We start from the raw sequence: 72,089 nt of genomic DNA, 5'->3' as shown, positions 1-72,089 counted from the left end.
TATACCAAACAAGTGTTAAGGGGTTACCCCGGGGGCACTCAACACAAATGACCATACGGGTATGCTCCCCGGAAAGACCCCCCTTTTGAGTTTCGCAGCTCCGAAAGACCCCTATATTTGACCAAAATAAAGCTCCGAAAGACCCTTGATTTTGATAATTTTAGCTCTAAAAGACCCAAAAATTGCTCATTCCTCATATTTCTGGTTTTTTCAGGTGATTTTCAACCAAAAAGCCAAGAAAGACCCTTGATTTTGACTTTTTGCAGCTCCAAAAGACCCCATTTTACTTGTTCACAGCCCGGTTCGCAGCTCTGAAAGACCCCCTTTTACCGGTACGCCGTCAGCTCCCAAAGACCCACCACCTCAAAATTCCGGGGGAGCATACCCACCAAAAATTGTTGATGTGCCCCCCCCCCCGGGGGGTTACCCCTTGAAAACGCATCTTTTTTTTTTTTTTTCCAGTGGCGGAGCTAGGGTTTGTGGCGCCCAAAGGCTAAGGATACATAATGACACCCCCCTAATTCTTGAAACAATTGCAAAAAACAAAAACAAAACAAAAATGTGCACAAATAGGGCTTACCACAAATAAATTTTGGTTATAATGATATTGAATATCGGTCTTAAATTGATATTGCAAATGATTTTGCGCGAAATGCGCGCGAAAAATTTGACTTTCATCATTTGGAGGGGCGCAGAATCGATCCTGAATTGGCCCATTTTTTCGTCCCTTTTCTTTCTCCATTCCCGTTTTTTTTTCTTTTTACGTCCTTTTTTTGCGCCCCTCTACGTTTGCCGCCCTAGGCGACCGCCTTACCTGGCCTAATGGTCGGAACGGCCCTGGTTTTGGGTCATTTCATCCAAATTTAAACATATTATATACAAAATAAACGGATCAGTGGTCATTGGATCTCATATACTTGTTTTCGGCATTTTGTTGCAAGCAGGCAACTGAGTACAAGTCCTTCTTCGTGGGCAAAGATTTGGAATGGGGTGTTGCCACATTAAATTTTGACCCCAAATAGCTAAAATTTAATAAACAAATGCTTAAATGGACCCAAAATGCATTACATATAGTTTGCTTATCCTAAATCAGGTCTAATAAAAATTAAAAAGCATTAAAATGTTAATTTAATGTTATTACATAGAGTTCAAGCCTAGGCATTGTCAATGGTAAACATGAGTGTAAGGAATATAATAATAATGTACCAAATTTACTTTTGTAAACAATGTAAATGCCCCTGAAATACTGCATTGTCTACTTTGTTTTACTTTGTGATACGTCACTTGGTTGTCTTTTGCTCCACTTTATGTGTTATTTATTACCCACCCAAATCCGTATCAACTTATACCCCATTCTGGAAAAAATCATTACAAATTATATCAATTGGTATTTATTATGTATCGAATATTGCGAAAGCTTGTCAGCTTATAAAACAATAATTTGGATACGAATTTGAGACATTTAACAGCAAAATGAACTACATGACTGTTTGAAAACCATTGTCACCATGTCAGAAGCATCCATCTTTTAGGTGCTCCTCTTCATTCAAAAGGCACATTTAGGATTGAACATTTAAAAGTGAATAAATTAATGTATATATTGTGTAAAATCTGTACATTTGAACGAAATGACCCAAAACTTTGCAAAATGACATTTTGATCGTTGGCAACACAATTTTTTAAGATAGGTTTTAAAACACTATCTTGTGTTAAAAACATGAACATCTTCATATTTTTAAACGTGTTTTGGTGTTTCTAATTTAACATCTCTATACCTTCACTGTACAAACAACTGTTTATGAAGTGTTAAAGTGTTTATTAAGTGTTGATCTTTTGCAGCGCGTTAATTAGTATTCCTCTTACATTTACTGTACAAGCAATTGCGTTTTCTATCGAAGTTATTCTCGTTCATAATCATGTAATTCGTTTTACTAGCATTTACAGAAATATTGTTTGCTTTAAACCAGTTGCTTACTTCGGATAGCTCTTTATTTATTAATGACGTTTGGTTAGCAATGTCATCACTTGAATATAAAATTGTCGTATCATCAGCAAACAATACGAAGTCTAATACAGTAAGCCAAAAAATGAAGGTACCAGTTGTGTTCACCCCTGTATATCCTATATAAAGAGAAATGTGTCAAAATTAAAACAAGCAGCCAATACCTGTACTCTTTAGCTCTAATTTAACACCTCATTTGTTGAAATTGGTTGAAAATTAAAGAAACGGTGGTCTAAAACCTAATAAAGCAACGAAATCAAAAGTTGCACTTTTGTGTTCTAATCAATGAAAGCACGACGCTAATTTTAACGTGGAAGCACTGGTTCTCTTGTTCGTGAACGCATTGTGTGCAAATCAATAGGGCACGCAATGTAGCAAACTGCAACTTTTACATTGGCATCTTCCTTGGGTTTTTGGATCGCCATATCTTTATTTCTTAAACAATTTCAACAAATGAGATCTTAAATTAGAGCTAAAAGATGCAGCTATTGGCTGCTGCTTCCAATTACGACATATCTGTCTTTGTTTAGGATATGCAAGGGGTGAACATAACTGGTACCTTCATTTTTGGCTTACTGTATTGTCGAGATATTGAGCCTTGAGGGACTTCACAAATTATACCTTTATGTTTAGAACTTTTGTTATTGAAATTCACATATTGTTTTCTATCACTTAACCATTTTCGCGAAGGGGGGGGGGGGGGTTGGCGGGAAATAAATTTTGCTGGTAAATATCTGGATTTACCTTTTGATGGCCCCCGGGCACGGCAACATGGATGTACCGCAGTCACCGAGGCAGGAGGCTAAATTTCCCAATCGTCCAACTGATCTGCTACTAAAATAACATTACCAGGGCAAAAAATTGCCATATTGAAGTTAAACTGGTGAAATATGGTGCAAAGTGGAATAAATTCGCACGAAGCTGCGCAAAAATTGACATTTTGTGGCTAAAATGACCAAATAAGAGGTTAAACCCACATACAAGGCATCAACATCATTGTAGGCCCAATATACCGGCCCAACCGGCCCAATAGAGGCTATATATGTGACGTGTCATGCCAAAAGGAGACACCTTTGGGCAGGTAAGTAATTTTCAAGGTTTTTACATATCTTCAATATAGAGATATCTTGCTCCACATTGCCGTTTTCCCCAATGAAATCGGACATTCCTAAGCGAAGATATTGAGGTCGTAAGTTATGGTATTATAAAATTGGAAATTGAGATATCAGTCTTTAAAAATATTATTGACAATGTTGAGAGTAGGAATTACCTTGAAAAATGTCTAAAAAAATACAAGATGCCAGTTACCTTGTGACTAGCAAGCGGTATCGGGTCTATTTCTTATAGTATTTCTTATTAGTTAGTACTGAATATATACCCTATACTTACTGACACTCGGGTTTATATTGTCACCATCTTTACATACGTAAAACGTGAGTGTTGTCCCTTCACACGCAGTTACAGTCAGAGGGGGACCGTCACAGTCGTCAGTAAGGTCCAACTCGAAAGCTGAAATAAGGAAATTACAAAAAATAAACAGAGTCCTCTATATAGAAATCCGGGACAAACAATGTCCACGCATAAAGATGGAGCCTATACCCCATTTGGACGGCGTGTGGGTGCGGGGTGTGGGGGGGGGAGGGGGGCACTTGACTTTGGAAATAATGTGGTGTGTGGATACTATTTCGAAACTAGGAGTCTTTCGGGGAGAGATTTGACACCAAAAAGGGAGTCATTGGATGAGAAGGCCAACAAAATGAGCGTATTTCTGTGAGACTGGGAAAAAATATAAAAGTTGACACATTTTTGAGAAAATTTCAGAGAAAAACGGGGTCATTTGGTAAGAGATTATCAGAACTTAGTTTGTTCAAGATTTTTGATAAATGGGCGCTCTTTTGGTGCCAGTAAAATAAGAAAAAAAGTGTCCTTTGGGTGAGAGGGAGTTGAAAAAGGGGGTCAATGTGGCCGCACATCGACGTCAACCACTTGTAATGAGTACCACCTCTCCCACATTACACCCGTTTGATATGTTGTTTGGGAGGCCTTTTAGAGAGAACTTTAACCTTGTACATTATGGCCGGAGTGCCGGGAACTATTTTTTGTTAACATCTTGAATGTGTTATTGGATCATAAAAGGAAGCTAAAAAGTTGGTTTGGTAGAGTTCTGTGGAGGTCATCATGAAATTCCCGTAGATACCTGACAATACATGTATTGTTGAATGGGTTATCGGGGTCATTGCAAATGTACGATAATGTTAGTTGGTATATAATTTGTGCGGTAACTGTGGCTCACTATTGACAATTTTGTCCAGTCAAAACTGCCAGGTTTCATGTGAATGGCAAACCCTGAATGACAGACCGTGTCATACTGCAGTTACTTTCCATTTTCCTATACACAATACACAGTGCTCTCACCATTGACCTCTACAAACAGTATATGTTAGAGGTATAGGGCATTTCCTAGTTAACGTCACTGTGTGAAAAATAACCGGCCAATAGTTTTTGTACTCTCTGAAATTCTAGAAAATATAGTTTTGTAACATGTCCTAAATTTGTAGCTAATTTAGATATTTGGAAATATTAGCACTTTAGTGTTTTAGTAAGGAAGGGTACGACATGGCCTGCAAAATTCCCTGTGTAAATCGAATGCAACTTTTAGTGACTATCATTCACTTGTAGACCGCTCTCTTCCGAAGGGCATTAAAGCTAATCCACTTGACAGGTATTTTTTGGTACTTGCTGTCAATCAAGAATAATGTACATATTACATGTAGGCTAAAAACTGAGTAGGTGGGGCATCTGCAAATGTTCGTACCTCCCTGATATGTAAATGACAGATAACAGCAAAAACAGCTCCCGTATCTGTCCATAACTTTGGTCAGTGCGGCGAGTCAGGGGATTTCAAGTGGGTGATTATTGATTGGCAAGTGCCATATTTGGGCATAAGTGCAGTCCACCATTCAATGTGGAGGATAGACTAGACTTTATCGATTGATTTTGCTGGAGTAGTTTCCTATTAACCAGATTTAAGTACTACAGAGGTCGAATCATGTTTGCTGTGCAGCATAACTGCACTACATCAAGAACTTAATTAACCAAAGGCAGAAAGCGTTCGCCAAGGGTGACAAATCCACATGGATTGATCTCAAAAACAGAGTTATTAAAGAGATCAAGAAAGCAAAAGGAAACTCCAGAAGACTGAACCAGGTCGGTGGCACAAGGATATCAGGTACCTGGCAAACATGAAAAAGACCGAATCTACCATACCATGTGAGTGTTGCTAACGCCATCAATCAACACTTTGCCAGTTTTTTCTAATTCACAGCAGCCATTGAAGTTGAATGATCTCCCTGCATATCTACCTAGTCCTGTGCCACCGCCTATGGTTCAACCATGGGAGATCATGGTAGATCGGATGGATTGTGGATGCCATTCTTCCCCATGTTGGTCAAAGACAATTTGGTAACCAAAAAGGGATTGTCTACCACCCACCGCCTTATTGATGTCAGGGGCCGAGAAATCAAAAAATGTTGGCACACTTGTGCTAACAGATTTTTCGAAGGCTTTCGATTTAATTGACCATAAGATTACAGTCACAAAGCTTCTCAAGCTTGGTGTTTCTCCTTCTCTTGTGCAGTGGGTGGTGGACTTCCTTTCTGGGAGAAAACAAAGAGTGAAGTACAAAAATACTTACTCTAGAATTACATGGTGGTGTACCTCAGGGCACTATCATTGGTCCTATTGCCTTTTAAGGCACGATCAATGATGCGCTCACTGAGTTTGATAACAACAGAATGAAGGTTTGGAAGTATGTTTACGACCTTACAATAGGTGAAAATAGAGCCATTGATGATGTCACTGAGGTACAGGAGTGTATGGAATCTCTGCATGAGTGGTCTGTCAGTAACAAACTTAAGTTGAACCCAAGTAAATGCCAAGCCATGAGTGTGTACTTTGGTAAAAACAATCCCCCGGATGTTGATGTGCGCATCTCTGAGCACTCACTGGCAGTAGTCCAGAAAGTCAAGTTGCTGGGAGTTATCATCCAAAATGATTTGAAATGGCAAGGCCAGGTAGACAGTATGAACTCCAAAGCTAATGGAAAAATGTTCATATTACATAAACTTAAATCCTCCTGATATTTTTGATATTTAAATATAATTTTATGTCATGCTTTTTTGTTGTTTTTACTGATTCACATCAATTCAGCTTTTAGCTGCTACCGTGTCTTTTAATAAACAATGAATGAATGAATGAATGAATGAATGAATGAAAGATTATGAGACCAGTGTTAGAGTATATGCAGCCCCCTTATGGCATGCAGGTCTCGCTCAGAGCCAGGAGGACCGTTTGGAGAGAATTCTTTGGAAAAGAGTATAAATCTTACGCCGACTCCCTTGCAACTCTGGATCTTGAGCCTCTATACACCCGTAGACGACAGATTTGCAAGGAGTTTGCCTTCAAAGCACATGCATCTGAAAAATTCTCCAGATGGTTCCCTGCAACTGACTATTCATCCTCAATGACCCTAAGAAAGACCACTAAAGTCAAGAGTTACAGGTAGAAAACCAAAAAATTAAAGGAAAGCCCAGTTCCATACATGGCTGAACTCCTGAATCATGCTTAGTGTTCTCCTGTCCATCTAGAGATTTGGTTTGAATCATTTTTTGTGAGAATGGATGGATGGGAGGGGGCTGGTGAGATTTGGTAGTTCAAGTCCTTAAGTGCAATTCCCTCTTCTGTCATATTGTCATATCTTTTTATTATGCCGTCACGTTCATGACGTTGATATTTTATTAGGTTGGGTTTTTGTGCAATGATAAGTGTGGGAGTGCATCAGTGGATGTTGGTGGGTGTGTATAGGTATGGGAGGGGTGGAGGGGTGTGTGGGGGGTTGGGGAGTGTGTGTGTTTGAGATATGGTGTTGGGTTGAGTACTAGGGCGGGTCATAAATAGGGAAGGTTTTTATTTCAAATCGGCCATGGCCAAAAGGTGTTCCACTTGACCCTACTTGAACAAATATGCACTTTAAAAAATAATTGAAGTGGGTCTTCAGACCCCACCACCAGGGTTTTCTTTAAGCATTTTGCTGAAGGGGTATTTTCAAATTTTTTTGACCCTTTCAATAAATTGTGAATTTTTCCTCTGAAGGAGTCAAAAACATTACCCAAGGGGTATTTTTATAATATTATTTTTGAAGGCATTTTCAACAATATGTGTGTTTTTGGAGCCATAGGCGTAGATCGGGATTGGGGTGGTGGGGGGATCTCCCCCAATATTTTGCCAGGGGGATGGTCCATACAATCATCCCCCAATGTTGACGCCTGTATGTGGGTTTCTGACCAAATTAACCTCATATTTGGCCATTTTAGCCCCCAAAGTGCACATTTTTGCGCGCTTCTCGCGAATTTATTCCACTTTTGCACCATATTTCAACAGTTTAGCTTCAAAATGGCAAAATTTTTAGTACCATAAACTTATTCTTTCTCCAAAAGGTGCTGGATTCACTATACTTCAAGACACACCCCTACCCCCCCCCCCCGATTCAAAAGAAATCTACACCACTGTTTGGAGCAGTGGCGGATCTAGAGCAGTCAGAAGGGGGTGGGGGCAATTTTAGAAGAAAATAATAATATTTAAAGATGCCCCCTCAATGGAGAAGTAAGAAACTTTTGCAAAATGAAGACCTAATTGAAGCAATTTGGTGGATCATTTTGGCAATATTAATGTGTAAAATTTTAGTTTAAAAAAGCCGAATATTTGTGAAATGAGCAGTCTTTCGTGGACGACACGTTTTCCTAGGCCTATAAATTGTGTTAAACATAAATTGGCAAATGTCGAAAGCAGAAGTGAAAGTGGCCATTTGTTTATCAACTACACAGGGTGATGTTCCCCCCTTAGAACTTGGAAAATTTTGCAAAATGAAGACCTAATTGAAGCGATTTGGTGGACCATTTTGGCACTATTACTGTGTAAAATTTAAATTTGAACAGTTGAAAAGCTGAAAATTGTGAAATGCCGGTCCATAAAGCCTTTCGTTGCAAAAGCCGAGAATAAATACACAATATCAGGTGTTTCTCTATTCAATTCTTGCAATATCTGAACGCGTACGTTTTCAAAATTTTGTACGCATTGGACTTTGGGACTAGGGATTTGAAGGAGTCAGAAAAGTGCCTGAACGCGTAAATACGCGTGTTTTGTGCGTTAAAGAAAACCCTGCCCACCACCAACCTTATTCCCCTATATACTGAAATATGCACATTTTGTCAGATATTCAAAGAACAGATGAGAACATAATGAGAGGACATGTTGCTTCAAAACGTACATTTTATCCACCCAGAAGCACTTTTCAAACACAAATTAATCATCTACTATAGAAAATAGTCTATATACAATACTTTCCTCTGAATTTCATAACACTTTGTATGCTAAGATGTCAAATATTCACCAATATCGCATAAATATTACACATACAAAACTGGGTAACTTCTAATAACATAGCAATGACAAAATTAGGTTGATGTATTATTACCGGACTTGCTTAAAAAGGAATTAAATGAATCTGTAGCTGTTTATATGTGGCCCATCATGACAAAACATGTCATCACTTTTGAAGATACATCCCAATAAACATTACATTAAAAAAAAGGAATTATGACAGGAAAATGTTATATTTTCATGGACAAAAACTTTAGCAAATATGACAAATGATATTAGCGGTTTACTGTTTACCTTCAGGAAATCAAGTTTTTTCAACCATTTTTGTGTATATATACTAGACCTTATAAATCATCCTTGTATATTTACCTTTCAACACGTTTAATGTCACTGGTCATGCTGGTGATGCAAATTATTGTCACCTGACACTACACTTGAAAGTCTTTCTTTGATTCAAATACTGGCATTAAGGCATGTGATCGGCAGATTTGACGAATGTAACCATCCCTTGCCTTCTGCCCATATACTTTCTCACTGGCTTCAGACACCAACTTTATCGCTCTTGTTGTCTTCTGGCCAGTTACCTGAGAACACAGCCTTACAAATCTTGTACAAGAGTTTTTGATTAATTTGCTCACTTAAGTCTTGTTCTTTTATGAACTTGTAGATGGCGTTGGCAAGCAGGTGCAATCCGCTACCTAGAGATGTTCCTTGGTAGACCACTCCAATGGCAAATTTGTCTTTTGCATGACAATGAGTTACCATTCAGAGCTTTGTTTACTCACTATGATGGGCCTACCACAGGCCCAACCTCATTTGGTGGAAAATCGGTATTCAACTCAAAGAGCACATTGTTGATTTCAAACCAATCCGCAATCCAGACTTCCCCATTCTTTCTGATGAAGTAGTTGAAGATCTAAGTTGGGATCAAAAACTCTTGTACAAGTTTTGTATGGCTGTGATCTCAGGTAACTGGCCAGAAGATCTACTCTATGAACCAGGTGGTCTCAATCATTCACGTTGGCTAACAACTGCAAAACGAATTCTATGCTTGTATATCAGAACACCTGAGCCTTCTGTTGGACTGACAAGATTGGCAAATATTGTTGTCAAATTCAACGCCCCTATGTGGTTCACAATCAAAAGCAATCCTTCTATCACAGATGCACCTAGAAACTTCTTCCAGATGATAAAACTTTTGCGACACTTGACAACCACTGAGAAGAACATAGCCAAGAGGTCAATGCAAAGAAATGCCTTTTCTGCTCACCCAGAAAACCTCCTCCTTGCAATGGCAGCTGACAGCACTCAAATCATTCATGAAGAGGCTGTTAGAAGGATACTTTCTGCACGGAAACACGCGGTCAATGTTGCAGAGCATTTTGACGGCACAGGTGAAGATGTACAAGACGAGCTTGCCAATGTAGAAGTAGAGGGATATAGTGATGATGAAGCAGAAGGAGACACGTTTCCTGATGAAGACTACCCAACAGATGAGACTGTACGCTTTTTCAAAGTCCCTCATATCAAGTTTGGAGCATCGGCTTACAGCAAAATGATAGATTGGCGCAAAGAGCATGTCAACTGATGAGCAGGTTAAAGATATAGTAAATGGACCACTAAATGTACCCAAATATCCATGCCACACACAATCAGTGGAAAGAGCGATAAAGTTGGTGTCTCAGAAGCCAGTGAGAAAGTATATGGGCAGAAGGCAAGGGATGGTTACATTCGTCAAATTTGCCGATCACGTGCCTTAAGGGTAGACAGGGTATTGTTGGTCGAAGCAGCCAAAAAAAATCGATTTTTATTGTCTAAATCAATATATTAGTGAAAAATAACACATTGATGTTTTGCAAAAGTTCATTCTACAAATCATATACTTTGAAAACTTGCTTAATTTATTGTTGTTAATGAGTTATGTACATTTTACAAAAGTGTTGTTGTTTTAGCCCTCTTTACAACATAACTCAAGAACCACAGGACCTATAAAAGCATTTCTGTGATATTTGAATTCTTCTACACACTCGCAAGGAAATGAGCAATGCAATTTTTGCCGAAACTCACTGCCATTCGCAAGATGTTGTGAACTACCAAATCGCAACACTTTAAAATTGTGTATTACCTTAATGCCAGTATTTGAACCAAATAAAGACTTTCAAGTGTAGTGTCAGGTGACAATAATTTGCATCACCAGTGACATTAAACGTGTTAAATGGTAAATATTCAAGGATGATTTATAAGGTCCAGTATATATACACAAAAATGGTTGAAAAGACTTGTGATTTCCTGAAGGTAAACAGTAAACAGCTAATATGAGTGGAATATCATTTGTAATATTTGCTAAATGTTTTGTCCATGAAAATATAAAATTTTCCCGTCAAAATTCCCTTTTTTTAATGTAATGTTTATTGGGATGTATCTTCAAAAGTGGTGACGTATGACGGGTTTTGTCATGATGGGTCACATATAAACAGCTACAGATTCATTTAATTCCTTTTTAAGCAAGTCCGGTAATAATACATCAACCTAATTTTGTCAAGGCTATGTTATTAGAAGTTACCCAGTTTTGTACGTGTAATATTTATGCGATATTGGTGAATATTTGACATCTTAGCATACAAAGTGTTATGAAATGCAGAGGAAAGTATTGTATATAGACTATTTTCTATAGTAGATGATTAATTTGTGTTTGAAAAGTGCTTCTGGGTGGATAAAATGTACGTTTTGAAGCAACATGTCCTCTCATTATGTATCTGTTCTTTGAATATCTGACAAAATGTGCATATTTCAGTATATAGGGAATAAGGGTGGTGGTGGGGTCTGAAGACCCACTTCAATTATTTTTTAAAGTGCATATTTGTTCAAGTGGGGTCAAGTGGAACACCTTTTGGCCATGGCCGATTTGAAATAAAAACCTTCCCTATTTATACGGTTGAGTATGAGCTATAACTATATTATTTTTGTCCTTTAATTCTTTGATTGTACTTTTAGAATTTTTCATTGAGTATGTATCGTGCAATAATTCAAGTTTCTTTTTATGTGATTTAATATTATTTGTCTATCTTTAATAAATTTGATTGTAATTCATCAAGCAATTCAGCCAATTTGGCTGTTATTTGAGTGTTTAATAACTATACCTGAAATATAAAACGTTACTGCTTTCTTTAATACGTTATTTGATGGACTGACAAGGCCACACTAGGATCCACAACATGCTCATCTATCAAGGCACAGTTTTTTAACCCCAATACATTTGCACATTCATTGAATAACCTTTGACAATTTGGGGACAAAAACTCATACTCTGCACCTTGAGATCAAATTTTGCACTATGATTGTTTAATTGAGGTTATTGAACTATGCCATTGGGATGAGAACATTGTGGTCCATAGTGCCACTATACACAAAACCTGTTTTGACTGTCCCGGTTGACTGTACATTGTAGCAGTGTATGCATGCATGAAATGTTATATAAATTGGATAAAATTTGGGTTACAATACTGTGGTATCAATTAGAGTTCGCTCAGATGGCCACTGGCAAAGCAAACGAAACTACTGTGTATTATAATACTACCACAATAACCGATTTGGGTATATTAAGCTATGGGTTGAAAGTCAGAAAAACTGGTTCTACATGTTCTAAGGGATGGTATAATAATTATGTGTACCCCCGGTGTGGTGAATTCCCAAAATAGTCTGCCAAAATCGTTTGTCCCGTACCTTCTTTTTGACTAGCCAAAACATCTTTGCCCCCGCTTTAGACATGCAATATTTTGGTGAACCCAAATATAAACCTTTAATTTTTTTTGGGCTATGTGTTCCTAATCTTTTCCTAAACCTTTTTAAGGCGTAATATAGAAACGGTGCTCAAAACATCTGTGCCAAAAACCGCTTGCCCCTCTCGACCTTCCAAAATTACTTGTCCCCTTTCGACTTGCCAAAATTGCTACCCCCCCTTTTTGGTCTGTCTTCCCCCCCTATAATTCACCACCCCTATAAACTCTCGAAATATAGCTAGGGTGGCAAGAAAAAAATAGTGAGTCGACATTGTACGTATCAAATTAATACGGAGAATTTCTTTTATACTTTTTAAACTCACAAGCCTTTTACAAGAATATAATTTTGCAACACATAACACCATTTGTTACGATCAACTGTAATACCATATACAAGCCACAAAAGGTGAGTGTGTGTGTGGGGGGGGGGGGAACAGCTATTGGAAGTGTTCCAATATCTGTGGTGTGGGGGGGATATCTTGCCATGGCCCATCGAGGCATCGAGTATCATATCAAGCCTTGTTTTTAATAAAACAAAACCGTGGTGCTCCTTTGAATGTTTTTTTTTTCTGTTACAAATTATAACATGTGCTTTTGTGCCCCTATAATATACATAACTTTTGTTACCAGTGTGTTATTATTTTTTGAAAAACCAAAAGTTTGTCTTTTACCCTATCTAGGATGACAAAGGGGTCCATTGTATAGAAGGGTCAGTCAGTATGTTTTAAGAGTTGACTTGTGACGTCATATGTGGATTGTTTTCATGGCATTTCTCAATGATTACATAAACACTGTACCTTTGTCTTTCAAACATGTAAAAATTATATCACACACATGATTACGTAACAGCATTAGTATAAAATCAATAGACTAGGGACATGTTATGAAAACGTTTTTATACCATTTACATACCTATTATATAGCCCGATATTTAAACGTTTTCTGGCAACCCTTTCTAACCCTTTGCCAATAATGTCGGAAACGTTTTGTGTTTTCAGGGAACATCAAGTTACATAACATGTCCCAACTTACACCTAGGCATAATTGCTTTCAGACAAATTCATTGTGTTTAGGACAACAGAGCAAGTTTAAATTAAATAATTAACTTCGCGAGTTTTCTTTCATTTTACTTTAGTAAGGCAAGCTGCGTGGTGTCCTAGTGGTTAGAGCGTCCGCCTCACGATCGGGAGGTCGCGGGTTCGAATCCCGGCCGGGCCATACCAAAGGCTTTAAAAACGGTACCTACTGCCATCTTGCCAGGCGTTCGGCATTGAAAGAATGGAGTAGGGAAAGTTAAACACATGGTTACCAGTGGACTAACCCCCTGCTGTAGCTTTTCTTAAAAAATAAGGGACAAATAAAGGCCTATTCGGTGATTTGCTTATCCGAAGGATAGTAAAAATCATCAAAATTGGATATTGTAACCTTTGTTAGTGTCATAAATGTGCTAACATAGCCGAAAGTCATGTATTAAAGACAAAACAAGACATTTTAAATGAATCTGTAATTTCTCCACTTAAGTACATGTATTTGAACTTGTTTTTTGCCAAATCTTTCATTAAAATAATTCCTAATAACCATTTTAAGTAATTTATACACAGCTTTTTATTTTTGTACACTTTCGCCGCGCTGGGATCACAGAATAAGCCTTTAAAGTATTCTTATAGGCCTACTACCGTATGCTTTCAACTCACTTGCAACATCCTGGCCATTGATGGTTGGTAACAGTATTCCAATCTGTATAACCACGATAACCAATTGTATTATTATCCATGATATATCCTTTGTCATCTTGCCACGCAACTCCAATTATATCGTTCAAATCATGACTTTGGGTTACAAAAAATAAAGACACCAATAATAATTTCCAATGTTAATATACTAGTATCCCGACTTTGCCAAATTAGCGCCTCACTGTACGTACGTGTGCTATAAGGTCGAATTACTTCGTCTATTTAAAATTTTGGAATTTTGGGCGTTTTTATCAGATCGTTGATCGCATACAAAAGATGATGCTAACCTTTGTGAAATTTACGCTGACCAATGTTAAGTTCATATACCAACAATTTACTTGGTTAATTCAACCGAACAACTCAATTGGGCGTGTAAAATCGTAATACACAGTCGTGTCTTTTCTCGTCAATTTCAAATCAACAACCATATCGCCGCATAACCTCTTAACTTATAGGTCGTACTCGCACAAATTTTACATTTCTGGGACCAGGCGAATAATTTATTATTGAAAGTGATATTTGAATAACGTTTTTGAGCTTTTTTGCCCCCTTTACGATCCTATGGGGTCATTTTGGGGGTCATTTTGAGGGTCGCAGGTCTCAACATGCTGCTTGCATGGCAGACAATGGACATGATGGATTTGAGTTCAGCACACCCGATTTAACAAAAATAAACTAGTTACCAACTTCAATTCAAACTTTTGTCCAATTTTGTCCAGTCTAATAATGGTACACAGTATGTGCGAGAGAGAATTGGCGTAAAACAACTCGACTTCACGACGTTGTTTTACTTAAAATAATGTTGTCGCCCGTGTTATAAGAGACGATAGATACACGACAATACCTTTATTCTCTAAATAAAATACATGGTGACAGCGAACAAGAAATGCCTTTAAAAGAGATAATGCTTTAAGGGAACGGATAGCAACGTTCACACAGTATAATTTATATTATGTCGCGACAAAAATAATTAGTAAAGAAAAAAGGGCGAAAAAATTTGAAGAACTGTGAAAAAATGGTACTAATACATTGCTTTTAGGGCACTAGCGCTTAAAATCCTTCTTTTTTTTTTTTGCTCTTCACTTTTTCAAACCACCGAAAAAAAAATTGGGTAACCTTTTCGGGCTGTTGAGGAGGGGGCGGCAAAATGTGATATTTTTCAGCCCCCCGGGATAGGAGCGGCCACGGTACGCCACTGTGGTGAGTGGGTATATTTTTCCACAACAGATTATGGGTTCCACCTGGAGCTGAAATTGACAGTACGACGGCAACTTCGCTCACTTCCGGTAATTTTTACCGGCGTAACCTCTGCTCAGTGTTACGTAACAAAATGTTGAAAATAAGACGGTAAAGAAGGTATTTTGGAAAACACTCAAAAAATGGAATACACGAGGCATTTTTCGCTTAATTCCCGTATTGAGCCCATAGATAAGATATGAAACATGAGCTTAAAGCAAACAGTAACGTGTAAAAGGTGAATTATTGTGCCATTGTGGACAATATGAATGTTATTCATGCACAAAGTAGCGACACTAGTAGATGTTGGGTCATTTGAGGTAATTGATGTTTTGCGTAATCCCCTCATGACGTCACCGTTTGTCCATTACGTAATGGTTAGCAGATGATGTAATCGTTGTTTTGGGTACACATTTATTTGTTTGTGTGGTTGCTAGGATACACCTTATGCTCATTTGCCATATATAGTGATAGAATGGCATTAAATGTTAAAACCTCAAACCTATTTTGTAGATTTTTTTTCCAAACTTAAAACTCAAAACTATTTTGTAGATTTTTTTTCATTTTTTCGTTTTGTCTTTTTTGTGTGTTGTTTTGTTTCTTTATTTATATAGGCCTATATAAATATATTACATATATACATAAATACAATATTGTCATTCCCACATCTTATTTCATCATGGTTTCAATACAACGATTGACTTGCGAAAGGGATAATTGAAACAAGTCCCATTCATTTTTATTCATTGTGACACCTCTCACCTCTCCGTATTGGTCTTGTTATGCCATTCTCATCTTTAAAAAATTGTCTGATATGAATTATCAATTTTGGACCAAACTTTGTCATACACACATACTTGTTATTTTGGATGTGAATCCGTTTTTCACGTGTTTTGAACACTTGGTGTTTACCATATCTTTGGTGAATGATATTTCTTAGCCTTACGCATTGAAATAGTGTTCATTAGAGTCTTGTTTTCATTGTTCTTTGTCGATTTCTCTCTGTTCACCTGTTCATATGATTCCTGCTTGTTCTTTACATTCTACTCTTGCCTTTGTTTCGAGTTCAGCTGGCTATCCAACACAGGGATATCTTTTGCATTTTGATCTTGCTTCTGAATTGAATTCAAATGTCCATCCAGCACAGTGATATTCTTTTCTGTTTCTATAATGTAGGTGTTCTGCGGCACACTTCTCGATTTAATTTTCTCAGGTTTAGGATGCAAAAAAGTGAATGTAACATTTAATGCCTTTATATCACTATAATATATGCCGAATGAGTATAGGGTGTATCCTAGCAACCACACAAACAAATACATGATGCAGTCATGTCTACAGTAGAATTCATCTCGACCTTTGCAGGACATAAACCCCATTAAAAGCTATTAAACTAAGATAACACTCATTGAAGCAGCTCAACTGATTAAATCAGATCTTCTCTGGTTGTGCACAAGTGTCTGTTTTCAATGTGCGACATCGCAATAAAGCTGATATTATAGCTTCAGTTGGGTAACCGATTATAAAGGAAACGAAAGGAAACAATGGTATGTGTAGCTTTGTTCACGAAATGAGACAAAGACCTGCTTTTTGTTAACCAGCATTCTTCAAAATGAGCAACATAATGAATGTTGACTTAACACGGTTTGGAAATAATTTCTTCATATTTTTGGTGTTATCTGTCGTTTACATATCCTTCCTAAAACACAAAAGTGCGACCCTCTCCAAACATCTAAATTAGCTAAAATTTAGGACATGTTACAAAACTATATTTTCTAGAACCTATTTAGAATAGTTAAAATGTAGCTTGTATTGTTTTTTTGTGGCATCCTTCAGAAGTGAGCGGTCCGATACCAATATTTTCGGTCAAATCTCCATTCAATTAACACGGGGAGTTGGCTAGCTATGCCTTGCCCTCACTCATATTTTACAAAAGTGCGACTATTTCTGAACATCTAACCTAGCTGTAATTTTAGGTCATGTTAGAGAAATATATTTGCTAGAAGTTTGGAGAATAGCTAAAATATTGGCTGGTTATTTTTCACACAGTGATGTTAACTAGGCAAGTGCCCATTCTTCCAACGTACATCATTTTTAGAGGTCACGCGTCAATGGTGAGAGCACTGTGTATTGTGTATAGGAAAACGGACAGTAACTGCAGTATGAAATGTGTACCCAAAACAACGATTACATCATCTGGTAACCATTACGTAATAGACAAACGATGACGTCATGAGGGGATTACGCAAAACATCAATTACCTCAAATGACCCAACATCTACTGACACTGGTCACCAATGGTCACGCACGAATACGACACCAATCATTTTCGCTGAAAATTTAATACAAGCTGAGGTTAGTTAATGTCTACAGAAAAGCATACGACCGGCGTTTGCTCATTATTATTATAACCATTTTGATGATCGTAACATGCAATTTTACTCATTTTCCCGGCGGTTACTTTGGTCATGTTCAAGCTTCTTTTATTTTTATAAAAAACATCTCGGGAAAAGACCAAAATTGAAAAGAAATGGGGTTTCAAATTGAACTTTGGAATTTGAAAAGTATTAATCACGTTGGGTCTAAGGCTGTGCTAACACCTTTCTTTGATGACTTTGACAACAATTTTTTATTTTATCAAATATCTTAAAAATACAAAAATCTAAGCTAATTGAAGAGACAGTAGTTGGGTGTGATGGAAGACAAGAGTTACTAGAGCAACTGTGCCCTTTGCAAGGGCACGAGGTAAGTTAGGCGGATGACTGTGACGATCTATTCAAGCAGCAGCAATACTGTGTTGGACATAGGATTGATTTTAATAAGACTGCTTCATTCATTGCCTTTTTTAATATACCTTTATCGTAGAAAGCTGGTTTTTGAAAACTTGACCTTTGACCCCTTTATGACCCCTTATTGACCTTAAATAAATTTTAAAATATTTTTAAAATGTTAAGAATGTCATAAGGATCATTGCATTTAAATTATAGCTCAATTGGAGCATTTTGCAAAACTTGACCTTTGACCCCCTTTCACCCCTTAATGACCTTAAATGAATTTTAAAATATTTTTAAAATGTTAAGAATGTCATAAGGATCATTGCATTTAAATTTCAGCTCAATTGGAGAATTTTGAAAAACTTGACCTTTGACCCCTTTATGGCCCCTTAATGACCTTAAATGAATTTAAAAATATTTTTAAAATGTTAAGAATGTCATAAGGATTATTGCATTTAAATTTCAGCTCAATTGGAGCATATTAAAAAACTTGACCTTTGACCCCTTTATGACCCCTTAATGACCTTAAATAAATTTTTAAATATTTTTAAAATGTTAAGAATGTCATAAGGATCATTGCATTTAAATTATAGCTCAATTGGAGCATTTTGCAAAACTTGACCTTTGACCCCCTTTCACCCCTTAATGACCTTCAATGAATTTTAAAATATTTTTAAAATGTTAAGAATGTCATAAGGAGCATTGCATTTTAATTTAAGCTCAATTGGAGCATTTTGAAAAACTTGACCTTTGACCCCTTTACGACCCCTTAATGACCTTAAATAAATTTTAAAGTATTTTAAACATGTTTAAAATGTCACAAGGATCATTGCATTTAAATTTCAGCTCAATTGGAGCATTTTTGGTTGAAATGACCTTTTTTGCCCCCAGTGACCTCTGGATGACCTTTGACGTTAAACAACCCATAACTTTTGTAGCCAGCTACCCAATACTGCTTGTGACTGAGTTTGGTCGAAATCCGATCAAGGATGTGGCAGAAGTAGCAAATTGTGAGAAGAAAGAAAGAAGAACTAGAGCAACTGTGCCCTTTGCAAGGGCACAAGGTAAGTTAGGCGGATGACTGTGACGATCTGATCAAGCAGCAATACTGTGCTGGATAAGATTAATTTTAATAAGACTGTTTCATTAACTGCCATTTTCATATACATTGATCGTGAAAGCTACCGTTTTGAAAACTTGACCTTTGACCCCTTTATTGCCACTTAATGACCTTAAATGAATTTTAAAATATTTAAAACATGTTAAGAATGTCATAAGGATCATTGCATTTAAATTTCAGCTCAATTGAAGCATTTTGAAAACTTGACCTTTGACCCCTTTATTGCCCCTTACCGACCTTAAATGAATTTTAAAAGATTTCAAGATGTTTAGAATGTCATAAGGATCATTGCATTTAAATTTCGGCTCAATTGGAGCATTTTGAAAAACTTGACCTTTGACCCCTTTATGACCCCTTAATGACCTTAAATGAATTTTAAAATATTTTTAAAATGTTCAAGATGTCATAGGGATCATTGCATTTAAATTTCAGCTCAATTGGGGCATTTTGAAAAACGTGACCTTTGACCCCTTTATTGCCCCTTAATGACCTTAAATAAATTTCAAAATATTTTAAACATGTTTAGAATGTCATAAGGATCATTGCATTTAAATTTCAGCTCAATCGGAGCATTTTTGGTTAAAATGACCTTTTTTGACCCCTGTGACCCCTTAGATGACCTCTGACGTTAAACAACCCATAACTTTTGTAGCCAGCTACCCAATACTGCTTGTGACTGAGTTTGGTCGAAATCTGATCAAGGATGTGGAAGTAGTAGCAAATTGTGAGAAGAAAGAAAGAAAGAAAGAAGAAAGAAAGAAATAGCAAGAAAGAAATAAGTTAGGCTGCCCGCCTAACTTAACTAACTTAAAGAGGAAAGAAATGGCAAGAAAGAAATAAGTTAGGCTGCACGCCTAACTTAATTACCGTGAAAATACTATTGTTTATGTTAGTTACGTGAAAGTGGAGTTATTACAGTGTGATAGGCGTTTCCTTGCTTATGCTGGTACCAATTGAACGCATCTGTTGAACCATGCTATTTGGTCATTATACGTTTGGTTAACTACAATGTCTTTGCCGAGTTTATTCTTTGTAACTTGTAAGGTATTGTTTTGTCAATATTTCGATTGCTGAGTGCTAGAAGTGGTTAAGTGTAATAGCTGCCATGTGAACGTTTTGGCAACTTACACACAGTATATTGCACTCAGCGACACATGGTAGCTACACATGTCATGGCAGCTATTGAACTTATCCACATTTGGCACTGAGCAGTCGATTTGTTCACAGTTCCGAGAAAGCAATCTGACACAAAAGTTTGTAACACAAACAAACTGTACTTCAGTGATGTCGCCGTCTCAGATTTCTGTACGTACACGTACATGTTATGTACCCAAACATTATGCCAATCAATATACAAAACCGGGCATGAGTTGGCTTCTTTATCATTCCCCTTGTGGAACATCTTTCCCCTCCCGCTGTTGGATGCTGGCGGCCGCGATATTTGCCCCCTTAAAGTCACCTTAGGTACTTCCTATTCCCCCTCATCCCCATCCCTGAAAAAATCATGCATAGGTACGCCACTGTTGTGCACACGCCAAATGAATCCTTTCCGCTCAAAACAGTGGCGTGGCGAGGAGGGGGGGGGCACAAATATAACTCAACATGAAAAAATCAATAAAATAGCCGTTATCCCAGCAAACACAAAACGTTTTCGATATCATTCGCAAAAGGTTATAAAAGGTTATCAGAAAACGTTTAAATGTCGGGTTATATAAAGGGTATATTAAGAGTAATAAACGTTTTCATAACCTTAAAAAACATTTTTTGATAATCTACTGCTCAGCAAAAAAATGTTTTACAGAAAACGTTTAAATGTCGGGTTATATAAATGGTATAAAAACGTTTTAATAACATTCCAAAAACATTCTTGAAAACTTGATACAAAACATTCTAAACAGAATGTTATTTTGGGGTTGAAAAATATTTTGCGAAAAATGTTTGCCCAAAATATTTTCAGTAACGTTTTAAAAACGTTTTCATGACCTTTTATAACCCGACATTTAAATGTTATTAAAAGGTTTTGAAAAAAAAACATTTTAAGAACATTTCTGTGTTTGCTGGGTTCAAACATTTTAACATTGACACAATATTTGGCAAAAATGTTTGTAAAATAGTTTACAATAACATTTTTGAAAACATTAAAAATATTGTTGTAGTGTGTTTTCATACAAAACGTTTTAAAACGTTATCATGACCTTTATATAACCCGACATTTTAATGTTATTAAAACGTTTTTACCTAAACCAAAAGCCAAAATATAACTTATTTTAAACGTTTTTAAAAGGTTTTTGTGTTTGCTGGGTATTGTACTTGTAGTGTATCAATTGCATAATGGCATCGGTATTGTAAACTGATCGTATAAGCCCCACCCATGTTGACGCCTGTATGCGAGTTTCTGACCAAATTAACCTCAGATTTGGTAATTTTAGCCCCAACAGTGCAAATTTTTGCGCGCTTCGCGCGATTTTATTCCATTTTTACCATGTTTCATGTTTAGTTTCAATATGGTAACATTTTCGTGCGCTTCGCTACTCTGTCGCCAAAAGGTGCTAGTTTCACTATACTTCAAAATAATCTTTCAAACCCCATCCCTCCAATGTCAAAAAGAAATCTACGCCACTGACTGATCACTATCTATAAAAAATTGAAATATTTGATCCACACCCCCTCCCACACACACACACACACTTTTTAGATTCTGGAGCGCTCTGGGCCAAAGAAAGGGTCATGACAATTAATATTTTTCGTTTGGGGCGCCGCCATTTTGTATCCTTGCCCTAAGCGCAAAATCCCCTACCTGCGCCACGCCACTGGCTCAAAAGAAGAAAAGAAGTAAAATAAACGTTTATTCCAGTGGCGTACCGTGGTCGCTCCTACCCCGGGGGCTGAAGAAAATTCAATTTTGCCGCCCCTTCCTCAACAGCCCTTCTATTCTTTTTGCCGCCTTTCTTCTTCCGGCGCCCCTTCGTTTTGACCGCCCCCTGCTCCCTCAAAGCCACCCACCACAAAAAAAAAAATACTCGCATGTTTAAAGAAGCAAAAGAAGCACATAGACCACCTTAATTTTGCCCATAAATCGAAGATGGTGGGTCAATATAAAAAAAAATCTCTAAAAACGCATGTCACAGTCTTAAAGGTGAACCTCATTGAAAATAAAGTTATATATCAATGGAAAGCTTATGATGTCAGGAAGCAGAAAAGAATATTTTATATTTGCCTAACGTACCAGGCTAGACATAATCTCCATGCAAAGATTGGATATTGGCACCCCCCCTAAATTACAAAACGAAATCGTTCAAATTGGGCGCTTTCGTTGATGACGTCAGCTTGGGGACACACAGTTACTTCCGGGTTTGATTGGAAACACAATGTCCATGCATTACTGTGGCATGCATCGGACCAATGCACGAATTCAGTCATTGTCAACTTACTTTACATGAAAAATATCTTCAATAAAATAAGAATAACATGAAGGAAACATCATGATCAAATCAAGAATGAAGTTCCTGAATAAAGTGTGTGGATTTAAAAATTGGAAGAGTGCTGGCCGGGGTGATTTGGGATAGGCCAAGCCATCCACGATATCACTGATATGCACAGGGAATATTACAGTCAAAGCACGAAGAGCAAAGATTCGCCGAAGAACTGGAATGAAAACAGATTGCAAAAAATAACTGCTAGTGCTACCAGTTCAGATCGTCACACCAAGTTGAGATGACCTTATCACAATGAGAAAATGAAGGAATAGAATAAGGTACATGTACAGGATTTTTTAATTATTTCTTAGCTTTACAACCGGTCATGTATGATAGGCGAACTCGTGAGATACATACGGGATGAACTCAGTGCGTGACTGACCGAGACTCAGTCGCCGAGTCCGGCGCCGAGTGTTCAGTATCCGCGACTGTCCTGTACTTGCAGACAAAATGACCGATTTTATATTCACATTCTGATACTTCCAACTTATTGCTACTTCATCAGCAAAATTTATTCCTAAAATGTTCCAAATATAAGATAACGATTGATCAAATCTGCTGAAACACACGCAAGCAGGACGAAGCGAGTCGCTGTGTTTGTGCATAAACCCTGGAACCACAGTGTCGAGTCCCTTCAATTTCTTGAGCAGCAATTTACGCATCATGTGCGGTAATCCATAAAACATGAATGGTTCACTTTTCAGTACCGTACAGCTCAACTTACCATACTTTGCCTAACCAGACAGTCCATGCCAAAATTGTTACTACACCTTTACATTTGACATTTCATCGAATCTCTTTTTGATGTCTGTCATTTTGAACATCATACTTGAAAGATGTATGCTATGTAGAAACTTTATTTTGCAATTTCATAATTTGCATATTATTAGCATATTTGCAAGAAAAAACATGAAAATCAATAAATACCTATATTTTTCACAATTTCAATATTTTATTAGAAATTAAGCATGTAGGCCGTTTGTTATGACTTGATGAATGAAACTGTTGGACAGATTTTGATATTTTTGCTTATTTTTCCTTTTTTGCCCCAAAATGTGTAAAAATCACAATTTTTGGATGACCTATATTTTCTTTGAATATTTATCAAAATTCTTAATTTAGGTATAATACAGTGCAGAAAAAGATGTCAAAAAAATCTGTTAAAACAGATTTCCAATAAATTGTTCCATTTTCATTTTTGGGTTAAATACTCAATTTTCATGCGCGGGATATTTGAAACATAAAATGAAAACATGTCCATTGCACTTTTTCCTCGAGATGTACTATAATATCAAGGTTACGGATATATTATAATCCCTTATTATCTTCACTGATCCATCAGATACCTATTGTTATGAATGATCAATGAAAAGGTTCAGAACTGGGCTACTAATGGTCTTGTCAAGTATCTATATATATAGTTATTTTCATGACTGTCAACTCAAAAATCATGCAAGGTCGAATGTAGGAAAAGTATGATCAGTTGAGCTGTATACTGATTGTACTATGATTAAAGAATCGTGACACAAGTGACAATATTTTAATTTTATTCAGATTTCAGAATTCCATCAAATAATGGTCTATCAAGCCCAAATTGTATTTATTTTATAATAAAATATCTGTTTCTTTCAATCGTGATTGTGTGGAAAGAATGTATTACCGCAATGCGCTAAATATGAAAACCAAGTTTATATGGGCTGAATTTGATGAAATCGGCGGCTTTTTTATTAATTTACTGCAAGACGATATTTTTTAAAATCAGATATTTTAAAATGAATCAAGAATAGGGAATGTCACAAACAAGTATTTAATTTTGATTTTGATTTAAACTTTTGATCCAAACACAAGGAATTAATTCCTACCTCGGATTTTCAGATGGTACTCCATCTTTCATCAGCGAGTGAGTGACTGTATCACTCGCTGATGAAAGATGGAGTACCATCTAAAAATTATTGGGTTAATAAAAACACCCAATATACCGTGACTTTTGTGTCGCTTAAACACGTTAAACAAGTTCAAATGCTCTTAAAACGGGGGGAGAGCGGACCTGATATCCGCGGCGACTTTCCGTTAAATCAATAACCAGGCATGCAATATTGCCAGGTATTACAACCGACAGTTATATCATATGTCCACTTGGAACTTAACATACAATCCTTACGAATTAAATATTCAAACCTATTCTGTCGGTCGGACATCCGGGCACGAACCGCTTGACAATAGCACTGGAGTGAAAACAACATTCGCATTCACTGAACTCTGGAGTGTATCACAAGCTATCACACTATTGTGCCAGGTTCGAGTCTCTGCAAATACGAATATGCGATAAGTTGTTTTCACGCAATGCATGAATTGATGTGACGTGGCCCCGACAGAGAGAATATTCTAAATAAAATAATTCTGCTCCAACAACAATCCACAACATGATTTCCGAACAATAGTAACCGAAATGGTAAGATCTTTAATCCTTTTTATTTGAAACCAACCCTCTTTCGTCCCATGCAGCACGATTTTACACCTCTCTCACTGCAATAAATATGCTTTTCATTTTCTAATCTTTCTTTGCTTACTAGCTATACTAATGTTACATTATTGTTTTAAAGAAAAAAATGTATCCAAACGGTTACATTTCAGCCCCATGGGTGGCACTAAATGGATAGGGCTGGACAGTACGGGGCATCCGGTGAGAGCAAAATATAAAAATATGGGGTCATTGCAAGGTTGAGAGCATGATTTCTGGCATTCGGTGACAGCAAAATGTACAAAAATGTACAAAATATGTGGTCATTGGGTGAGAGAGGACTGTTTGGGGCTGGGGGGGGGGTGGCATTTGGTGAGAATATGACTTTTTTAAATGGGGTCTTTGGGTAACAGCCAAAAGAAGCCTCGAAAATTGAATTTCTAGTTCTAAATGGCTTCAAATGGCTTTGTTATTTCAAAAGAATTAACAAAATCATGGACGACTATAGTTGCTGTTCAGATGGAAATATACTGCGCCAATAAAGTATCCTTACACTTGGAAAAATAATCACAATTTCCAAACTGAATAATATTGGGGTAAATTTGTTTTTTAATAGATGAACTATCTAATCCTGCACATTATGACACCACATTGAATCCAATGTGACTTCAAGAAACAAAGTTACAAGCATTTGATTAGACGAAGGTCCAGTATTAAAAGTGGCAAACTGGCCTTTTCAAAACGCCACAGACTAGACATCTGGTTTGAGAGGGGAGAATGGCTAATTTATGCGTTTGGCTTTCATTTAAAACATAAGGAACAAAAGAAAACTGAAACAAAAGAACTGACAAATAACATGAAAGTTATGAAAAGTAGGGCCTACAGAGAAGTAAAAACTGAAATAAAAACGGCTTTGAATAACGCTTCATTGAAGAAACTGTGTTGTCTCTTTGTTGCGCTTGTTGGAATCTTTTTGCGCCTTGTGATAGGCCAGTTTGTCACTTTTAAAACTGGACCTTCGTCTATTCAATTGCTTGTAACTTTACTTCACGAGGTCTCATTGGATTCAATGTGGTGTCATAATGGGCAGGATTAGATAATGCATCTATTAAACAAACAAATTTACCCCAATATTGTTCAGTTTTTAAATTGTGATTAATTTTCCAAGTGTAAGGATACTTTATTGGCGCAGTATATTATAAGGGTCTAGGTCTTTGGGTGACAGATCTAAAGGAAAAAATATGGGGTGTTTGTGTGACAGAGCATGTGCTGGTAATGAGGTCTTTGGGTGACAGCGATGGTGAAAAGGGGGTCTTAACAGCCCTACATACGCGCCCCCTCCAAAGTGGGATTTCCCCCCAGATTTCAGCACATCACATCAAAGGTCCCATTGGGCGCCCATTCCTTTTTTAAAGGAATTTCTATTGTAAAGACGGAATGCTCGTTTATTAAAAGGGATGTAAAGAGGGTGTGAACATTCCTTGAAAATAAAATAAAATTTAAGCTACTGCCTAAATTTGTATAGCATTATTAATAAATAAATAAATAAATAAATAAATAAATAAATAAATAAATTAATTAATTAATTAATTAATTAATTAATTAATTAATTAATTAATTAATTAATTGATTGATTGATTGATAAATAAATAAATAAATAAATAAATAAATAAATTATAAATAATAAATTATTAATAATTAATTAATTAATTAATTAATTAATTAATTAATTAATTAATTAATTAATTAATTTATTGTGTGAATGGGTCTGAGAAGGTGTGGAGCCCAAGCTTATTATACAACTACATTTATTTTCAATTTGTTATTTCGTTTTGTTTGTTGAATACAAACTATGAGAAGGACATTGGAAACAAAAGAACTTTTGTACAAGAACATATTACTTAAAACAATGACTTAGGTTACATTCTTGTAAAGTAACTGTATCTGAAAATGTCAAGCGAATGCTGATATTTTTGGGAAGGAATGATGGTATTAAATAAAACTTAATTTACACTATTCAACTTAATTTACATATTTCAACTAGAGACCATTTGAAATAAGAACGAAATCCATAATTTTAATGTTATTGTCTAGGAAAAAATAATGGCGGAATAATGTTATGCATAAAACGTAATCGCGCATACCTCACGGAGCTTCGCCTAATTTCGTGCAACAAATGAGGCAAAATAGAAAAGAAATGGGGTTTTAAAATGAACTTTGTAATTTGAAAAGTATAAATCACGCTAGGTCTAAGGCTGTGCTAACACTTTTCTTTGATGACTTTGACCACAATTTTTAATTTTTCATAATATCTAAAAAATATAAAAATATAAGCTTCTTTTCTTTCTTTTTAAAATTTGCCGATGAACATGCTTTCGACCATTCATTTACCGATGGATGCATTATCATTTTACCAACCACATAAATGGTTCATAAAACCACAGATAAACATACTGCTTTGCTGGTATTCTATATTACAAGTTATCCAACTGGCTATATGGTCGAAATCCTGGGAAAAAATTTACCAAGTTTGTAACTTCCTTTGGCCCGGTTTTAAACCACAATTATTGTTTTCATTTTGGAACAGTTTTTAAATAGGTCAAGGAAAATGCCGATATAATGGGATGATTGAGAGCAAAAGAGATTGTTGTAGAAGAGCAAGATCCGTGAAATGCTGCTTGCAAAACGCATTGATCGTTATGAAAGTGAGAGAGAAAATTATCGGTCAAATTTTGGCATAAATTTATATTAAACGAATACTTAGTATAATGATCTGTCCTTGTTTCGCGGTCATTGGTTTTAGGAACAATAACACGAAATGACGAATATTTTGCCTGGGGAAACCCAATCAGTGTGAACACTGTTTTCCATGGGTGCCCAGGGGTCAAACAAAATACATCAAAATGGTTAACAATATATATTAATAATAGATATTCTATATTAAATACATTCAAAATTACAACTCTGGAAATAAAAGACACTTAGGTACAGATAGCAGATATATATATTAAAAATATAAAAATAGCATTAAGATACAATTCTTTTAAAAGTTCCAAGCATGGCTGGAAGTGGTGCTTTTGCAGCAGTTGGAAGTTGTTGGATGCTAAAGCCCTCCCCCATAACTAATTTTTTACACAAAACAAATTACCAGGCACTTATCAATGCAAAATTATGAAACTTGATCTTCAGCCGTGGCATTGTCTTTTTAATGACATTTCTTGTTTACTGTCAGATGTGTTGCGACAAAGAGATAGGACCAAATTTCCCTGAGAACCAGCTCTTCTCCAGTAACAGAATGTGAATGTCAGAAACATTATTAAAAATATTGCATAGATTTGAGGATAGACTGCCAGGAAAACTTTTGTAGACCATGATACTATTAAGGTGTTTTAAACGACGATCACAAAGTTTTTTCCATGTCAGTCTTCTTCATAAAACATCAGTTGGAAAACGACGTGGGACACCGAGAATGACTTAATATAAGAAAGCGAATGAGAAAACGTTCACTCGGTCAGACCGAAGGTCACCAGAACAAGAACAAACAAAGCCAGTCATATCTTATCCCGTCGCTAGGGCAAATCATGTCGTCAACTGGGAGGATTCCAAGATACTTGGCAAAGAGCATGTCAGAAGATCCAGAGAAGTACGAGAAGCAATGGAGATCAGAAAGAGGGGGGGGGGGCAAAGACCATGAATAGAGAGGAAGGGACTTATTACCTAAGTCACGTATATGACCCACACGTTTCGGGCCATATTGACCTTGACATGACATTTGTGCCAGACATTTTCACTTGACATTTGTGGCACCCAATGGTCCTAATAAGCAAATTTCGTCAAAATTGACAAACTCATATGGCTACGATGGCTTATTATACGATTGGTAGAAGAAAGAAATAATCAGAACCTGACAGAAAGAGAACCTTAGCCAAATGTCATTTGGCTAAGGTAACAATCACACCACTCCACGCCATACATAAATTCTTCCAGCCACATTTCCCCAATATGAAATTTAAAAAAAAGTAAAATTAAGTTTTGCAGAGGTGGGGTTCGAACTCACGGCGCACCGCTATCATGGATACTATGAGCCCAGCGTCTTAGACCGCTCGGCCACATGTCTTGTTGGTATCCATTTGAAACTTATATTTGAACATATAATCGCAACTTCAACATAGGCCTACCACGTGACAAGCAAAGGCAGAAAACGTACCATATTTTGGAATTTTATTTGCTTAAAAACATTAATGTGTATATTAATAGAGCTCAATTGTTAATTGTTAACTGCGTGTTCTACATACAGAAATCCGACAATAAATGGGCCTCTACATGGCCAATACGTTATATCGATTTTGACTCGCCGGACATGTGCTCGTATACATGTGTGTCAATATAATACTATTGAGGAACCTACCATTTTTCTTGTATACACGTTCGATGTTTTTATCAATTATATAAAAAATCCACATTTGACCTCAAATTTTTTTTCAGGAAATAAAAGATTAGATTACCATAAAAACGAAACAGTAATCTTTGGCGGGGTCTAATGTAATTTTTACATAGAATTTTCAACGTTTTTCTATCCTTATTCTTGCTCAAATATATTTTGGCGGATATAAAATTGAACTAAAATTCTCTGCCTCTTAAACGACATCAAATGTGCCACAATTGGGTATCACGAATCGTTATATATGATATATTCATATATTATTTTATACATAGGATACTTCAATTTTGATACAAAAAATATTTCATTGAAACCCATCTTACTTGGCTATTTAAAAAAGGTAACCACGCTTCCCTAGAATGTGCAACAAATTAGCATTAAAAGTTTTTTTATTTTAGCAGCATTTCAGAAACACTTGGCGTTTGGCGTGAAGAGGAGTAGGTAACAATCTCAAAATCGCCCCGAGCTGATGTTTTGTATTGTCACTACTTAATGACCCATTTACTAATTACTTAGCATGCTTAGTGAAGCACATAACGCCAATAGAAAGTTTGACTTTTTATATTATACTTCCTATTAAGGCCAAATAAAAATATATACGTGTTTCACGTCCCCTCCCGCTTCCTTTTTTGTGATTTCTTGAATTTTATTTTTATTTTTTGAAATTCAGTAATATTAAACTTTTCAAAAAATATGTCTAGGAAGTAGAGATGCTTTCTATAGCCTTGCTAATATACAAGAAACACTTTTATAAGGTTTTATGCATAGTTAGACATGCGCGTATTTTTTTTGGGGGGGCTTTGGGGGCGCCAGCCCCCAGGGTCAAAGCAGGGGGCGGCAAAATCGAAGGGGCGGAAAAAAGAGGAGCGGCGGAAGAAGAAAGGGCGGCAAAAAGAATTAGTAAAGAAAAAAGGGCGGAAAATGTGAAAAAATTGTACTATACATCAAAATGTGTCCCTTTTGGTTTGGGGCGGTAGCGCCTATAAATCCTTTTTTTTTTGCTCTTCACTTTTTCAAACGACAGTAAAAAAGATTGGGGCAATCTTTTCGGGCTGTTGAGGAAGGGGCGGCAAAATTGGCTTTTCTTCAGCCCCCCGGGGAAGGGGCGGCCACGGTACGCCACTGTTAGAGGGGGCCTATCTCTCAGAACAACAAATAAAAAGAGGCCTCCTCCTTTTTCCAGGCATTATTGTATTCGCTAAAATAGCGGTAATTATGGATATTTACACCGATTTTGCAATAATAAATAAAAAGCCCCCTCTTCCTCCTTTTTTTCAAGAACCCGGACGTGAAACATGTTTTTTTATTTTATACTTGGCCTAAATAATAATTTTAGTGATATCTTTGTTTTTCCAGCGATAATCAAAGTACCGCTGTTTAACATGTTTAAAGTGCATTATACGCCAATCACTCCCTCGACTGGACCGCAGCCATGACGCATAAGGGATCGTTCACAAAAACTTGTTAGTGGGGAGGCTGATGCAAAAATAAGGGGGGGTTCTTAAAAGTTTTGGGCTGAAAGAAATGACCACAAATTTAGTTTATATGCTTTTCTATGTGGTTGAGCCATAATTTTCATGTTAAAAAAAAGGGGCGGGGGCTTGAAATTTTTAAGGTCTGAAAGGGGGGGGGGGCAAAAATTTTCGCGAAATTATTTTTTTTTTTTGCGAACGGTCCCTAACACTTAGTGGCCAAGGCACACACTTTAACTTCAGCTCCCAGAAAATATATTGATATTAATCCGCGATGTAATAAGGCCCGCCGAATACGAACTGATAAAACTGAGAGACAACAACAACAAGGACAAGGAGTGTGTACGTAGATGGTGATGGACAACTGTCACGGTATAACGGGGGAATAAGGACGTGCCTTCTTTACCGGACTAAATGATTAAAATAACAACAACAACAACAACAACAACAACAATAACAACAACAATAACAATAACAACAACAACGATCCATGCTGGAATCCAACCATGTCGCAACAGAAACAGAAAACAACCATAACCATGATAACAGTCAATAAGAATGGATAGAAGCCACAACAACCAGTGCAGTCTATAATAGAAGCAAGTTCTTACAATGGTATACATGATTATTTATTTTTATTTATCTATTTATCTATTTATCTATTTATTTATTTAACAACATTTTACTCAAGTTAGACTATCTTTTGAATAAAGTGCTCAATCCCAAAAGGGAGAGCGTATAAAAATTCAAAAATTCAAAGAACAGACCTTTCAATAGATAGTCGTTACTCTGAGTAAAATGTTGTTAATACGCAATCTTTGCGGTTGAGACGACTATTCGATGAAATGCTTTGGGTAGACTACCATCTCTTTGGACACCATGTGAATGAATATTCTTTCACATTCCAAGAGATGGTAGTCCACCCAAAGTCATATTCATCGTGTCTGTCTGATCGATTGCCTTTTTAGGCTGAAACCGCAGAGTAACGCGTACTAACAACATTTTACTCAAGTTAGTCTGTTTTTGAATTTTTAAGTGCTCAATCCCAAAGGGATTGAGCACTTTATTCAAAAGATAGTCTAACCTTCCAGTAAAAGGTTGTTTAATACGCTGCTTTGCGGTTGAGCACTTTCTGACTATCGATAGACAGACTGATGAAAGACTTTGGCTGGACTACCATCCATGGAATGTAATATTCTTTCACATTCCTAAGAGATGGTAGTCCACCCAAAGTCATTTCTATCGTGTCGTGCTGACGATTGCAGGAGCTTTTTAGGCATGAAACTCAGAGTAACGACTACCTATTCTGAATAAAGTCTGTTCTTTGAATTTTATAAAAATACGCTCTCCCTTTTGGGATTGAGCACTTTATTCAAAAGATAGTCTAACTTGAGTAAAATGTTGTTAATACGCTCCTGCTTTGCGGTTGAGCACTTTCTGACTATCTCCGATAGACAGACTGACTCTGAATAGACTTTGGCTGTGTTGACACCATGGAATGTATATTCTTTCACATTCCTAAGAGATGGTAGTCCACCCAAAGCATTTCATCGTGTCGTCTGACGATTGCCTTTTTAGGCATGAAACTCAGAGTAACGACTACCTATTCTGGAAGGTCTGTTCTTTGAATTTTTATACGCTCTCCCTTTTGGGATTGAGCACTTTATTCAAAAGATAGTCTAACTTGAGTAAAATGTTGTTAATACGCTCCTGCTTTGCGGTTGAGCACTTTCTGACTATCTCCGATAGACAGACTGACTCTGAATAGACTTTGGCTGTGTTGACACCATGGAATGTATATTCTTTCACATTCCTAAGAGATGGTAGTCCACCCAAAGCATTTCATCGTGTCGTCTGACGATTGCCTTTTTAGGCATGAAACTCAGAGTAACGACTACCTATTCTGGAAGGTCTGTTCTTTGAATTTTTATTTATTTATTTATTTATTTATTTATCTCTTGAGACGATACCAACAGGGATCAGAAGCACGACCCAATTCACCCGTGTGCAATGAGCCAGGTCTGTTAGAGCTCACATGGAAGAATATCAAGAAGGCTTTCATACTAATGTATGAACATGATGAAATGTAACACGGTATAAGGCAAAGTTTGGATCCTTGAGTGTGTTTATAGTGAGCCAGATTATCCGGTATTTAGCTGGATTGCTACGCAGTCTATTTTGTTTATGTTTTACTAACAATTGCAAATCTAGACTACGGCAGTATAGCTAAATAATGGAAAGATTGTCTCTATAAAGATGCTCCATGATGCAGTCATGTCTACAGTAGAATACATCTCGACCTTTGCAGGACTTAAACCCCATTAAAAGCTATTAAACCAAGATAACACTCATTGAAACAGCTCAACTGATTAAATCGGATCTTCTCTGGTTGTGCACATGTGTCTGTTTTATATATGTGGTATCGCTATGAGGTGCTATAATACAGCTTCAGTTGGGTAACTGATTATAAAGGAAACGCAAGGAAACAATGGTATGTGGACCTTTGTTCACGAAATGAGACAATGGCCTGCTTTTTGTTAACCAGCATTCTTGAAAATGAGCAACATAATGATTGTTGACTTAACACGGTTTGGAAATAATTTCTTCATATTTTTGGTGTTATCTGTCGTTTACATATCCTTCCTAAAACACAAAAGTGCGACTATTTCCAAACACCTAAATTAGCTAAAAATTTAGGACATGTTACAAAACTATATTTTCTAGAATTTCATAGAATAGTTTAAATGTAGCTTGTACCGTTTTTTGTGGCATCCTTCAGAACGGAGCGGTCCGTTACCAATATAGCTCAATATTTTCGGTCAAATCTCCATTCAATTAACACGGGGAGTTGGCTAGCTATGAGCTAGCTATGCTTTGCCCTCACTCATATTCTACGAAAGTGCGACTATTTGTGAACATCTAACCTAGCTGTAATTTTAGGTCATGTTAGAGAAATATATTTGCTAGAAGTTTGGAGAATAGTTTAAATATTGGCCGGTTATTTTTCACACAGTGATGTTAACTAGGCAAATGCAATATACTTCTAACATACACTATTTGTAAAGGTCGCGCGTCAATGGTGAGAGCACTGTGTATTGTGTATAGGAAAACGGACAGTAACTGCAGTATGCCTTTATAGGTTTTTTGATACTTCATTGTTGCCTAGACTCATTAAACGCTTCATTGCATGATAGTAACACAAATACACTGTAACAAGTTTGCTCTATTTTATTCTGAGAATCTTTTACATAATTACCGTCGGAACTTCTACCACAGAAAACATGTCTTTGAAAATATGGTTCCATTATAATAATACTTCTTTATTACCCCAAAATCTCATTCGAAGCCTATTACCTTATTCATACTAGAGAGATTGCGATTTCCAAACGTAGGTATCGGACGTACGTTGATCTATCCAAACCACTCTCCTGTATCGAAGCGAGGTCACATATTTAGCCAGTTTTGAAGATTTTCCACGTGCGAAATCAACGTAGATACATCTTTGAAAATGCACAAAATTTGTCCATTTCACAACATGTTAAAGACAATCAAGGATAATGAACATACGAAGGGAAGTCTAATTATCATTATGATCCATTTCGTTTGTAACAATTCATTATAATAAAGGTGCAGGGATGTGTTAAAAATTGACTAAATTTATACGCGATATCCATACGCAGAAATTGCCCATGGAAATGTGTGTGATACTTTGCGTATAAAAACGACATTGCGATTTCACATTTTGGATTCCAACGTGGAATAAAACGCAAGTACTACGTTGAAATATGCTGATTTTACCTCATGTCGAAGTTCATGCAACGCGCCCAATTTTGAATGTCTCATTTTGAAAGTAAAGTCATGATATATGTATGTAGTGTAGTGATCCTTAATCTACCAAAATGTGTTTTTGGGCAAAAAATACAATTCAGTTTAAGCAGCATGTTAACCTTGGTTTTTAGTGAAAATCAAAAGCGTGCTGTTCGAATTAGGCAGAGATTCGGTAGCCTGCGCTAACCATTATTATTTCAATCACTATGCCCTCTATTGACCTGGATCAGATATTATAGTAGCTTATAGTCTTTGTTCCAGACGCCTTGTTCTCCTTCGTGACGAATGAGCACAATACAGTTTGGAACCGAGACTAGCAATATTTTTAAATATTGCTATTTTTTAAATAAACACCGTATTAACGTACGTAAAAACGTACGTTAAAACGTACGGTCCACTTCCTGCGTATGGAACATCGCAATCTCTCTACTGTGTAACCGACGACGTACTCGTAGAAATACTGTAACTTATTTCTAAATTAACTCATGCATAGTTGCACGCATGTTAAGCTACCATACATTTTTAGAGTGTATACCGACAATTTGTAACATTTTTGAGCCCCTCCATTCTACGAGTACCACCTGCCCCAAAATAAAGTTCGCTCCAAATAGATATGGAACGCATATGAACACACGCTTAATTAATAACCCAGTTTTCTTTATTCTACGATTACATAATATCTATCACTCAGTTCTGCTTCATAATCGAATACAAAACCCACCCAAGTTCATGGAAAGTGATTTTGAGAAAACTAAATAAAAAGTGAATCATTTTAATTCCTTTACTTTATAGTTAGATTTACCAAGTGGTTGCATTGGTTACTCTGGCACGTACAACACGACCAAGCTGGTCCCATAAGTGTTTATCGGGTTGATGTCTGGACATTATTCTGGAGGTATGCGTTAATAACACTGGCTCTGTGGGGGCGAGCGTTGTTATCTGGGAGGATTGCACTAGTATGTTCAGATTGCGAAGATATGGGATTGCAACTGGATGCACAGAATAATGGTCAATTTGGCACATTCTGTTTGAGACCCCACTACGTTCACATGACGTGTAATTAGCCATGGAAAATTGCTACAAATGTGGTTTGAATTAGCTGTCCATTGATATGCAGCACGATGTATATGTAATATATAATCTGAGAAATAGATGCTTGATAAAAAGTTAACTTTTTTGAGGTGTTTATTAGGTGAATATTGGGCAACTGCTTCGGAAATGTGTTGAAAGCACTTAACATTTATATATAATAAGTATTGCGTTTTGTGACTCGTACTTCTATGTTCACTTCTTCAACTTAAATAATGATATACCTTTTGTTGTAACAAAAATAATATAATATAATACAATACAATACAATATAAGAAATATAATTCTCCAACAATTCATTGTTTTAAAATGTACACAGTCATCAAGTGACATTAATTAGTATAAATGGGAGAGCGAGTTGGCGCAGCGGCAGTTCCCTCGCCTTGCACAACTGAGGTCCCGGGTTCACGGGCCGTGCCCAAGGACTGTATGTGCATTTGGTTTATCCCGATTATATGCTCGCTCTCGCATGTTTTCGCCGAGACCTCCGGTTTCCTCCTGCTTTTAAAAAGTCGGTGATTAGTTGGTTGATTATCAAAAACTTCCTTTACCCGATGGAATTTTGGGAGCTGCACAGATAATTGGTGGATGTTACAATCTAAGTGCGGAAAGGTCTGCACCAGGTTCGGCTGCAACTGGCCTAGATGATGCGATCTGATTGTGATGATTCACCATGGCAGCTAAATTACAGCACTTTGAATCCTTCAAGATCTAGCTGGAAAAAGGCGCTATATAGATCCAAAATTTCATTTATTTAATTTTATTAATCAGTATTGAAGTCGATGTCACTCATGCTAAAAGGTTCGGTTCGCGTTGTGATCACAATGGTCTACATCTGTTAAGTAGCAGACGCTCAAGTACACGCTAGTTGCACAACCAAATTCCTATTGCCACCAACCCCAGAGGTACGCTGCTTAGTTACACAGCTACTTTGTGGCTATTCTAGAGTACCAGTGCAGTGAGTTCGTATTCGTAACATACCGATATGAATCGGAAAAACACATCCTTCCAGTTTGTTGCAATAATTGAGGAAGGACAGAGACTTAATGTTCAGGGTAGTTCTATGGGCTAAAGATTCACCACAATAAAGAGCACATCTCTGACGGTGATTCGTTAGTGCAGAAGCTTCCCAGATGCAATCGCGTGTACATGTACTGTATCCGTTTGAATTCAAACATACACTACACTAATCATATTGGAGCAGTCTGCACAGATACACAGTCACCAAGGTACGTGGCTGGTACTGTGTAGTACTAGGGGAGCACCATTGTAGTACCAGTGCAGTGTTAACATGGTTAAAAAGCACACTTTTAAATCTTGTGTTAAAACATAAACATCTTTATATTATTTACGTGTTTTAATGTTTATAAATTAACATCTCTATACCTTCACTGTACAAAGAAGTGTTTATTACGTGTTGCTCTACTGTTTTTGCAGTGTGGGTCCTGTGCAGTAGCAGCATTGGTACTAAGATGGTACTCTCTGTACACAGCCAAGTACCCTTGCCATGGTGGTTTTGTGCAGCCGGCCGCAATAGGATTCTTGTGGTGTAATTGGTCATGGCTAGTTATAATATTAAATTTAGAAAATCATATTGTCTGTCATGGTGTACTGCACTGCATCTGGATAACTAGTCAACTGCGTATTTGCTAACTCCACGACCTGTTGAAAACAAGGACGAAATCAGTAAATTATGATTATTAGTTCATTATCATCAGTGGTGAGGGAAGCATTCAATTTTATGGGAGGGGTCGGGTACGTGCATATTTAGTTCAGGTTTTGCTGGGACTCTCTCGCGCGAGGACTATTTTAGCCTCAAATGAATGTGTGGTATGGTATTTGATGGGCAGTACTCGCATTTCACGCTATTTCTCAATCAATTGTAATTAATGACTCTGTTTCCAAACCCCATGCACCATTTGAAGGAGTACCACAAGGCTCTGTCATCGGCCCATTGTCATTTACAATGTATACTTCTCCTCTTGAGGACATAATTGATTCTCATGGTCTTGGTAGGATGATTTATGCCGATGATACACAAGTTTATGTCATTTTGAAACAGGATGATTATGCGTCTCTCATTCCCAAACTTGAAAGCTGCATCACTGATATAAAAGCATGGTCTACCGCAAATGACTTGAAGCTAAACGAAGATAAAACAGAGGTCCTTCACAGAAAATCATCGTCCTTATCTTCTGTGAATATTGCAAGTGTACCAGTAGAACCTGTGAAATCTGCCCGTAATCTGGGAGTCATTGTTGCAGATGATCTCAGTATGGATCTTTACATCAATTATATATGTCGCTCTGCCTCCTTTGCTATATACAAAATTGGTCGCATTCGAAATTATCTGGATGAAAAGTCAACTGAAACTTTAGTTCATGCTTTTATCACATGTCATCTTGATCGGTGCAACAGCCTTTTATATGGTCTTCCTGACTCTTTCATCTCAAAGCTTCAACGAATTCAAAATTCTGCTGCTAGACTTGTTTCGCGTACTCGCTTCCATGATCACATCACTCCTGTACTGCAAAAGCTTCACTGGCTTCCTGGCAAATATCATATTATGTACAAAATTCTTCTCCTGACTTATAAATGTTTTCATGGACTTGCTCCAGACTACCAGGAATACAAACCTCCTCGAAATCTATGTTCATGCAAAATGCTATCTCGTTTCTACATCAGTTGCTACTATTTCATATGGACAGAGATCTTTTTATTTCGCTGCTCCTGAACTTTGGACCAATTTATCTGTGTATTGTATTCTGTAAAGTACCCGGATGCAATACAAATTCTGAAATTCATAATCTTATGAATAAATATAATCATATTCTATTCAACAACTCTTCCTATACTTTTGTACAGGAGCCAACCGTTGTTAGTCCATGATGATTCCACACTTTTGCAGTAAGCGTATACTTTTGGAAGTATGGGATAAAGATTGCCGTTTTATTCAGTTTTATTGCTGATATCAACAGAAATCACCGATCTTTTTGTAAAGCCGACTGTCAATGATTAACTGACATTCCTCATGAAATAATTGGGGAAATAAACATGTGGATTATACGAGCTTTAGCTTGTTTTCGTTGTTGAAAGGGATTCAATCACGTTTCACCGTTGTTCGTCACCGATTAACAACGATGCGTCCGCGTCGTCTGCGTGGTTTACTTCGCGAGGGCAGCTTTCAACAACTCTTCCTATACTTTTGTACAGAAGCCAACCATTGTTAATCCGTGATGAATCCACACTTTTACAGTAAGCGTATACGCGAATGCCAGCGCACATCCGCGTTACGCATAAAATTCGTCATGTCTGGAATCCGTGTGCGTATCACGCTTACAAGTTGAATTCATTGCCGTTTTATTCAGTTTTATTGCTGATATCAACAGAAATCACCGATCTTTTTTTTATAAGGCTTTGATTAACTGACATTCCTCATGAAATAATCATGTGAATTATATGATCTTTAGCTTCTTTTCGTTGTTGAAAGGGATTTAATCATGTACTTCGCTCTAATTTAGAAATGTATTAATGAAAGGGGAATTGAACAACACAAGACTGAACATGATACGGGGGTGATGTGAAATATCTCTATTGCCATATACATCTCTATTGCCATATAATATAGCACAATGGCAATACACCCCTTTGACAATTTAAGTTTTATACGTACCTGTCCCTGACGTAGGAAGCCCGATATAGTTGGAAAGCCCCCAAGCAAAATGACGTAATAATAGCACAAAGCAAGTAACAGAATAGATAAAACTCCCACTAAAATGGCGAGCGATATAGCAGCAATAGCTCCTGGAGGATATCCTGAAAAGAAAAGAGCCATTTAAATGATTATATCTTTGAAGAATAAAACAGATTGTACATTTGACAATGTGTGAGACTAAAAGAAACTGGTATTTAGTGCACGTAGCTGGTGGATAGTTTGATTTTTCTCATAATATTTACGTACTAGAAATCATTGCTAAACATTCTAAAATTGATGGTATTTTCACATTCTTATATTACCATAATTTTTTTATAATGATAAAATTATGTTAATTCTAATAGGTTTTTGATGATGATTTAAGCACATTTTGGCCTCTCCACCCGGGCTTCAATGTATACTATGCCTCTCAGCGTGTACATGTGTATAGGATTCTATAAAATACACCGGTCGGTTGGTGTATCAATTTAGCACAGGTTATTTTTAGGCCACGCCAAAGCAAAACATTTTCAGATGTTGCAACTAATGCTGTATAAAGATTAAAAAAGCTTTCTTTCAAAATATTTTTTTGCAATTAATATTTTTTTTCCTTTTCATAAAACGTGCTTTTAGGTATTGACGATAACGAGAATTTGAATTACATTTTAGAAACATGTTTCAAATTCGTTTTAAACTAATTGTTTTGCTGGGTATATTACCGTTTGATGCTCCTCCAATTATAGTTTCACACCTGTTTCCAGAAAAACCAGCAGCACATCTGGAATGCAATTATATAAGTAATAAGTAATGTAAACTTGACCAACTATTATAATGAGCGCCCTACAATTTACTTGGAGAGAAAACGTTGATTGTAACTGCAAATATGGCCAATATTTTCAATGAGCCCATTTTCCGTGGTTAACAAATTATTTCACCCCAAGTAATTGGGACCCCTCTTCCATAGAAAATGACAACGCTTAATTGATCAAGTTCAAGCCCAATGTCTTTAAATATAAACTTACATGCATGCGTAGTTATCAACTGGAGAAGCCGACGCAACACAGACACCTCCGTTAAAACAATAGCCAATTGGACATTCATCTATTAATTCAGCTGTGAAAAGTATGTAATTATACTTGTGTATATTAATTTAAAGGAGGACCATTCTTGATCCAGTGGTATTGACACATAAAATAAATATAATAATTGGTCGCTTTTAATATTGAATTCTCTTTAGTTTCTTGCCTGTTTAAATATGACAGGTAAAAATATACTTAAAATAAACGTTTACACTTGTTTGTGTAGCCATTCAAGTTAACACTACCGTATGTGGGATGAAATGTGTTGGCTACAGTTCGATACATTACTTGTGTAAACAGAATTCCAAATTGTACAAATTTTAACGATTAAAATAATGATAAAACTAACAAAAAATACAACGCGTTTTATTGTATGAAACCGTGCTTGTCTTTTTGTATCCTTGTTATCTTCATATAGCCATGATTTTACTTACCTTCGCATCTATTTCCAATTAATTGCAATGATGGGTTTGCGCATTCGCATCGGTAACTTCCAACGGTGTTGACACAGACTAATGTTATATCAATACACAGGTTAGCATTAGTCTGGCATTCATCAACATCTGAAAGGCAAAAAGGAGAGCAATGGTGATATTAAACTTTTGATTCGGTTCATACTCCGTGGTTGTAATGCTCGATGTCATATAACGCTTACTTTTCGCAGCGTACAATTAAAGGTGGGTACCAGATTGACAGCATCATCCCCCCACTTTATCCCATCAAAATGCAGATTTTAGTATCGGGTGAAAGCTCATATTTCCTCATTAACATATTAAAAATAAAGCTTTCCAAATCGGTATATTTTAGAAGAAATCATCAAAAAACTGTTGAATTAGTCTTAACTGTGGTATACCACGTTTAAGACTAATTTTTGATAATCTTCGGAAATACACCGATTTGGACTATAGTTTCAATATGTTATATAATGAGAAAAATAAGTCCTCTCATTTGATATCAATTTATTACATGAATATCATTAATGAAAACATTGTAGACTATATTGTCATAATTATTTCGCTGTATAAATATCAGTAATCCCATTAACAACAAACATTAACGTGTTCTTTTTGCATGAAAGGGACAACACTTTACGTTATACGTCAATTAAAGAATTCCATTTTCCAATATCAGGTCACCTTCGTTTAATATACATGAGAGCGCGTAAACGGTATTAAACCGGGAAAATTCAACTTTCAATCTAGTCTCGGTCCCAGCTGATTTGTGCTTCTTCACTAAACAAACCGTCTGTCGACAACTAAAAGTACGTCTTTTCTGATTGTCTGAACGTCAACTCGGCGAAAGACTTAGATAAAAATTGGCTGTCAATCAAGAGCTGGGCTACAGCACATGCAGCGGTTGATGGAAAGCCATGCGGTGACATAAATACACACAATGCACGTGATTACGCCCTGCGAGTCGCTGACATAAAAGACGATATTGATGTAGACGATTGGCGCCTCGGTGGCTGCAAGCTAGCGCACATTTTGCGTTTGCGGTATCTGCAAATATAATGTTTAAGGCCACTTGCACAAGTCACGTCCTAATTTAGCAGTTATGGTTCCATAGCCAATTGAAAACCTTTGTATTTGGAAATTCATTAACCTATCAGGGATCGTCATTTCACGGGTTATCGCCAGAAGGTTTGTTTAGTGATAGTTTCGGTCCCAACATCACAATACGGGTTGGCAAGTATTACTAAAGTATCTTTAAATAACATGTCACATGCTTCACAGACAATATTAAAGCAAATTGTGATATTAAGCCGTACTTATGATGTCACTAGCCAGATTGTAGACTATTCCATTATGCGGAATCTGATGACAAACATCATTTTTAACAATGTTAACAAACTAGAAGTTAAGAGACACACAGTTTGTACGGTAAAGAACGGAATAAACAAAGTTGTATTCCACATGACAGAATAACCAACATCCTTTGCTTATTTTTATGGGATACCACATAGTTTATGGGATACCACCTAGTTTTAGGTAGCCAAAATAAATTATCGGGATACTTGACAACACAAACTGTATTAACACTTGCCACCTTACCAATTTCACAGTAAGTTCCGGTAAACTCATCTGGACATGCGCATTCGTCAGGATTAATGCAGACACCACCATTCATGCATCCTCGTTCACATGGATCTAAAACGAGAAAAATAAACCCGGAATCTTATGGTGAACGAACGAAGATAGCAAAGATAATCCGCCAGTAGGTAAGTTTAAATATTATATGGAGCTGTTTCGCATATCTGCGATTCAATTGAAGACGAAAGCCTGGAGGAATATATTACTCATAATTACGCAGCTTAATGGACCATTTTTGTGAAACTTAATGTAAATTAATTATCATTAGAATCATAATATTATTATCATACTCTCAATACTCTTGCTTAAAATGTTTTTTGCAACGATATGAAATAAAGCCATTGAACAAGTAAAAACTATGTCAACACTCACCATCATCACTTAAGATTGTCACAGTAGCTATATCAGGTATTGACAATTCTCCTATCACCGAGCTTAAAAGGACTACTTGAAACATTTCTGCCAGTTCATAGTTACCATCATCTACGATTGTTACACCCAGTGTAACTGCTGTCTGATCACGACTAAACCCCACATTGCGTGAGCTAAAGCTGACGAAATCGTTGATGGTACTGGTTGAAATAGCAGTTCCGTCTCGGGTACTGATGGCTTTAAAGAATTTTGACGAATATAAAGTTTAATAATTGAGTGTGTAAATATTGTTGTTTTAGGTAGTTGTGGTGTTGGTAGTAGTATTTTTTATTTTATTTCAAGGCTAATCAAGGCATTAATACCAGTTATTTATTACTATATAGTGCTGAGCATGCTGACGGGTTGGCGCTTACATAGATTTGACCTCCCGCTTGAAGCTCTGGACATTGCATATATGCTGGTTGAAAAGGGGAGAAATTATCTGTTGCGGTTTTAAGGATTTTTAGGAACAATCACAATAAGATCATGCGATCGGACCATGCTGACGATCAGTGATCTGAGTATTAACAGTCAATCCGGATCTGATCGAGCATCAATAAACTGAATCAAAATTTAATAGTGTAAAAAGTTTAGGAGAATGTCTCACCAATTGACGATGGATTTCCCAAGTAACCTTTCCGTACAACTGTCACTAGAACCTCTCTCTTGGTTTCATTCACAAAGTAGGCAGAATCAGCAAAACAATAACTCACTTTACGGATGAAAAAACAACACATTATGTGTATTAAATCAGCATACTTGGAAAGACCATTGTTTTGTATCAAACCAAAACAATTATTATTGAGTAGTCTGTCATATACTCTCGATTCCGTATATTTTTCGTCTTTGGCACATTTTGATAATAGCTGTGGGTCCAATAACGCTTAGAATTTTCTTATTCCAGCCTTACATTCGAATACAAGCCTATTCCATTTTACTATTATTATTATTATTATTATTATTATTATTAGTGTTATTATTATTATTATTATTATTATTATAAATAGTATTACTGTTATGCTTTCGTATAATGAAAATATTCTTAAGTAATATGCAAGACGTGTATATATATATTGCTATAATGATGTTTAGCACGATGTTATAGAAAACATTGAACGCCATTTTGAAGGAGAAGCGTGTTTGTATTTCAATATTTTTACCTATTTATTATTCTGAAACAGTTCAATTGAAGACCTGAGCGCAAGAAGACCGTAAGTCCACTTGGCCCCTCAACATGTATACACTAAATTAGTTACGTATAGTTTCTTAGGGTTTTATAATGTTTAATACATGTTCCAGGGTGAAAACATCATGAAAGGTTGTGAAAGATTTGTCTCTGGGTAATGGAGCAATACGTAGACCTATTGTGACCCCTCAGTTCTCCCTAAAATCCGCTTCAAAGCTAGAACCACCTTTCTGACCCGAACCTGGAGCACTGTGTGTTGACAATGAATCAATCACTGGTCTACTCGTTTTATTGAACGCGAATATTTACTGATATTCTACTTATCCAGCAAACACAAAAATGTTCTTAAAACGTTTATTAGAACTGTTTTTATAACATTTAAATGTCGTGTTATATAAAAGTCATACAAATGTTCTTAAAACGTTATCGTAAAATATGTTGGATAAACATTCTTGGAAAATATTTTGTCAACAGTAAAAATAACACTCTCTTTAGAATGTTTGCATCAATTTTTCAAAAATAATTTTTGAATGTTATCAATACGTTGTTATACCCTTTACCATGTTTATATAACCCGTAAATTAAAGTTTTCTGTAAAAATATTTTGCGTTTGCTGGGTAACCAGTCGTTATCCACGGACCCCGGGGAGGGTCTAAGTATAAAGAAGGCGATTCCCTTGCATACTAACAACAGTGAACAAAGCATCATTCAAACTCAAATACGTGCAATTATGCATCTCATACCATTCACGTATATCATGTATATGATAGTTAACCAGGATTCTAAGAGTAAAGTTTCATATAAAACACTGATTCCACTTTGATGTTATGCTATCTTTTAGCCGTCAACAGACGAACTGTGCACACATTTACCAGCAAACAGCATACATCCCTATCACCCGTATAATTCCAAAATCATTGATCCAACTTCTACCTGTACGCGACCTCTGTCTCTGATGCTGTTACCGCCAATCACGGACCTTCTTAGATCTAGTAACATTTTCAAGCTGTTCACATTATTTTATACACCCTATACAATCATAATAACCGGCCATATTCCTAATCATAACCCAATAATGATTTCAAACCCAAATAACCTTTAGGATTTCAAAGTCTTTAATAAAGGCCTTCATTCCTAGAAGGCAAATCATATGAAAAATGTACTTATTAAATCTTACCGTCATCATTTTCGATAAACACATTTGCGGATGCTGGATGACCAATTTCACTACCTTGGGCAGACGTTATAATTATTTCAAAACTTTCTGTTTGCTCTACGATGTCATCATCGCTTATTGGTATCGTGAATGTGAATGAAGATTCGCCCACGGCAAAAACGATTGTTCGTGTTTCTTCTGTATAGTCAATAGAACCATCAGCACTAATGCCTGATGTAGTGATAACTGTTGATACGAGAGCAAAAGAAGCATGTAAATCTTAAGTACACTGGTGATTATAATATACTTAGGCCTATGCTGAATATTTTTTAGAAATGTGTGGGAGGAATGATAATCTGCGAAACAAGCAATACTGTGGGATCACGATGTAAAACCTTCGATGGGTTAGGCACAACATCTTTTTTGGTCCTATAGCGCTATCGGTGCCCGAAGCGGTACCGATGACACTTTTGATCGTACCCTGAACATTTGTACAGTGCATTTGTTTTTTATTTGAATAAAAAACAATAACACTATGCAACTGTTAATTATTATGCTTGATACAATTTCTCCATGGAGTCATATTAAGAGTCATCGGTACCTAATCGGGCACCGATAGTTCTCTAGGACCAAATTGGATGTGGTCACAGATTTATTTACGAGCATTTTGATACTCCCATTTGTTCAGTGTCGTTCAATGTTAACAACACAGTAGTGTTTTTAAAGAAAAATACCCAAATTTAAAAGTTGCATTTTAAAGTAATCAATGGTTATTACGCAAGCATTGAAGTGTATAAAACATGCCATTATCTTTGTGCTGGATAAAGATTCACCTAATGGCGCTATGGGCTTCCTTGCGTAACTGGAATTTTAAGCACACCTGAGTGTCCTGACGTAAAAATCCCAACAGCAAATAAGGGCAAGGACCATTAATTCTTATTGGGATTTTCAGAGGAGGGAGCTCTCTATTTGTACATGAAATTTATCCTAAGGCAAAGGAGCACATGTGCGCTATTAGGCGAACGTTTACGGTATTTAAAACGGATGCGTTACTTTTTGTGAAGGCTTTATTTGTATATAACATCATACGACATTCTTATTGAAAATTACATCGTCATCATGTTCATGTCGCGGAACTACATTATGCGATCATACGATATGTGCGCTTAGTTGCAACAATGTTCAATTTTTGGTCTTGTGTTTGGATTAATTGATCCCGACATTGAGTCGACAAAAGTTAGTATCCAGACCAATTATGTGTAAAATGTGTTGATATAAATAGTTTGAATTTTTTGAAAAGGGTACATGTTTTTACCAATGCTTGCAGGTTGCTCCAAGCAGCCAATCCTTACAACGGTAATTGAGACTTCCAATCCATTTTCTAAAACATGATACGACTCGTCACGGAAAAATATCAATGCTATAACAAAAAACAGGGAAAAATATTAAGTCTACCTATATTTTGAAGTATTGATCTACTCTTTGAAGTCATTGTTTTTTCAGTAATAAATGTCATTTCCAATTGCGCTTTTAATAATTGTAAATTCCCCTAACACTTTCGTGGCAGAACATAAATGATAAAATTTTCTTTTTCAACTTTAAACTTTGAATAAAGATGTAAAAGAGATTCAGGTTCCTTTTAAAAGTAAACTTTTAAGTAGCATTGGAAGTATTATAACGCTGGTTTAGGACACGAAGATCCCATTTGTACTACTAGCTGCCTTTAGTCAGTTATTGTCTCAAGTGTTCCAAATGCCAAATCTCACACATGCAGCTATTGTAAATGTTGTCTTCTTGCCTTTAAAATGAATAACAACACAGGGCATCAGTGGTGTTAGCTTCGGTTCGAGGCGTTATGGCTCCTGGGATAGCGTTTTTTTTTCATTTGCTTCTCAATTGTTTTATTCTGATCTCTGTAAGTCTTGTCCACCTACTGCTGCTGTTAGTTTATCAGATCGCTAGTGGCCCTGCAGGTCATGGTCTAGAAAAACAGGGATGAACCAGAGAATATTGCTGATCCCAATTTTCATTTAGTAACTGCTTTCAACAACTACAGGTGCTCAATTGTTCAATCTATTGTATCGAACGTATCGAACGGAGACTACAGTGGTGTAACCAGGGGCCCAGTCGGGATCCATGTCCCCTGATGCCTCAAATGAATTGACGTTGTACACAGGTATCTTCATATGAAGAAGAAATTCACAGTTTAGCCCACCCATTAATTACGGTAAGTATTAAGTGTAGTAATATTTCACTGTAGTGTAAAAAACTTACAATCGTCATCCTTAATGCATACACTAGCTGATCTTGTGGATGCTAACTGGCCTTGAGTTGGGTTAGTGAGAAATATTTCAAACCAGTCGTTGTCCTCCTCTACTAAAGCGTCGTTCAAAATAGGAATGTTATATGATATAGTTTTTTGTCCGGAGTCGAACTGAAGAAGTACATTCTGAAAGCCACTGTAGTCTACACCATTCACTGCACATATGTCTCTGGTATTCAACTCTGTATGAAGAGAACAATATTAAAAGTATTATGGTTTTTATTAGCGAAGCCAGCTCAAGCAGTACTTACCAGAGTACTTATGTTATTTCCCCAAATTGCAAAATATTGCAGATTTTGGTGACTTTGGGGTAATTTTGAAGAAAAAAAAGGGGTCCGACTAATTTATTCACTCATATAACAAATGACAAGGCAAACTTACCAACGGCTCCATCTATATCCGTATACCCAACACGCAAAATATTTATAACAAGAAACACGGTGGCTTCCTTCAAATGGTAAAGTTGCTTCTCCAGGGCATAGTATGCTGAAACGATTGACATTATGGATATTTAGTTCGAACATAACGGACTATGGTTGTACTTAAACAAACATAAACAGCCTAATTTAGGCTGTTGAATTTAAGTATATATTTGCCACAACCAAGCCTGATAAGCAAGAAACGATATAGCTTTTTATAATCATTCGTAAATTATGCATGTCTGGAATTTTAACAGACAAAAAGTTAATAATAACTCCTACCATCATCATCAAATATGGTCACGGTTCCTTTGTGAAGGTCACCTAGTGATTCGCCAGTAGAAGGGTCCAACAATGAAACATATAAAACCTCATCTGCCTCAACTAGGTCATCTTGAAGGATTGAGATCGGGACGTTAACCTCACTGACACCGGAATTGAAGTCAATCACCGAAGCGGTACTTATGGGTACATAATCATTGTCTCCGGCGACAGCACTGCCATCTGCAGTGATAATTGCTAAAAAACAATGATAATTTTGTTTTAATATAGGTTTATACGCAATTGTACAGAGTGTTAAATTTGAATTTAATGCCGCATTTTCTATTTGTCTAATTTGAACCTTATCAAGTACAACTATACTATTATTCTTATATCATTTCATATGCTATTTTATTCGTATAGATAAAATTTATATCATTACCAACACTTCCAGCCACTGTGATATCCCCTTCTCTTCTTATTACCACATTGACAACAGTTTCGTACTCCCAGACGAAAAACCTGACGCAATCCAGATGATACCAGGTGGCTACACAAGATAAATAGTATGCCGAAGGTATTTTAGGCGACACAAGTTTGGTAATTAGTAAATCAATAGAATCAATTAAATTACAATAAATAAAATATATATAAAACAAAGGAGAACAATGGAGGAATAATTATACGAGTATAACATTAACGGACAAACTAAAAGAGAAGGACCATTATAACCAAAAATGGTGTTGGGAAATAAGTAAAACTAGACATGTACATAACTGTGGTCTAAAACCACGAACACAGCCGTTAATGTGAACCTTAATGACCTTTGACCCCAAAATCTCTGAACACCCCATTGGCGAATGTCAATGCATATGTGCACGTGGCATCACTTTGGTATATGTTATTTGTGCCCGAAGAGGCATTTTGCAGGAATTTTGTTTTAGACCGGAAGTGACCCATTAATAACCTCTGACCCCAAATATAAAATTACCACGCATACACTGGGTAATAACAATTCATGTATAAACATACCGTTACAGTGCTATGTTTTTCTTGGTTAATAAAAATGTTTGAAGGTTTTTCGTTTTATACCGGAAATGACCCCTTAATGACCTTTGACCCCAAATCTGTGAGGACCCCATATACACTGGGTACTAACAATGCATGTGTGCAAGTGGCATGTAATTTGTTGGAGAAGCATTTTAAAGGTATTTCGTTTTATTCCGGAAGTGACCCCTTAATGACCCTTGACCCCAATTTAAAAAATACCACATATACATGACCCCATAGACACTGGGTAATAACAATGCATGTGTGCAAGTGGTGTCACTGTCCTACGTAATCTGTGAGAGAAGAAGCATTTTGAGTTGAAATCACGTTTTTGACCCCTATGACCCCTACGTGACCTTTGACCTCACAAGTTTCATGTGACACGTAGGTGCATGGTCAATGATAGTTAGGTCAAAATCGGTGTAAGCATGTCAGTGCTAGAGCAAATATAAAGGTCGACAGAAGAAAGAAGAAGAAGAAGAAGATCCTGTAAGAAATAAAACACAGCCGTAGTCAACGGCTGTGTAAAAACACACACACACGTAACATTTTTTTTACTTACGATCACGTATTATCACTAACGACATGCTAGGAGAAGCAAGTACACCAGAGGTGGAAGATCCAACATCAATTGCTATAGAAATACTAAAATCCTCCCAATGCTCGAAAATGTTGTCATCAGAAATTCCAATTGACTTCGAAGATGTGGTATCTCCAGCGTTAAACGTGATGGTCTTATCACCTGGTAGAATATAATCAATAGTGTCTATAGCCCTGCCATCAGTAGCTGATAGTGCTGTAACAGGATACGAATAGGTTAAAATGTTATCTTGAAATTGTAAGCTTGAGGTCCTGGGTTCGAAACCACGCGACCTCAACGTAATGTTGTGATGTGCCCTGAGTAATTTAATTTGATGATTTATCTTTGTTTACAAAGTTACATGAGTGATGACATTTTAGGGGAATTCCCCTCTCAAATTGAGCAAAACAAGTTGAATCATATCTAATTTGGAATATTTGGAAACCCCTTCAGATTGTAAAGAGATGACATCATATATGGGATTCCCCTCAGGAAGTGATGTAATGGGATTTCCCCTCAGGAAGTGATGTCATGTGAAAGGTTAATGTTATAATTAAGACTTTGGAATTTCCCAGATTGAGCATAATGTGAAGGTAGTAAATGGCCCATAATAGAATGGGGTTTTTCCCATGCTTGATATATAAGAAATGTAAACACAATTATTGTCACAGTTGATAGTGTTGATCTGGGCTATGCTTACAGTCCAATTCCTTGAAAGAAAGGAAATTACAAACCAGAAATATTTTATGTAGTCAAAGTACTACTATTTACCAGTGTTGTCGGAGAAGATCTAGAATACGTCAAAGAACGTTATTCTTCCAAGAAAGGAAATATATTCTTCTGTCGACTTGCTGAAGTCTGGTATTTTGATTCAACGCAACTGTCAAAATACGTGGGGACAACTGCATCGCAGTCCTGCTTCCTGAAGATATTGTGTGAAAGGTGGAAATAGCACCAGGTGGAAATAGCACCAAGTTTGGAGAAAGCAGCGCAAGGAGTTAAATTTGGAGAACTGCGCAAGGAGTTTAGCATAGGAGAACGGCGCAAGGAGTTTAGTATAGGAGAACTGCGCAAGGAGTTATGAACGTGTTTGGAGAACACCATTTTCGTATAAGGATTTTATAAGCAAGGATTTATCAATGCACTTGAAGTGTACAAAGGAGTTCGCTGATTTTCGCAGGACAAGTGAATAAGGATATATTACATCAGTCGTCCAGAACATTGCAAGAACTTTATGATCGCCAAGAAGAAGAATGCTGGCTAAGTACTAAATAGATAAAGAGTATATTTGATTATTGTGTATGTGCATTTGTTGTCATATATTGTACCAATCATAACGTGCTTTCAATTAAAGATTTAGATTGTGTTAGCTTAATCAAACAGTGTATTTGTGTTGTGCATTCGTGTGAGTTCGGGTAAAAGGTGATTTTGGCCTTGAGTCAAGTACGACTCGTAACAATGTACACTTAGGCAATAGGCAATGCTCTACACCACTAAAGCTTCTCCCCACCCAAGTGTGCAATTACATGCAGAGATGGACCCCGGTCTGTGAACACAGGTTCGTCTCTTTTACCTTTTACTTTACTTAGTATTGGTATTTCAAAATGCCGTTAATATTCTATTTCTGAAAGTATGCCTAATCGCATCATTATAGCTACTTCGCTTAACAAAATATAAACTTCTAAAAACTACCTTTATAGGACTTACTTAATGTTTCTGTGCGTCCCAGAAAACCACCTCTATGGAACACAACATCAAGAATGTTATCTTCATCGATGATATATTTGTTTTCCTCAATCCAGAAATAAGCTAAATTAAAAAGAAGAAATGCCACGAGACAGCATGAAAAGGAAGGAATAAAAACCAAATGAAGTATTTTGTGATCATTTGGATGTTGGTATTGCGCTTATGTCGTTTATGAAATGCAGAATATGATCAACTTTCATTATTATTTCATATATATATATATAACAACATATATGGTCTGTAATTGTGGGAAAGGCTTTTACGACGGAAATTCATAACAATTAGTGGGTTTTTTAGCGGTTTCGCCGTCGCGTCGGACAAGTTTAGAACTGTCAAGCTTTCGTCAGGAGTAGCTCTGACCTCTTCAGGACAAAGTATCTAAGAATGAGACATGTAGGCCGCCCCCTGTCTAATGATGCCGTTCACTGAAGACTGCCCCTTGTCAATAGAGAACAAGCAGATCTAGTCTATCTGCTAATTTTAAAGGATGTGGTGGCTCTGAAAAGAGCCGTTCACTCCAGACTGACACTTGTCTACATACTTTTACGCGCACTATCAACGTGCTGCATATATACACGAAACTACACTAAGCCAACGCATGCGCAGTAAACGCTGAACTTCAAAACTAGTGCCGGTGACTCGAGGTAGAAGCTGGTAGATATACAGACTATAGTATAGTAAAATCATTCACCTGTTAAAGATCCTGAAAATTTAGACAACTTACAGGTACGATCAAATATGAAAACCGTTGATGGATTAGGCAATAAGATGACTCCTCTATTTGCCGTAGTAGCTGAATCTAGTGTCATAGACACGAAAAATTCCTCAATATCTTCTATAACTGCATCCGGTTTGATGGTTATTGCCATGCTGGTTGTAGAAGTATCTCCGGGGTTAAATGTCATTTTTAGATTAGCAGGTAAAGCGTAGTCGCTATTAATTGATGCTGATCCGGCTGTTGCTGATAATGCTAAAATAACATAACAAGCATAAAGTGGTCAGTTTGTTAAGGGATGGGGTATGAAAGTTTGGACAGTATTTATTGTGGGACATTAGAGCACATCAGACATATTGAATTGCATTCTGAATACAAAGAATATCCTTCTGATATCAAATAATTTTGATTTTCTGAAATTTGCAATGTAATACACATTTTATGGCAAATGATTGAATATTGATATTTTTGATATTTAACAGTACTCGAAATAAACTTTATAAATCTGATGATTTATATTTAAAGTGTATGTAGGTAGGATGAAAAGCCGACGATAATTGAAAATTTTGACCTTTCGTATTGAAGATATGGATTTTCCCCCCAAAACACCACAAAAAATTAGGTCTTTTGTGTCCGTAAAGCAATCATTTAAAAAGTTGAATTGTACAACTGATGAAAATACAAAACGCAAAATATTGAGAAACAGACACAAGAGATCAGCTTCAAACCACCTATAACGATCCAAGAGGTCACTGTACATTATAATGGTCTTTCAGCCCTGTTCATTGGGGTATAAATAATGATAAGTAACAAACACAGGGTCAAAGAAACAAAACCACTTACTAAGTATATCTGTCTCGTCGATGTAGCCTTCTCTATGAGCAGTTACAATCAAATCAACATCTTCATGGGCGATATACTGAGCTTCAATCCAGAATGCAGCTAAAAATAATATGATGGTCAGATGGTAAGCAAAAGTACACCCAAAAAGCGTACAATAAAAAAAGAGAAAAGAGGTTTTATACAACGACCTGCAAACTATTGTTTTCAACTTGATTATTAATCAGCATATCCTCCTCTTGTGAAAAGGCTTGTAGCAGAATAATAGGAAAAAATGTTTTCCCGCCAATAAACACGATAAAAGCATAATTATCTTTCCCGCCGATATAATAAAAATATTTATTCGAATTATTTGCAAAATACCAAAGTAACCAAAATAACAGTACATTTACACAATTTACATATCTTACACATAACAAATGCAAATAATTCAGAATCTATAATTGAATTCAGCCCCACAAAGTCTTACCAGTTTGATCCCAAATAAACACAACTGCGGTGCTCGGTGAACATATGCTACCTTCAACAGGCGTGTCTATAGTGATTGTAAAATATTCCGAGTTTTCCAAGATGGCGTCTGTTACTATGGTGAAATCTACATCAATGCACTTTTGTCCTGGTGTAAAGGTGATCGTATTGGAAACAGGTGATGTTTTGATGTAATCATTAACATTGGTAGCAGTATCACCAGCAGCTCCAATATTCAGATCTGTTTCAAACGTTCATAAACTCAAAGATTAGTACAATAATTCTTCAAAGTTGTGAACAATGATTTATAGAATCAACTTGCAAAGAGGTTGTGTTCATAGGTTCTAATCGACCGTAGTAGAGATTAGATTAGTGGGCATGTTGGACGGCATTCATTGCCCCCCAAAAGCATGTCATAAAGATTTCATAAAGTTTGGTTCACATGCAGTTCGTTGAACATACTAACCCTAAGAAATGGAGGATATGTAAGTGCAGAATTGCATCTATGGCTAGTTTACATTGCAGCATCGGGGCATTAAGCATATTCAGACAATGTATTAATGTACTTCTTCTTCTTCGGCCGCCGTCACTCATGAAGATTGGCTACCATCTGGCTGCATCTCCTTATCTTCTTTTTCCAAGCTGTTCTGTTCTAAGCTAGACGCTTGGCTTGTACTGGGCTCATTCCTGTCCACTTTTCCTTCGATTACCTGGAGTGAAAGTGCACTGCCACTTCCTCGGAGAATGTACCCCCGACTATGGTGTGCCTATAAGTCACCTACTCGGTACATCGCAGTTGACTCTTAGGTGACGCATGGTGGAGTATCGATGTAAGTACATTGCTACGGGGGTATCTACAGTATGTTGGCCGACGCTGGTACTTTGGTGTAGTGCCAACGTCGGCCACAAAGGCCTTGGGTACTCGGTAGTAGCAGCGGTAGTAGCCGCGAAGTACCATTGCAGCAGAGGTACTCCGTCGCCAGGAATCTTGTAGGGTAACTTTCTTGTTACCAACTCTCCCAGCAGCTGTTTCTTCACATCAAATTCCTCGAGGATGCTTGTATTTTTCTCCTTCCAACTGATGTTTAGCATTCTTCTCCAGAACCACATTTCAGCAGCAAGCACCCGGTTCTCATCTTCTGTAGTCATAGTCCAGCCCTTCAAGACATAAAAGAGTACACTCCATACCAGTACCTTCTTTTCATTTGCAGTTCTGTTGCATGGTTTCGATCATTCCACAGATCCTGAAGTTCAATCATTCTTTCTTTGGCCATTCAAATCCTGGCTTTGATGTCTGTTATGCTATTTGCATTGGATGTTTTCACCGAGCCCAGATACTTGAGGTGTACTATAACATTGTAAACTCATTCATGTTAGTATGAACAAACTGGTCAACCAATCAGCTCATATTATTTATGCAGCATCCACCTTACCGAGCTGCTACACCTCCGTTATCACTTAGTACGATTCACTCTGGTTACACTTACCAACAGACACTGCAGCATCCCAAAGGTACCCAGTTCTACAAATCCTCACTGTAAGCATCCCAGTTCGTTCTCCAACAATGTAGATTGCATTCTCAATCTGTATCAAAGCTATTGATAAAGATGCAAATAAATAAACGTTTAATATGATTACCAGCGATTGTTGGTTCCTTTCCCATCGTTTACCTGATAGAGCACGAAGGTAGTTTATCATGTTTACATTGGTTCTTGAATATATTCAACAGGACTGTTCCATAGATTCCATAGATGTATATTTTTCATCGTTCAAGTTAAACACACTTACGTGCAGACGTTTCGACCCGGCGTTTCGATAGCTACCAGCTAGCTTTCTCAAAGCTACTGTTGATGCGATGATCGCCGAACGATTTCTCCATCAATAGGTCGTTATAGATGTGACTTAGGTTGTATCGGCCCTCGTCTCGATTAATTGTGGTGTCAAGCAGCGATCAACAACAGCTGTTTAACGATCATCACATCGACAATAGCATTGAGAAAGATAGCTGGTAGCTATCGAAACGTGTGCGCGTAAGTGTGTTTAACTTGAACTATGAAAAAAATACTGTTTATATTGGTGTTTTTTGTTTTCGTTTGTTTCATTACTTCAAAATATGTAGGCAAAAGAAAGGAACAACGAGTTGGCCTGCCACTGTAACAGCACAAAATACATTTAAAGTACCAACTCAACCTCCATTGCTGAAATCAGGAGCAATTCTTACCTGTTTGATCCTCAATATACACTGTCGATATACTGGGATTATCAATGAATACCTCGCTGGATGGATTGTTAAGCGTAATGATGACAGTTTCAGTGTCCTCAAGAATATTATCATCAGTAATATCAAAGTTTACTTTAAGAAAGTCTTTATAATCGCCACCAGTGAAGGTAACAGGATTTGTTGGTTGAACAGTGTAGTCTGTGCCACCCCCTGTGGCTGTACCAGCTAATGCCAAATCTGTGAATGATAAATCGTTATATAATGAAAGACAAAGATAAAAAAGACTAGTTTGCGTCTGACGTCATCTGTCAATCAAACTCGAGCACGGTTTGTTTACAAGTATCGTGATGATATGAGTTGTTTGAACACGGCGGTAAAAACCGGGCGCCTTATTGTTAATTTTGCACATTCTAACATACAAACCATCTCAAAAGTTAGGTATTTATAGTAGGAAACTTTCTTTGGCGAAGGCACCATGTCAACAATGCCTAGAAAAGTTGCTTTTTGCCTTGTAATAATACGGAATTTTTCGACATTCACTGCTATTCTTTTTCTCCGATCGGCACCAGACAAATTGACCTTCCTTGTACGCGCTATTAACCAATCAAGGATCGTAGAGAATTTGATTAACAGTGACGTCATACGCAAACTAGTCTTTTTATCTTTGTCTTCAATTATACCAAATCAGCTTTTTTAAAAATAGGCCTTCACCGGTGACCTTCATAACCCATCAAGGTTATAGCTGAATAATCATAAGAGCGTTTTTTTTAAATCTTATTAGGAACTGCAGAAGCAAAAATATAAATGCATTTTTTTATCGAGTCAATAATGGTTACCATTACTATTAGAGCTTAATCTCCAATCAAAATAATGCTCTTATTCCTTACAACACCTTAGAGTTTAATTCTCCATTCAGTGGATGTAAATTTAAAATCAAATAAAATAAACTCACGAGGACAGGGCGATGAACTATATAAAAAGACTTACTGACTGTGACATCGTCTTCATCCCAGATGTACCCGTCTCTTCTTATTAGCACGGCCAGCGACCCATCGCCTTCTCTTACTCGAAACTGAGCTTCTTGCAAATACAGCCGAGCTAGAAGAATAAATTGGCAAATAAGAATTTAATTTATTTCGTTTTTTTCTTTAATGTAGCGCGCATAGAACCGTTTACCTGATTACATTCTAGCGCATTCTTTGATTTAAAGTTTATCGTGCGCATGGTGTATCAAGCTGTTCGAGCTACGGGGCACAAAATTGCCGACAACCGTTCGTAAATGGTCTGCCTCACAATCAATCAATCAATCAATCAATCAATCAATCAATCAATCAATCAATCAATCAATCAATTAATCAATCAATCATCAACAAACAAACAAACAAACAAACAAACAAACAAATAATTAAATAAATAATAAATAAATAACTATAAATAAACAGATAATTAAATTAATAAATAAATATATAGATAAATAAATAAACATATAGATAAATAAGTAAATCATTTAATTAATAAATAATACTAAAAAAACCCCACATGGTCAAATTATACAAATGTACCCGTTTCGTCCACAATAAACACTGTGGTCATCATTGGCTCGTGTATCAAATCGCCCGCGGCAGCATTCTGAAGTTGGATTGTAAATGTCTCCAGAGCTTCTCGATTCCCGTCAGTCAGAATGGTAAACGTCTTTTCTACAGTATGCTCCCCTGCTGCAAATGATACCGTCGTGGTAGGAGACGTGTAGTCGTTGCCTACGCCTACCGTTGCTGTATCATCTTGGATGTTAAGATCTTTGAATTTGATAGAGAAGAATGGTTAAAAACAGAAACGGTTTCATATTGGTTACTCAGCAAACACAAAACATTCTCGACATCATTCGCTAAAGGTTAGAAAAGGTTGCCAGAAAACGTTTAAATGTTTAAAGGGTATAAAACGTTTTCATAACATTTAAAAACGTTTTGTGATAACTTACTGCAAATATTCTAACATAATGTTACTTAAAAGTGTAAACAAAATATTTGGCAAAAAATGTTTGCGAAAAATATTTTACAACAACACTTTGAAAACATTTAAAAAATATTTTTGCAGTGGGTTTTCATATTGCTTATGTTAGAATCATTGCTTATTAGTTGAGTCTAGTAAAAATATTTACCTACGCTACCAGCGCTAGATAAGTAGCCACATCTTTTAATTTGTACATCTAATGTTCCTATTCTTTCACCGACTACATACTGGCCTTCTTCGATGTAATAGCAAGCTAAAAATATAATTGACAAATCAATAATTAATTTCATATCGAGAAAGGTGAATTCTAAACTGTGAAGGTTAAAACAGTTCAGAAGGTACTTTCAAATAAATACTAGTATGAGGGAGGTGTATTTTTCACTTTCAAATCATTTCTTTTGCTACTTTAGGCGGATGTCCAAACATTTCTACTACGTCTAACAGAAAACCGGAAGAGAAAACCGAAACGTGTTGCAGTTTTGAGTTATAAATCTTTCGGCAGATGATTTTACGCTAGGGTTTCATTTGCAAAACCGATCGATATTGCTGTCTTCAACAAATATTCCCTATTCCAGAAAAATACAGCACTAATTTTTTGTTAAAAAAATATTATCCTGTTTTTCAAAATAAAACATAGCTAAATCCTTATTCTTTAGTTAGTCCTAACTAGCAATAAAAGTCAAAAGTCTTTGGGCTTGATTGTCACAGAATACGAAAAAGGTCAAAAAACACCCCCCAAAATGCATGTTTTTGGCCCTTATTTCCAAAAATTGACCAAATATTAAAATTTTACTTTCATTGCCAGGTAGGACTAACTAAAGGATTAAGATTTAGCTATGTTTCATTTGGCAAAATAGGATAATATTTTTTAATCCAAGAAATTGGTTCTGTATTTTTCTGGAATGGGGAGTAGTTCTGTATTTCGGGTTTCTGATAGACGTATGTTTGGACGAAACGCCTTACCATGTACATTACAAATAGTTCAACGTATTATTTATTCAACAGATACATTATCCAATTTTCTTGATGTCAAGAAAGACACTTACTTGTCTCGTCCAGGATGTACACAGTTGCCATATTCGGCTCCTTTATTTCACCTCTGGTGTTCGTCTGCAATGTTATTGTGAATTTCTCGATATTTTCAATTAGAGCATCAGTATTGATTGTGAATTGTTTCGTCATATAGGTGTCGCCTGGTGCAAATGTACTCTTAACAGCTGGCGCACTATAATCAGCATCCGCACCTGTTCCTTCTGCACTTACATCCACGATATTCATCTCTGAAAAGATAAAGATAAATGGGAGTAGAAGGGAGTGTTATTCCATGAAGATAGCAAAGAATTTCTTTTGTATGGTTCTTCCGAGAGTTAGTCGCCCAAAATAAAAGGTATGGTGTGAATGATAAATTTATCACCTATTCAGTGATTTCCTGATCCGAAGGATCATAAAAATTTAGGTCTTGAGACATTTGTTAGTGTCATAGATGTGCTAACATAGCGTGCTAGTGGCTAAGCCGAAAGCGCGTATTAAAGACAAAATAATACAATTTACATTTTAAATGAATCGAAGCAACATTGAACGGTGCTTCAACCTTTTTAAACAAATTTAGCATTTCGAAGGTATCATTGATTCACTGAACTGCCAACTTCAGTGAAAACTTCCAATTCGAGGTTTACGACTGGATATGATTTTGCTGTAGTACAAATGACAAAAATTAGTATAAATACAAGTGCTTTTTTTATTTATATATAACAATGCACGACCCCAAAAAGGGACTGCACGGGAAAAATAAAACTGTTTTAAGTGCAATAGATTTTTTTTGTCATTTGAATGTCAAGAAAATAATCTATAAGCATTAACCTCATTCGTAAACGTCATTTACGTTTCAAAAGCCTGAAGTCCCAAATTTAATGGTATAAGAAGAAATCATAGTGGCCTGAAATTGACCCAGGTGCAATTGTAAAGCGGCCTCCATTTTACATAATGAATCGTTATGACCGAACGCAATGTGCAGCGCTATAAATTGGTCCATGTGTGTAAAACAAATAAGGATATGCAAAATACAATTTTTACATTCGTAAAACAGTTTTGCTATTTATCTAAAAAAAAGTTCTCATATTTATCAACTCAGACCTGGTGTACAAAATATTATCGTCTTTTTTAAGCCTTCAACAATTTGCACGATGCTCTTATTTTTTTATGAGGCGCTCCCTCAAACCACCTGAAGGGGTTGGGTTGATAGACTGTTAATGCCATGAAGCTTGCAGTAGTCCGAGGAGTAGGACCTGTTTTTTCTTAGTTACCAACTATACACTGACTCTGATCGCTCAAGAAAGCTTAACCACAAAAATCCACTAACCGCCCCTCCCGAAAACATTTTTTCCGGGCGCCGCGGTCACTGGACTTTCTTCGCGATTCGTCTTTCTTGCGCCATGTGAGATAGTGATCATAGTCTGAGCTGAGTATAGCCTAGTAACTTAGAAAAAAGGTCCTACTCGTCGGACTAGCTGGCAGGATTAGCCCCGATGTAGAAATGACTTACCAACGCTCACTTCAAGCGTCTCCGACAAATATCCACCTCTAAGAATCCCAACATCAAGTGTTCCGCATCTTTCACCAACTACGTAGACCGACTGCTCTATTGCAAACCAGGCTGTCAAACAAGGAGAATTAGTTACATTTAAATTGTTCGGGCAAAATTTGGTATCATTTCTTCGTATAGGAAGATCTTTATTCAGTTGGTAAGGAAGCAAACCTTGAAGGTAGCAAATAATAACATATTTTCCTACACTGTTAAATTTATCATTCTTTGGAAAACTTGTGTAATTATCTATAGAGGTTGTGCGTGAAATTATTGATTGGCTCCAAAGTTTTTGAACCGGTATCCTTCAGCGTAATCATGGCGCAGTGCAGTCCATTCAACCTATTTACCTATTTGATCGTAGTGCATTTGCTATGTGTGTGACACGAATTGTCGCGGTAGATTGCAATCATGCTTTTGTTGAATGCATTTGAGTAGTCCACCATATTTACGGTATGATACGTCATATACACAACCTCTATAATTTCTGTTTTCAACACACTTAGTACAAACAATAAATTCATGTCCTTCTTACCAGTTTTATCGATAATGTATACCGTCGTAGTGCTTGGACAACTAATAGCGCTGCACGCATAAGTTGGGTTATCTAGACTTATGGTAAAACTCTCCAGATCTTCACATTCATTGTCCGTATTGATATCAATTGATATAACATCAAAATATTGCCCTGCCGAAAAGCTGGCCTCTGTCACACCGTTGGCGTCAAAATCAACATCTCCTCCAGTAGCGGTGTTAGCTTGAAACGTAACACCTATATTCACCCAAAAATATATTTTAAAAAATTATCTTTCACGGACTTCATACGTTATTATGCAAGGTATACGTAGTAGATACAAGATTTGCAGTAGACCATTATCAGAAAATTAATATGAGTTTTGTTCAGGTGAGGTGAGCTCGTTAGTCGTTTACAAGGCAAGCCCTATAACCAAACTGGGAACATAAAGCCAAAATTCTTCAATCTAAAGGTACATGAAATTTCGTTATATTATTGGTATATATACCTGTAATGTGTGCTCGAAATATCACTTGTTTTAACTAAAATTGCAAATTGTAATTATAGTGTTTTGAAAGCTCTAGTTTGATCATAATCAAAGTTTACTTGTTTTGCTTCGGTGTACAGTGTACGAATGCAGAAATAATTCTATAGTAGTACGATATAGGTAAACTTTTCTCCGATTGCTCTCAGAGGAAACGTTTCCAAGATAAATGATTTGATGTAGACGATTGTCAGATTGCTATGAGAGGTGTCAATATGTGAGGGCTCATTATGTGGCATATGTATGGCCCCAAATCGTAGATATGCCTTTCCGTGGTGTAGCAGTGGGGGGGGGGAGGGAGAAGTCTTTCCCCCCTGATATTTTTTTTTTTTTTACTTTTTAGCCCATTTTTTTTACCATTTTCGTCAAAGTTTGCCCCCTTAAAAGTTGCCTTACCCCTTTTGCCCACCCTCTGAAAAAAGCTGGTTACGTCACTTATGCCTTTTGCCCCAAATGTCCAAGGCTAAGGGTCGGTTGGTCCTTAATAAATAAAGCAGCTGCAAACGTTAATGTTCATGTTCAAGGAAGTCAAGTTTCATCGATAGACAACTATTTAGTTGCCATTCTATTGTAATGGGTTTTGTGAGCACATTTACATGCACGTTTGGCGTCTCCGAGAGATGATTAGCATAGAATTATAGATATGCAACGGAATCTTACCAACTTTAACAGGATCGCTATTCGTATTAAGATAATATCCCGATCTTCTGATTCTGACATCCAAAGACCCAGCACTTTCGCAAACGATATACTGCGATTCCTCAAAGTGAAATAAGGCTTTAAAAGGATAAAATTTGTAATAAAATGGTCTATATCAATATATTATTTCACTTTGAAAGATAAGAAATGATTACATAAACATCAATCAATCAATCAATCAATCAATCAATCAATATATGACTGAGCATGCATAATTTATGCATAAGTTCATCCCAGATGCTATCATCTTGCACGGTGCACCGACAGTATTAAAAACGATAATACTGCCGATTCCTAGAGGTACAGCGAGTACTTCGTAGGAAAGGCACATAATATTATAAATGTACCGCCGATAAGTTTTCACCATTTTATGATTAACTATGTAGATTGATCTTTTCCTTGTTGTAAATTTCTACTATTTATATAAATTGGTTGATTTCTCTAGTATACCACAATGTGACAATGGGTTCATTTTAGTAGAAATAAACTATAGCAATGGGTCGATAATTCCGACATTCCTACTATGCAAGAGAGTCATTTTCAGCCAACAATGTAAATGAGTCCATAGTTTTGAAGGTTACTATATGAATGGGTCATGGTAGTTCCATACTTACAAGTCTCGTCGATTATATAGACGGTAGCTGATGAAGGGCTTCCTATTATACCCTCAACAGCAGTAGCAGGGTTTAACGTTATGGTAAATGTTTCTAATAATTCGATCTCGTCATCACACACGATGGTAATTTGCTTATCCACGCATTCTACGTCAACTGCGAAAGTTGCTACCCCATTTGGAGCCTGGAAATCTACGCCACCTCCATCTGCTGTTACTCCGGTCGCTGTAAAAGCTTTAAGTAAGGTAAAAAAGACAATCAGAATACAAGTAACATTCAAATGCATGTGGTCGAATCCAACCAAAAGTGTACACGGCATGTTCAGGGCCATAACTTAAAAGTATTAATCAATTGGCATTCATTTTTGTATTGTGTTTATTCGCCTTGATCATACGCTTCGCGCCATATATAATAAAACCTCCTTCTGTGAAAAACTTAGACACAGAGACCCCAAAACATGCTATTTTTACCCATTTTTTCAAAATATTTCTTAAAGTATTTTTAAAAACGTCTAAATCAGTTATGAAAAGAAGTCATTGGATTGAATCTAAATTGATTTCCTGAAAGGCGTGTATTCAAAGATTGCCTGTTCAATTTTTCACATATTTGTACATAATTATGAATTTTTTGTCATCATTTTTTGAGTGGTATTTTTTACATTACCTACGAATACAATTTTTCATAGCACTAGATATATCTTTAAAAATGGAAATCACTAATAAATGCGCAATTGATACAAGCTTTGATATGTCCAATACTGAAATGCATTGCATTCAGGCATCTTTATTATTGTGTTTAGCTGCCAGAAATTCTAAATGGCACAAAGGTAGGTTTGGTAAAAAATATGCATTACCTCCGAATACATGTTAAAAGCTGTGTCATTTCCACAAAGTGAGAGAATAGTAAACAATAGTTAAGCAATAGGTGCAGGGTAATACACTCTTTATTTCTACCAAGTTTCAATAGCCTGCGTTTAAATATTTCTGAGATGTCAACAATAAAAGCAAGTATTCGTAGGTAAATTTCGGTAACCTAATGTTACCTACGAATACAATTTGACATCATGACAGTATTGTGAAACACCGCCATTCATGCCAATGCCCATATTGGTACATAACGAAGGCCTGTATGTTTGCTATCAAATCATATGTCAATGAAAGTTGCGAATTCACATACATGCCCACCATGCAAAACTGAATACGGCTTAATTGTTGAAAAATATGTACTGAAATAGACGACGGTCTGCTCATTTGAAAGAAAAATCAGATTCAAAGAAGATTAGAAGGGGATAAATACTTGGATTTGTCAACTGTCATGTGTGCTTCATTTTAAATGTTTACCGACCTTCTGGTGTCTGAGTAATTTGTGTCCAAATTGATTTATTCGAAGGTAACTTTTGACGTTTTCGCTAAGGTTACCTACGAATCCCATGGAAAAACGACTGTTCTCATTGTCTCATGATCTAGACAACATAATGATGGACCCTGGTATAAAGCTAATTGTAGTTGCCCTCAAACGAAAGGCCACAAGACGTAACTGACTCCAAGATGGACTTCACAAGTCTGCAATAACGGTTTTAAGCGAGTTGTGTGCAATTAAGCAAATTAAAGTCACTTTAGTGCCTTTGTTTCTTACTTCAATACTCTTTCAACCGCTGTGAACCGACATTATTAATACATGATAGGGTCTAAAGTATCAATAAACGCACATAAAGAAAATGATAGATTCAAAGTGCTTTATAAAATGAAGTTTTGATTGGGATATCCACCAAAAGTCTAATTCTTACCTACAAAATACTGAAATGTTACTTACGAATACAGCATAATACATGACATGTGTAATGAAGTGTCGCTACCAATGGAAATTAATTGTCAAAAACTTTAAGCGGTACCCCAGGACACTATTATTACCCATATACGGATTCATTCAACAATTATTTATTATGTACAATTGCTGATTAACTACTTGTATATCAAAATGAAGTGGTCAAAAACTTGCTAAAAGCATCAAAAAATTTTTGATCTGAGGTAATTGCATTTATTCATTTGGACGTACCATCTGAAAGAGATCTAAAAACTACCATTTTATTAATATAGATATTGTTAAATCGCTCATGTTACCTACGAATACCCGGGTTTGTTCACCTTTTCATTGTATAAAGCGTTAGGTGTATGCTTATAATTCCTAATATTCTTGAAAACATATATCCTACTCGTTCTTATACAATGTGTAAATTGATTCATACTCATTTGATAAATAAAATACAGAAACTGACCTAAACTTCATTTTCAAAAATAAACTAGCATAAATTGACTAAGATCATATTGATCGCGTTATAAATATAAAAACAAATATTTTCTGGTTGAGCTAGCATTTACCTGACACCCTGTGGTCTTAAAAAAAAAAAAAAAAAAGCGTTAATGGGAATATTCCATTTGTTTTAGGTTGATTAGTATTGCGATAGTGAAAGCATCCTAGTGGTATTCGTAGGTAACATTGGGTTTGATATCACATTTACTATCACACGTCCTGGATTTATTTTTCAAGATTAGTAATGGCACTTTTGGTTCCTATAAGGCCAATATGTCATCAATCAATGGGCAAAAGGAAAAAATTGTGGAGACATTTTTATTTCGGACTTTTATTTTTGGCCCGTGGACACTTTTGGTTGGATTCGACCATATACACACACTACACAACGATCGATTTTACATGATGTACTGGGTGGAAATGGTAAATTGCATTTATTTTTTATATTATTTATTACACTTTATCACTGGCAAAAATCAAAAACATTATAACGTATTGCACGTAAGATACATAAAAATTTACACGATATCATAAAAGGAACAACGTTTTTAAGGGGGTACTACACCCCTGCCCAATTTTGTGCCTATTTTTTGCATTTTTCTCAAAAATTATAGCGCATTGGGGACAAGTAAGATATGTATATTATAGGGGCAAGGACTACAACCACTGCACTGGAAATTTGATTTCAGCACAGACAACAGTTGACCAATATTTGATCAATAAATCAATAACTACTTGCTTTGAGTTGCTGGATTTTCAGTACAGTAGTTGTAGTCCTTCCCCCTATTATCTTACTTGTCACCAATGTGCTTTGAGAATTTTTGAGAAAAATGCAAAATAGGCACAAAATAGGCCAGGGTGTAGTACCCCCTTAAAGGGGCAAATACATGTTAAGTTAAGTTTGCCTGCAATTTTGACAATTATAAAATGAGGTCCAAGTGCAGTTGCATCAAAGGCGCAAGCAATATTAGATTGGTAAATCCAATACTTGTTGCTTAAAAGGGCATTTCGTGATCCACAGCCTCATCCCCCCACTTTTCTCAAAAAAAGTTGTGATTTTTATATCACTGGAAACCTCTGGCTACATAATGTTTATGTACAAAATATTTCTTGCAGATTAATTCGTTTAGCAAAGATATCGTGAAATTTGAATTTCGTTCTGGTGCACCAGAACTAAATTACAACGCATTGTCTATGGAGCAGTGTAATACACATAATCATGCATAACTCGCGAACGCAAAATTGGAATCAACTGAAATTTTGGGAATAGGTTTTTTTCGTGGATATCTAATGAAAAATGACATAAATAGAGGATGCTAGGATCACGAACTACTTAAATGAAGCAACAGATCTGATTATACTCTAGAGCATTAACAAAGGATCAGAGGAAAATCTGGTGGTGGGACGGTCTTTGTTAATACCATAAAAACTACATAATCATCTAGATTGATGTCGTATAATCCCAGATTGCACTTGATAAATATATTGAGATCGACAAATTCTCTTCTTAACTTAAGAGTTAGTTCTGGTAACCTTTCTTTGCACTCGGCCAGCTGGTCTATTCTATTAAAGCCATATTATAACATTTGCTGAGGAAGACACCCTCACTGAATTTTTAAAATTCCTTTTTTTACACGATTAAATTGTACTTTATTAAACCAATATACCCTGCAAAAATCAAGACTCTAGGTGCTGTAGTTTAATAAAACGCCGGAACTGGGGCTTTATTATTACGATGGAATTATTAGTCGAACGCATACACGATGTTCATAACACACAGCACGTACACGGCGTGCGGGACGGTGATATACACAACAAAGGGTCGTACCACAACATGACCGAAGGAGTGGTACGTATTGGCGACATGTGCGCTGGTAGTAAATTACAATTTTCTTTGCTTTGCCGTTGTTCGGCTCAAAAAATAAAAGGGGATATATCTGACAGTAAAAGCTAACATTTTATGGCATAAAAATGCTAATCTATTTTGTTTGAAAATGTTATAATATGGCTTTAACTCTTATTACCCTTTATACAACTTGAAATTTATACATCTAAGGCACAAAAGGAGCACATTTCTACTTAAAATGTCAACTATTAATATATGAAAGAATTGAACTTACCAACACTACCTGCAACGTCATGATACCCGTCTCTACATATGCGTACTCTTAGGGTACCTGCTTCCTCACCGACTATATACTGGGTTTCTTCGATATAATACCAAGCTGAAAAAGAATGTGATTTTGTTTTCAATTTATTTGACTTTAGCTAATCAAAAAATCAACATGGTTGAATTCAGCATAAAAAATGCATTGAAATGAGTACAAACAAGGCCACTATTAGTTCAGGTTCTTGAAATTCTGAGAAAAATATCTCAAAACTGTGAGTTTTTATGTTGAAGCCTTTGGCTAGCATGCAAAGCATTAAGATTGAGTGTTCATTATTTAAAACGCTCGGTGAAAATAGTAGTAGAAAGTTATTTGTGCAATGGCATACCGTAGCTTATTTATTGTAGAGGCAGTTACTGCATTATATATTCTGAAAATGCCAAACATGATATGTGTAGGAAATACTGAAGTTTGGGATTCACCTGTTTTATCGAGTATAAATATTGTTGCCATAGAAGGTTGGCCAATGACTCCTCCGGTAGCGTCATCCAATGAAATAGTAAATGTCTCCACATCTTCTCTTACGTTGTCTGTTTTGATATCAATGGTTATATCAACCCAATCTTCTCCTGCTGTGAAAGTTGCTGTAGCTGATGACAATGGTGAAAAGTCGTCTCCTGATGTCGCTGTGCCCGATGATGATTCCACAGCTTTAATTCAAAGCAACATGAATTTATTTGTTAATAGTATGATTACATTTGTACAATGATAAATAAATAAATAAATAAATAAATAAATAAATAAATAAATAAATAAATAAATAAATAAATAAATAAATAAATAAATGAATAAATAAATATATAAATAAATAAATAAATATGGAAGGCAGGCTGGAAGAGATAGGGAAAACAAACAAGAAAGATAAGATAAGAAAAGGTAAGAAAAGATAGGAAAAGATTAGAAACGATAACAAAAAATAAAAGATAATAAATGATAAGAAATTATTACAAATGATAAGAAAAGATAAGATACAGGGTGTCCCAGAATGATCTATACCGGGAAAGATGGAATTTTTTAGGTATGAAGGGCATGTTAAATGGTCATATTGTTTTACATTTTAAGTTGTACATATATTTAGCTTTCTCAGATTTTTAGATTTTAAAATTGGACGTTTCTAGTAGAAGTTATAGAAGATTGCGTAAAAATGGTGAATTCTAAGTTTTGACAACGCAACCTATTTTGAACCCGGATTTTGAAAACCTGTAACATTACTAACCGTTCAGCACAAAGTTATTTGGAAAAAGTTATGCAGGTATTTTAGTTGTGCCCTGTTCATATTTCCACTAAATAGCCTATATCTATCTATTATTTATGACGTTACGAAGCAATCATTATAAGGATTTGCGGCCTAATCCCATTCTCTCTTTGGCGGTAGTTTTAGTTATTGTGGTGTGAGGTCCATGTCATTTGAAATGCTTGCAGAGGTCGAATTGGTTGTGGTACAGAAAAGATGGCTCCTCAATTTATTGTACAGCAGCGTGGATTTCTTTCAAAAACTTACTGGCAAACGGGCAGCTATGTTGAGACGCAAAGAAGATTCATTAGACGATTTCCGCGAGCACGCATTCCAGTCAAAGGAGCGATAGTGTATAACGTAAAGAAGTTTGACGAGCACAGAACTGTCAGGAATCGAAGCTTCAGAGTGAAGCTTCAGTTGCTCGTAAGACTGTAAGAACTAGAGCGAACATTGCAGCTGTCCGGCAAGCTTTAAGGCGCAACCCCAACAGTAGTTGTCGTCGAAATGCTGTGCTAAACATCCCACGTTCTTTATTTAATCGTATCGTGTCATTTTCAAGGGTATGTGAGTCGTTTGCGCTGAAAATGAAAAGCAAGTTTTTCATCTATTTTACATTATTGCATGCCACGCCAAAACAAACAAAGGTAGCGTGCTGAAATTAACAGAATAATTAGGAGACATGTCCAGCATTATAATGCAGGTATCAAAAATAGATACACTGGCCGTCTTCTATTTTTAGTTATTTTTGCAAACACGGTACAAATCATTCTGGGACACCCTGTATATAATAGATAGATTACTTGTCACGTATAAATAAATTTATAAATAAATAAATAAAGAAGGAAGGGACAGGAAAAGACAACAAGAAAGATTAGATTAAGAAAAGATAAGAAAATATAAGAAACGATAAGGAAAGATAATAAAAGATAAGAACTTATAACAAATGATAAGAAATGATAAGAAAAGATAAGAAATGATATGAAAAGACAAGATATATAATAGATGGATTACTTGTCACATACCTACTCGTACAGTCCCCGTATCATGTTGGTATCCTCCGCGTCGTATGCGAATCAGAAGATCATTACACTCATCAATAATGTAATGAGGTGCCTCGATATAAAACCAAGCTGAAACCATTAACAAAAAAGTGATTGAATGGAAGTTTTAGAAGAACACAATTGATGAAAAGTTTCATAGAACAAATTTTTTGGTGTGAAGTTCTGGGTCTTTCTGAAAAAAAAAATCATCCCCGAAAATAACATCGACCTTTGACCTTTGACACTGCAGGTGTATGTCCCTTCAAAATGACAAGAGTGATCCCAGCGAAAATGTAAAAAATTAAGAATAAGTATAAGTTGCCTAAAGGGAAGGATAAGTCAGAAGTACTGACAAAGTTGAAGCCACATTTAAATACATGTAGGTAATTTATTTACTTAAAGGCGTATTCAGTGATTTTGACAATTTTTGAAATCTGAATTTTAATGATTTTTACTTATACAGTCACAGTGAAATAGTCTGTTTCCCTTCCCAGGGATGTTATATTATGTTATCACATGGGTATATTGACCCTTTGCACGGTCATCTCAAAACTGAGGTTCTATCCCAAATGCGTGTTGTATATGCCTTATCAAAAGCCGTCTGGTGTGGCGTTAGAAAAGCGCGAAAAACAAAAATGGACTTCTTACATAAACCTTTGCAGGGAGAACTTCGTCCGTTAGGAAACGAATTTGGAGAAAACCTTCTGTTAATAAAATACTATGCTGAGCCACCAGCCTGGGTGGCTCACGCTCCAGTAATTTCACATGATTGAGCTCAGTAAAACATCGGATTAAAAGCTTAGAGATGATGGCGGATCAGTGCAAAGGGTAAGCTAGGCCGTGAATACACTTGTACAACCGGACGGAGACATTCACGTACAAACATCCTCCGCGTTACGAAACCAATTGCATGGCAATTTATAATTTAACAATTATTCGTTATAATTAGGATCAGGTTTATTTATTAAAAAAAAAAAAAAAAAGGAATTGATGAAGCAATAGTATTGAGTCGACATTAGCATTAGCAATATGGTTTAAAAATAGAATACTCATAATTGAAGACCGCATTAAGAAAAAACTAGTTTGCGTATGACGTCCTGTCAAAAGGACCAAAAATGCCGTACTGCGCAGGTAAGCAACCAATCATGCCGCGCCTTTGCCCTGACGTCAGACGCAAACTAGTCTTTTTAATTTGGTCTTCAATTATAGTAGGTGGCTTGTATTTACGTGTTTTATCAATGACGCAAATCTCGGTTTCCGGTACTATCACGGCAAGATCTATGCAAGTAGTTTCATCCACACTAATGGTGAAACATTCCACGCCTTCGAAGGCGATCAAATCTTCATTAGCTGTAATCACTCCTGTTTCCGAATCTTCATCCATATCAAAATCAAATACATTGTCTGTCACATCAAAATCATTTACTCCGTTTGGATTATTATCATTTCCGAAAATTGGTGTAACACCTGGAAAAGATTTGAACAACAAAAATAGTGTTAAATATCGACAACGACAATAGAACACACAAACTCCCTTTCTCCTTCCCAGGTCGATCCATACTACCCCCAGCAGGAACACTACCAAGAATAAATGTACCATATTATTACTAATGTTACTGATACTACTGCTTTGGATTTATTTCTTTAAGATGGGATGATGATGGAAAGGAAAACGAGCAAGGTACACCAACTTGATGTGGGGAAACAAGTAAAATACAGACTAGACAATATGCATGGGGGGGCAAAACTAGCAAATGTAGGCATAGGAAGTAAGCAAAGTTCGATAGCCAAAAATTACCAGTTCCAAGGCTCACAAAAGTGCTAAACCTGCAAAAACAACAAGGATCAATGGTAATACAAAACTGCACTAGAACAAGTGATGAAAATCACTGTGCATATAAACAGACACGCTAAACCAAACATCCAGAGTAGGCACAAAACAAGCAAAGAAAAAAAAAAAAAAATTGCCAATTCCAGAGCCCACAAAAGTGTCAGGAAAACAGTACACTGGAAGTGATGAAAATCACTGTGTACATAGCAGTCAAACACTAAACAGACAAAAAACAACCGACGTTTCGAGCAGATAAACTGCTCTTCTTCAGGGACAGACAACAAAATATAAAAGCAAACAACAAAAACTACATGCTGTAATTTAAAAACAAATTCAAGTCAAAAACTGAAGGCAAGTTCAAATAGAACTCAGTAGCAAACAAGATAAGCTCAGAGCAAAATAAGCATGTCTTACTGGGATGATGATGATTTTAGGCATAAGATGGTAATGATGATG

General features: G+C 36.4%; 1 protein-coding gene across 1 annotated transcript; it reads right to left on the bottom strand.

The window, feature by feature from the left end:
* Positions 1–40,218: 40,218 nt before the first annotated feature.
* Positions 40,219–71,076, bottom strand: LOC140154520 (adhesion G-protein coupled receptor V1-like). The gene is made up of 31 exons (XM_072177089.1): positions 71,030–71,076; positions 69,785–69,892; positions 67,948–68,175; positions 67,478–67,582; positions 63,048–63,281; positions 62,395–62,511; positions 61,212–61,448; positions 60,638–60,748; positions 59,142–59,375; positions 58,244–58,348; positions 57,648–57,881; positions 57,073–57,183; positions 56,086–56,322; positions 55,352–55,459; positions 53,866–54,105; positions 53,400–53,498; positions 52,566–52,811; positions 51,803–51,904; positions 50,078–50,311; positions 48,908–49,015; positions 48,487–48,723; positions 48,167–48,271; positions 47,737–47,967; positions 46,778–46,882; positions 45,484–45,708; positions 43,728–43,832; positions 43,082–43,318; positions 42,671–42,766; positions 41,054–41,182; positions 40,563–40,653; positions 40,219–40,318 (listed from the first exon to the last, which is right to left on the bottom strand). Exons 3-31 carry the CDS (start codon positions 67,976–67,978, stop codon positions 40,219–40,221), a joined length of 4,554 nt encoding a protein of 1,517 aa, XP_072033190.1. The 5' UTR covers positions 67,979–68,175; positions 69,785–69,892; positions 71,030–71,076.
* Positions 71,077–72,089: the final 1,013 nt, after the last annotated feature.

Source organism: Amphiura filiformis, chromosome 6 (genome assembly GCF_039555335.1).
Source record: "Amphiura filiformis chromosome 6, Afil_fr2py, whole genome shotgun sequence".
Classification (NCBI taxonomy): Eukaryota; Metazoa; Echinodermata; class Ophiuroidea; order Amphilepidida; family Amphiuridae; genus Amphiura; species Amphiura filiformis.
The sequence above is the reverse complement of the archived record's forward strand: the minus strand, read 5'-3'. Positions and strand labels throughout refer to the sequence as shown.

What these genes read in the sequence shown, in the direction of transcription:
- LOC140154520 (XM_072177089.1), bottom strand. Translation starts at nt 67,978, where the DNA reads ATGGCAACAATATTTATACTCGATAAAACAG. An exon ending in TGACGTTGCAGGTAGTGTTG is followed by an intron (nt 63,282 to 67,477) that starts GTAAGTTCAATT and finishes CCTTACTTAAAG; the next exon opens with CTTTTACAGCGACCGGAGTA. An exon ending in TGAAGACGATGTCACAGTCA is followed by an intron (nt 56,323 to 57,072) that starts GTAAGTCTTTTT and finishes TATCATTCACAG; the next exon opens with ATTTGGCATTAGCTGGTACA.